General features: G+C 39.0%; 1 protein-coding gene across 1 annotated transcript; it reads left to right on the top strand.

Annotated features, from left to right (window-relative positions):
* Nucleotides 1-18,136: 18,136 nt before the first annotated feature.
* Nucleotides 18,137-61,702, top strand: PKIA (cAMP-dependent protein kinase inhibitor alpha). Its single transcript, XM_054191869.1, has 3 exons — nt 18,137-18,329; nt 53,885-54,062; nt 59,145-61,702. Exons 2-3 carry the CDS (start codon nt 53,912-53,914, stop codon nt 59,222-59,224), a joined length of 231 nt encoding a protein of 76 aa, XP_054047844.1. The 5' UTR covers nt 18,137-18,329; nt 53,885-53,911; the 3' UTR covers nt 59,225-61,702.
* Nucleotides 61,703-72,089: the final 10,387 nt, after the last annotated feature.

Raw genomic sequence — 72,089 nt, 5'->3', positions numbered from 1 at the left:
TTAGCACTTAAATCATCATTTAAATCATTGTCAAATCATTCTCAAATCATTGTTAAATCACTGTTTAATTAACGTTCAATTATGCTTAATCGCCATTTGATTATCATTTGATTTTCATACCATCATTGATTAATTACCATTTGATCATATTTTGATCATTAATAAAACCTTTTAGTTAACCCCAACAATGACTTCTCTTAACAATTTACCTGCGACAGTTAAGACATTTTTTGGGAACAGACTGATAATTCAGCTCTTCTTACTTAATCAGATGTCCCAGAAAAAAAACACCACCCAAAACAACAAAACTTTAGAGAAATATGAATTTATAGTGCATGCTGCTACCAAACAGCAAGGTCTGGTTTTCATTATTATTTTGCTTCTTTTCCTGAGGCTTACACACAAAGGTTAGCAATAAAATATAGATTCTGATGCAAGTAAAACCTTCACAGTAATAAAGCCCTGGATCTAGAGAGTTCAAGATAGACAAGGCAACCACTGTAAAAATATTCATGCAAAGTGTTCAGACAATGCATATATTGTAAATCAAACAAGGGAGGAAAGAAATAGAGCTGCCCAGTCCATTCTAAGAGAAAAAAACACGCTATTGTTTTTCCATGGCATTGTTAGAGACAAAGAATGCTGAATAAGTGATAAACTTAGCTTTTGTGTGATGAAGTACACCAGCTGTATTTCCAAATTTTAACAGTCAACTGGATGATTTTCAGTAACCTTTGAAATTAAACGTTTGCCTTAATTCTTCAATGATGCTCTTTCACATAGCATAATTTGAATAGCTGCATACAGCAGCTACTTATTCTTGAACAAAGGAGAAGTTTTTAACGTCATGCTGCTTCAAATTAACATCATTTGAGATATCAGGCATCACTGAAATTATGCTTATGTGATATGAGACATCATAAATTGATGCAAAACAGCCTAAAAAATACCAATGTTATGAGTCTCTTTATTACATGTTACTGGCATTATCGAAATAGGCTAGGACTTCCCTATAAAATCAGGAGAAAAAGCCCTTCCCAAAGAACTATTTCTCTGAACAGTAGATAAACAGAGAAATGGAAGAATATGAACCTGGCTACACAGGAGAAAAAACATTGGTGGGGAATGTCCCCCATACAAATAGGGTTTACAAATTATTCACCTATACATGCACAGAAATATTGCATATATTAATTCTATCAAGACTATTTTTTTACTTGCTCTGTTTTAGTTTCCTCAGTTGAAGGCATTCTCTGACAAAGGATAGACAGAATACCATAAAGCTCCCTGGTAACTTGCAGGGAGAAACAACTTTTCTTCAAGGTGAAGAATGGCTACATTTAATTACCTTGAAACATTCTGTTTCTAAGGCCTGTTTTTCATATGCAGGATTAGGATAGAGATCCTTCCACTGTAACCCTCTTATATAAATGTTTCCTTCCCTGAGGCTGTATTCAATTTAGAACTGGAATAACAAAGAGTCAATAGAGGCCTGACAGGGACAGGCACTCACGGGTAAATTTTTGCCTGGTCATTATTTTATTTTTGGTGAAGTTTTAAGAAAACTTTAGGAAAAGCTTTAAATTCATACCCAGCCATCATATCTACCTAGAACGGAGAGCTGCAGCAGACTTTTTCAGCAGATTCCAAACCATTAGTGGCTGAACCCCTATCAAAAACACAGACGCAAGAAGCAATGTGAATGCCAGTTACCTTTTACAAAAATAAAGATTGATTCAGGCTTGTCTCTGCTTCCTGGGACAGTCTAAATATCTATGCCAATGCCGAAGTGGTGCACTTGCTGAAAAAAATCTTTGAATTATTGAAGAGACTTCATTATGAAAAACAACCATTTGGAGGGATAAAGGAAGGACCTTCCTTCTGATTTGCTCTGCTTTGAAATAACACAGTCATATCATGTTTTATGGGAAGTTTATTACTTCAAAAAAATCAGACAATTATTCTTGAGATTTACTAACTAAAATTAAAACTATTCATATATATTTAGATGACATAAGATAAATAAAATTAAATAATTTGGCAGATATTCAGGGTTGGTTCTTCTTTCCTTAAAATAAAGTTGATATAAACCTATTCTGCTATTTAATCATATACTACAAGAGAGGATCTTGTTTATATCAAAAGTCTCACTATATAGAGAAATTTGATGTGTGTTGAAAAAAGTGACTACGGGAGGCACAAAATTTAGGTTTTTAGTTGAAGATAATACACTTTGTAATTCTCCCTTCTTTTTGTGAATTGTTTGAAATTTGAGAGAAGATTGGTTCAATACATTATAAATTTCCTCTGTAAAAAATACCTCCCAAATGTACCACCTCTGTCAGAATGCTGTTTGAACAGCTTTGTGTGTCATAAGGAACAAGCATTCAACAATCTTTTGAAAACTGCTCTCCATCTGGAAATGAAGACCAGCTCCAAAATATTGTCTTTCATTGCTGCAAAAACAGCAGCTGTTGAAAAACTCAAATTTAAACAGTAATGCAAACAGAATTTAGGTTGAAGAAAAGAAAAAAAAAGAAAAAAAGCCCAGTCATCTTCTGATAAGCATTAGAGTGGGAAAAAATACCACACACTTAACAGAAAATAGAGTGGTTAAGGCACTCAGAATTCTCAGTTCATTTTCCAGCTTTGTCGCAGACTTCTGATTTGGCCTTGTTCAAATCTCAGTGTGCTCTAGCTCTTCATCTGTAAAGCAGAAATGAAAGACTCCTTTTTCTTTTTTTCTATCCCTCTGTGCATTAATTATTCAGACTATGAGATATCTGAGATATACATATACACCTATATATATATACACTATATATACACTAATCACTTTGTATAGCTGCATAAAATGATATGCTTTTTAGTGATGCCAGCACCAGTTAGCACTTCTGCAGGCTGTAAAACAGAATCACTTTAGGGCTTAAGTAAGCAGACACAAACTCTAGGCTGAGTAGGGTTTAGGCAAAAGCCAAGGATCTCTATGCTCAGTCAGGAATTTTCCTGAGTATTCCCAGGCCCTAATTTTAGGTATACAAGGAATTCTAAGCACAGTCAAGGAGGATAAGCAGTCTCTGGAGAGCCACTCCAATTCAGACTTGCGCAAAATGTAGATACAGGTGGTCAAGGTAAGGCAGAATCTAGGCGACAAGGATCTTGGCTTTATGGTTATGCTTATGTACAACATCCAAGACATTGTGGGGACTTCTTTTGAGAACTCCTAACACTGCAAGAAGCTCGTTCTCACTACCAAAGATCATCAAAGTACCTTCACTTCCTGGTGCATATTTCACCTCACATCATGAATGGGGGGAGGGGAAGCTACTGCACACAAGGGAATGAAAATTAGTTTTGGTTCTAGAGATTCAATAGAGATATTGTCTGCTCCACATTTTAGACAGCATCTCAAAGTTTGCCTAACAGAGTTCTCTCTCAATGAAGACTGCAGCAATAACAACAAATCTCTTAGTCTATCAATTTTCTCTCTTTTAAGATTAAAAGTACAACAAACCATCCAGCTTAATTAAGATTGTTGTAGCTGCAAAACTATCAAACAGACATTATCTGTGCAAAATGTTCACAGGTAACCAGCATTAAACACCTAAGGTGTGGAAAAGTTGCAGTTGCTGTTTGTAAAAGCATTTCCTTTTATGTTTCATTAAAGGATAAATTTCTTTGACATCTCATAACTAAGTATTGCAAAACTCATACTACAAAGGTATGTTCCATTTTGGATGTAGTTTTAATTTAGAAAATGTTTTGTACAATAATTACATAGAAGATCACAGCCCAAAGTCTCTTAGAGACATTTGAAATAAAGTAAGTGTAAAAATTGAGAGTTTATTCCCCATCTAAGGACAACTTTCAGCTGAAAAGCCCTGCAATATAGTGGCAATATATCTGCTAAATCCTTGAAAATTCAAATTCTAGAGCAAGCTAAAAAATGAATGGTATTATTGATGTATGCAGTAGGTGTTTTAAGAAACCAAGGGAAGGGAAATTTAGAGGGAATAGAAGTTAGGAAAGACTGAGCTTCTGCTCTGTCCTCCCATCACTCTACCAAAATCTCAGAACTAGAAGTATTTCCTATTCCCCACTGACTTTCAACCTGCTGACTATGCAATTTTGTCATTCCTTCATTTTTGTGAAGCCATGTTCTTAGTCTCGGCCCACTTCTATTACGGTGGCCTTTAAAGTAGCTTTCTTAACTCCCGTCTTTAGCTTCCTAGAGTTCTGTCCTTACGCTCCTTCTGTTGTTCTTCTATATCTAATTTCAACCATGGCTCCATGGTCCTTCTTAAAAAAAAATCTAAAATATGTTTGGTTTTGGGTTGTTGTTTTTTTTTCTCTATTTAGGCATGCAATCAAAACTCTCATTTAAGTTCTTATGAATTACCACAATGTCCTTATTTGGCTTTGGCACATGCCCTGCTTGTATGAAGCCAGAGCATTCTTACAATAATTAACTTTCTACCCCATGACTTTGATTGCAGTATGCATTTCTGTGCATTCCTGTAACTCCTTTCTTTACATCGAACTGCTTTACTCATTTTCAGAATGGTCTTCACCAAGTACTGTTTCTTAGTCAACAGCATGAGGTCCACTCTCACTCCTGCGTGGCCTATATTTCAGGCCACTTGTTATATTTTCAGTACAAGCACATTTGTGGTTTCACATGCAAAGCTCCTACCTGGGCCTTCTTCACAAATCATCTCATCGCCATCCCTATTCCCTTTCTTTTTATGATGCCTTTAAAAAATGCGTACTTAGGCTGCCCCTGCGTTACAATTCTTGCCTCTTGGGGAAGACTAGGACTGAATTACCCAACTGTATCCTACTATCCAGTGTCCTGATCATTTGAATGTAAGCTACACAGGGAAACATCTTGTTTTGTGGATCTTTTTCTACTTTGCCTAGCCCCATTGGATCCTGATCTAGGATCAAAGCTTTTTCATGCTATGGCAATTCAAATCACATTTTTTATTGACATTTCTAGTAAAATTGCAATTTCAAAAAGGAGGTAGCTTGTATTATGTGTACTGATTATATTCTGTTCAAAGAATGATGAAAAACGTAGTTGTTTATGAAACTGAGGTGAATAAAACTGTAACTCTGGACATCTGCTTCAGAGGTCTGATTTCGCAAAACTAGAAGTAAGATACATTTGGCCTATAAATTTCAAGTTACAAGTCCGTGCTATTCAGCTACTTATCCACTTAATTAATCTTTTATAGCTTTGAAATAGCTAGCATACACTGTCCAAAGGCTCTTTTGAGATGGAACATGCTCTGCTGCTCTACTGTCATGTAATTTGATGCTACCTCTGGAAGATACTGCCTGTGTGGATATTCAAGACTCATTTTATATAATCTTATCTGTTTGAGTGTTCATATCTATACAGGCACAATGAAATTCCACACATCATAAAATTTCAATGTTCAATCTATTGTACAATTTTATTCCCCTGTTTACCACAGTAATATCTGAGCTCATTCAAACAGAAACTAAAACTCTCTCAAGTTCTTCCCTGGTAATCCTTTCTTTTTTGGCTGGAGAAAAAATGTTTGTAGAAGGTTTTTGTGAACGTTGTACTTTCCATTCAGCTATTGCTGAAATTTGTACTAGTTTTGCAGTCTCCTTTTTCTTCCCATCCTCCAAAACGAATATCCTATTAACCTGTTGTTGAGAAAGTCATCTCCAAAAGATTATTGTTTCTTCTGTTTCATGACTGACACACTTTGCTCTAGGAACATAAACATACTCAAAGAAATCCACAGTCACAACAGAAGATTGACTTGAAAGTGGAGGCATTGAGCTTGTGAGTGAGCACAAGGAGCAGTTACAGAATTTTCCAATACACACTCAAAAATGAAACAGCAAAATTAAACCAAAAAAATTACGAGTCAATTACTTTTTTATAAAACTATGTTTTGGAGGAAAAGATTCACTGCCATTGATATGGAATCACTAAAGTACTCAGTTTGGGAAATAATTATTTTTAGGCAGAAAGGTCCAACACCTCAACTGCATTAATCAAAACCACTGACCGGCTTTGGGCACAACACTTATCCGTAAAAATCATGAAATATCTGTACAACAACGAGAAGATTTCTGAGGAAACAGGTAGATGTCTTAACTGATGCAAAAACATTCCTAAGGATGACTACCACCCAACTCAAACTCCAAATGTCCAATGTTGTTCTGACTGCACCAAATCAGGAAGAATTACACTTGTACAAGAAAAGGCAGGAGCAGGGACCTAAACCAAAGTTTCAGTAGATGGTACCCAAAGAAAAAGCTGAGAATTGCAAATGCCTTGAAAACCAGGAGAACTGCATATGCTTAACTGCCACCTACTCATCAGCATTTGAAAAACTACAAGCAACCCACAAGCTTCTGTTATTTGGAAAACTAAGATTAGCCACCATCCAAAATTGAACATTTTTTTTTTTACTTCTGAACTGAAAATTTTTGCCTAAGAATGGTGAACAGAAAGGGATACAGACAGGGAAACAGGAATCAAAGCTAATATACAGAACCAAAGCTAATATACAGAATCAAAAAAGGCATTCTTCAGTTTTAGAAATTGCTTTAGGCAAAGTTTTAGAGGTGCTGGCAAGTTACTGAGAAATCTGCCTAAAACTCAACTCGTGGGTTGTGGTAGATTTGGGATTAGGAAAAGATTTATTACCTCTGGTCAGACAAACAGCATTTTCATGTTCTTTGACTGGTTTTAACTGTTTTGGCAGTGAATGATAACATAAAGTACACAGGATCACTGTGGCACATTTTTGCTGTCAAATTCTCTGCATCTGAAAAGGCACCAGGTTTTGGCAACTCTCACAGTTTTTGTTTCTTTCTTCCCTATTATGCACTGCAACTTTTGATTGTTTTTTTTAATTAAAGATCTTATCTGTGTTGCAGGATGCTTTCTGCTGCACTGCAAAATGAAAAGTGGAGAGGACAATCTTTTGAACAAATCTCTTTTTAAAGTCTTGTATGTAACAATAAACCTCTGGACTACTGTCTCCAGTCTTAAATGGGTTCCTCCACTAAAACACATAGGTGTAAGGGAAGGAATCTGAAATAAAATCAGGGTTAAAACTTTACAAAATTTTAAATCTGTATCAATGACAGTCAAATACAGGCTGTACATTACATGCTAAATATGACTGCAGACCAAACTCCTGGGAGTATTAGTGAGTAAGACAGAAAGGCATCAAATTAAAAATGAAATGTGGACACGGCACACAGATATATACTGCGAATAGCCTATCTATTATAGGAGTTACTCACCACTTTGGAGTGGACTCTTTTACTCTTGATTATAACTTTATAAATTTTAACTATTTGACTATAAATTTCAGAATTGTGTGAGCTTCAAAATGTAATTTAATGTCATAAGAAAATTCTTTTTTCCAAAAATTGTCAGGGTAACTCCAATCAGAATAAAAATAAATATGATGATCTCTCTTTAGTCCACATGAGGAAACTGATGAGGAACTGAACCAACCACTCAGATTCAAACATATCAAAATCCTTAACAGTCTGAAAACTGCACATGCTCAGAGAGAACTGAAAAGCTTTAGCAACAACCACTTCTAAGATCCCACTCTCACAAAGCACACTCCAGAGCAGAGTCAGTAGGACTTTTCATTAACTACTTATTTCATTAACGTACGAGCTCTGGAAACCTGAAGTTTACACCTCTTTTGTTTTCTGACAGCCAGCTCCATCCATCTGGCACCACGCTGCATGGACAAGGAAGATGCAGAGTTCAAAGGCAAAGGAGACATGAGCAAGGAAAGGGTTCTGGTAAGAGGAGTACATTGGCTCAGGCTTTTCAGAAAGAGATGAAAGGATATGGTGACAAGCCAAAATGACACTTGGCAGTTGTGACAACATGAAGAGGAAGTGAGACTGAACTACAGATCTAATTTCTTTGTTCCACCATATATTTTTAGGAAGTGGATCTGGAGAGGAGCTATGTTAAATACTACCAGAAAGAATGACGAACAAGTTACATTATAAAAGAAACAAAGGGAAAGGAAGGAAAAATGGAATTCAAGAAAAAAACTGGAAGCACCAGGATGCAGAGAGAAAAAGAAACCAGGACCAAGCAAAACAGGACTTAACTTCCCAAAAGGGTCTGGCAGTGGATGGGGGAGTCTGGGAAAAGACACTGCAGAGAAAGCAATGATTACTAAACTAGGAGATTGAGATGAAGATTCCTAGTAACTAACTTCTGTGAGGATTGGTATGAGAAACCTGAAGATGGGAATTAGGTTGAAGATCCAAGAGGATGAAAAGATGGAGTTAGAAGAGGGCATGAATACGTAATTCCAGATTCTCCAATTTTAGCTTTTCCACTGTTGACAAATAGTTGTGGAATCCAGAGGTAAAGTACTACATCTCACTTTAATATCATAGAATCATAAAATGGTTTGGGTTGGAAGGGACCTTTATAGATCATCTAATCCAAGCCCCCTGCCATGGGCAGGGAAAACTTTCACTAGATCAGTAGATATCCATTCACATAAGTACACATACTGAAGACCGATGTAGGTATCAGAATTGTCACATGACAGTGTTTTTTTTCTTCAAAAAGAACCAAATCACCATAACACATCTGAAAATGTGAAAAACCTAAGACTGATAAGTCAAGCGCTAAGAAAACATTACGGCTAACACCAGAATTGAGAATTCTAGTACAATCCGAATTTCTCTCCCTGTGGCATATGCATTATAACAGCATTACATTATTATAAGCTATTTTTCCCACTTGGAAGGATGCTTTATATTACAATGTTAGTAATGTATTTTTAAGCACAGAAAATGCTACTGTGGGACTATTATTCCTACAAAGTTTAGAAAATGTAAAAGCAAGCAGCGAAGCTGACAGTGGAAAATGAGAAAACCCAAGCAGGTTGCTATTAAAGCGTTAAGAAAATCAGACTCCTTTGTACTAAGACAATGCTGGAAGCCCCAAGGCGGGGAAAAAAGAAGAACACATCTGTTCCTATTGACGTCAAGAGGCTAAGGGCCAGGCTCTACCCTTGTACACACACAACTTCCATTACCTTCAGCTGAAACAACTTGTAATTTAGGGTAGAACTGGGTCTTGTGCATAAAAGTCAAAACACTGTATTAGAGACACAAGTGCCATAAATTATCAACAGTGCATTTTGCAGGTGCCTAACAATGTTGTACAAACTGAAATGTTGACAGTCCCTGCCTTGAAAACTTGAGTATCCTAGTCTAAGGCAGTATGCAACCGGCGTTAAGAGGAGGATACTGAGACACACTGGCAGAGGCTGTCTGCATCCAGAGTTTGGTTATTCTAAACTGTTTACAGCCAGATCGTGCTACTTGAAAATTCCTGTTGCTGAAGATTAGAAACTAATGTACTGAATGCAGCGTGACTTGTTTGCTTTTTAATTCATATTCTTTTGATAGAGTTATCAAGTAATCAATCAAAATTTACTTAAATAATTATTCCCTCCCAAAAGGTTTGGAAATGATTGCAGGCATATATCACTACTTCAAATATATTTTCTTGATTATGGTTTTAGTTATAAGAAAGTCTATTGGGGTATTGCTGACATTGCAGTTCCTCTTACAATGTTCTTCATTATATTATTATTTTTGGGTCATCACACTACCTCTGAGTCACTATTTCTACTATACACATTACACCTCAAAAATACAAACAAAAAATTGAACAAAATGTGTTCATTTACTTAATTTACTTAAAGGCATATCTATACACAACAAGCTATAATGGCAATGAAAGAATAAAGAAACAAAAAGTAAGGAATTGACACAGTGGTCAGGGAGTCATGGAGCTTAGTCTATTTCCTTTTTAAAAATATCTGCTGAAACAATACTTCCAACATCAACACTTTTAAGTACTGTTTCTTCTTGATCGAAAGCATATAGCAATTTTTATTTTGTGCATAATTTTATTTGTGGGATCTGACATTATTTCATCTATATAGTGTCAGAAGGATCAGATGGACATTAACTTATTAACTTAACCAACCTGATCTCTTTCTATGACCATGTGACCCAACTTCTGGACGCGGGGAAGGCTGTGGACATTGTCTATCTGGACTTTGGTAAGGCCTTTGACACCGTCCCCCACAGCATTCTCCTGGAGAAGCTGGCAAATAATGGCATAGACAAGTGTACTCTTTGCTGGGTTAAAAACTGGCTGGATGGCCGTGCCCAGAGAGTTGTGATTAATGGGGTGAAATCCTCTTGGCAGCCAGTCACCAGCAGTGTCCCTCAGGGCTCAGTTTTGAGGCCAGTTTTGTTTAATATCTTTATCAATGATGTGGATGAGGGGATTGAGTGCACCCTAAGTTTGCAGATGACACCAAACTAGGTGGGAGTGTTGATCTGCTTGAGGGTAGGAAGGTTCTACAGAGGGACCTGGACAGGCTAGATCGATGGGCCAAGGCCAACTGTATGAGGTTTAATAAGGCCAAGTGCCTTATTAAGTGCCTTATTAAGTGCCAAGTCCTGCATTTCGATCACAACAACCCCAAGCAACACTACAGGCTTGGGGAAGAGTGGCTGGAAAGCTGCCCAGCAGAAAAGGACCTGGGGGTGCTGGTGGACGGCCAGCTTAACATGAGCCAGCAGTGTGCCCAGGTGGCCAAGAAGGCCAACAGCATTCTGGCTTGTATCAGGAATAGCATGGCCAGCAGGAGCAGGGAAGTGATCGTGCCTCTGTACTCAGCACTGGTGAGGCCTCACCTCGAGTACTGTGTTCAGTTCTGGGCCCCTCTGTACAAGAGGGACATAGAAGTGCTGGAGCTGGTCCAGAGGAGAGCTACCAGGCTGGTGAGGGGTCTGGAGACCAGGTCATATGAGGAGAGGCTGAGGGAGCTGGGCATGTTTAGCTTGGAGAAGAGGAGGCTGAGGGGAGACCTCATTGCCCTCTACAACTACCTGAAAGGAGGTTGTAGAGAGGTGGGTGTTGGCCTCTTCTCCCAGGTGAATAATGACAGGACCAGAGGAAATGGTCTGAAGTTGCAGCAGGGGAGGTTTAGATTAGATATTAGGAAGAATTACTTTACTGAAAGAGTGGTCAGGCCCTGGAACAGCCTGCCCAGGGAGGTGGTTGAGTCACCATCCCTAGAGGTATTTAAGAAACATCTAGATTTGGCACTTCAGGGCATGCTCTAGTGGCAGAGATTGTAGGTTGTTTGTTTGTGGGTTTTGTTTTGGTTTTTATTTTTTTGTTTGGTTTTTTTTTGGTGTGTGTATGGTTGGACTCTATGATCTCAAAGGTCCTTTCCAACCATGAAGATTCTATGATTCTATGATTATTAAGAGGGATAACTAAGGGTTCTTATGATGCATTCTCACATTGCGTTTCAATATCATGAAGACTGTTTTGATATCCAGCAGGGACTGCACTTACTATATTCTCCATCAGAATTGTAAAATATTGTTCAATATCTTAGACTGCGCTGCTGGTGACATGTGACAATTGTTTTTTCTGTCATTTTTTGAATGCTTATGTAAAATTTTTGCCCAGATTTGTTATAAAAACTGGTAAAATTTCATAAGGACTGTTTATTCATTGTCTTGATTTAGTTTAAATGCAGTCTGAAGAAATCCAGAAAAACTCTGTTATTAAAGTGTACATTAGTACATAGTTTAATATTAAAAGGAAAAAAAAAACCTTATAGCAAACTATGATAAATAAACTGGTTATAATAGAATTATCTATTGTTGTCCAGGAATAACATGTTGGCTTGCACTGCAGAGACTCCAAAAGCATTAGAATTTTGGAATACATGAAAAGAACCTAACGTAGCTAACAGCCACATAAGCAGTAGTGGATTAATTCCTTGTTTGGCTTTGCTTGCCCATGCAGCTTTTGCTTTACCTATTAAGCTATCTTTATCTCAACCCTCGAGCTGTCTCACTTTTACCCTTTCAATTCTTTTCTTCATCCCGTTGCAGATGGTCACGAGCTAGCAGCTCGTGGGGCTGAGCTGCCTACCTGGGCTAAACCACAACAGTTCTCCACATAATATATGCCTTCATTAATAGGACGTCTTGTAAATCAGATCTACTTTTACCAGCCCTCGTGGTCTATGCCATTTTTACCACTGATACCAAGCAAAGTGGTAAAAAAGCTGTCAGCTCCAGCAAAGAATTCTCACATATGTATATGTGAGCAAAAGTGTGATGAAGTATTTCCAGGAGAGCTTCAGAAAGCTCCCATAAGCTATTAAATACTGCTATACAATCTATGGCATAGATTTTTTGATGCATTAAATGCCTAGGTAAAATTGAAATGAAAAGTAGGCCCATGGGAATTTACCTTACTTTGTCTCTGAACATAGACCAAGAACTCAGAAAACAGACACACATTCCCTAAGTTACACTGAAGTCAAACCCAGAGGCAATGTACGAAGTGATCTTGTTCGCCACTTTACTGTTGAAATTCACAGCTCATGTATACGTGCATACATGCATACTTGTCCTGTTTACACACTTCCTACAAATTATTCTGTGGATGGACTTGATTCTTACCTTTTGTTCTTATTTTTCAAATTAGTTTATGGCTGGCCACACACTTACTATTTGGCCACTTGATCTAAATGTTTGCAAGTTGCTGATTAATCACAAAGAAGAAATAGCTTTCTGTAAAGCTATTTGTTAATTGTAACACACTTTCTACTGAGAAGTGTCACTACAGCAAACTCAAACAGGTAAGGTGAGATAGTCAGGTCAACAAAATTCCATATCTATACTAGCCTCAGTTTATAACGTGATAAGTGTACCCCTTTAAAGCTGAAATGCTCAGATTTTGGTCAATTTGTATCTATATTTGCATCTATTTTAAACTGATTGAATGCATGAGTACTAAATTGAAGATTATATTCTCTGAGTAGAATAGGCTCTCTGAATGTTGCTAAATGATGCACACCTATATGTTTTTCTACTAAAATCAAATTCTGTAGGTGTCTCGCCCAAGTGTCCTTCCTTTTTTTTTTGTAATTACGTATATTGAATAGTACTAATTAATAGACTTGGACCAGGAGCGTTTACTTCTCTTGACTCTGGATTTACTGCTGCCAAAGAAATAATAGTAATATTATTATTAATAATAATATAATTATAATAATAATTATAGCAATAATAATTCTACTTTTGCACAGATCAATGATTTTCTAGTACACTAGTCATTTAATGGATTGTGTTAGGAGTTGCTGAACTATGTAGCCCAACAGAAGAGAGGCTGCCATGGCTCCATTTTCCTAGGTCTGATCAGTAGCGAGTCTGAGCACATATTCCTAATAGGCACACACACATGCTATGTATGTATACACAAATATATATATACATATATAAAAAAATATGCACAGGGCCAACCACACAGATCAACACAGACACAAACACTCAAGCAAACACAGATGGTATGAATGATGTAATCCTGCCCTCCTCTCTGGCATGGGTCCCTATGACCTGAGGTGTGACTCTTGTTGCTGGCACTTACAGCCCATACACATACATACACACACACACAACAGGGAGTCCTCTCTCCCAGTAAAAGAGTTAGAAATAGAGTTTAGTGAGAAGACAGGAGAGACTGCGCTGATCAGGCACAGGGCACACAGCCCAACAAGCATACTGACCAGCAGCTTGCTTACACAGGACTAGCCCTATTTACCTCCTCATCCCACTATTTTCCCACACTTGCTCATTCTCATATCACCTTGATCCCTTCTTTTCCCTGCCTTTGTTTCTTGCCCTAAACAAATAACAAACCTCGTACAATCCCAAAATGTTCTTCCTAGTATGCATCCCGTAATGCATCCTGTGCCCCTAGGCAGTAACCCTCTCAATCTCTGAGGGATCTGTAGAGCTTTTTGGTTGGCTCTTGTGTGTCCCCCCTGAGCCCCATGGGGCTAAGGCTTCCCTGGGACAGCCCTGGGAGGGACTGGGCAGGGGCTCCCTTTCTCTGACCCAGTTATTGGGGCTCCCCTGCCTGCCCACGTGGCCCTGAGCTCCTCCGTGTATGTGAAGATGAGCCTTTAATCACCTAACCTAACACATTGTAAACAGAGATTAAGTATCACTGTTGAAATGCTGCCAGTGCTGCACATTCAGGTCTGCAATGCCAATCAATAGAAGAGGTTTGAGGCAGGGAGTAAACACAAGCAGCCCAAAATTAGTGCAACTGTGGGACTGTACAGGCACAGGGAATCAAATCAAAGGCACTGGCACAGTTAAAAGCCTTACCATAACCACTATAAAAATAAACACAATGAATTTCCAAAAGGGAAGTCAAGCTCAGAGTTTTTATATTTCATCTGAACAACAGAGATTAAGACCCTGAGATTCAAGGATCACCTCCTCCAAGCTCAGGAGCTCCTAACGAAGAGAAAGTTAGGCAAAAATGCCAGTAGGCCTACAGGGATTACAAGGAGCAAGGACAGGTAGCCTGGAAGGAATACAGAGAAACTGCCTGAGCAGCCAGTGATCAGGTTGGGAAAGCTAAAGCCCAGGTAGACTTAAATCTGGACACAGACAACAATGGCAACAAGAAAAGCTTCCACAGGTATGTCAGTGATAAAAGGAAGACTAGGGAAAATGTGGGCCCTCTTCCGTAGGAAACGGGAGACCCGGTTACTCGGGATATGGAGAAGGCTGAGGTACTCAATGACTTTTTTGCCTGTCTTCACTGGCAAGGCCTTGGCTCTAGCCACACCGCCCAAGTCACAGAAGGCAAAGGCAGACTCGGAGAATGAGGTACCACACACTGTAGGAGAAGATAAGGTTCAAGACCATCCGAGGAACCTGAAGGTGAACAAATCCATGGGACCCAATAGATGCATCCATAGGCCCTGAGGGAACTGGTGGATGAAGTTGCTAAGCCACCATCCATCATATTTGAGAAGCCATGGCAGTCTGGTGAAGTTCCCACCAACTGGAAAAGGAAAAACACAACCCCCATTTTTAAAAAGGGAAAAAAGGAAGACCTGGGGAACAGGCCAGTCAGTCTCACCTCTGTGCCCAGCAAGATCATGGAGCAGATCCTCCCGGAAACTATACTAAGGTACATGGAAAATAAGGAGGTGATCAGTGACAGCCAATGTGGCTTCACTAAAGGCAAATCACATCTGAAAAATTTGGTGGCCTTCTACAACAGCGTTACAGCGTTGGTGGATAAGGGGAGAGCAACTGACATCATCTACCTGGGCTTGTGCAAATCATTTGACAATGTCCCACATGACATCCTTGTCTCTAAATTGGAGAGACATGGATTTGGCAGATGGACCACTCAGTGGCTGGATGACCACACTCGGAATCACGGAATCACGGAATCACGGAATCTTCAGAGTTGGAAGGGACCTCTAGAGATCATCTAGTCCAACTCCCCTGCTAGAGCAGGGTTGCCTAAAGCACATCCCTCAGGGCTGCATCCAGGCGGGTCTTGAAAATCTCCAGAGAAGGGGACTCCACAACCTCCCTGGGCAGCCTGTTCCAGTGCTCTGTCACCCTCACTGTAAAGAAGTTTTTCCGTGTATTTGAACGGAACTTCCTATGTTCTAGCTTGTGCCCATTGCCCCTTGTCCTGTCGCTGGGAACCATTGAAAAGAGCCTGGCTCCGTCCTCCTTAAACCCACCCTTTAGATACTTGTAAACATTAATCAGGTCCCCCCTCAACCTTCTCTTCTCCAGGCTAAAGAGTCCCAGCTCTTTCAGCCTTTCCTCATAAGGGAGGTGCTCCAGTCCCACAATCATCTTGGTTGCCATTCGCTGGACTCGCTCCAGTAGTTCCCTGTCCCTCTTGAACTGGGGAGCCCAGAACTGGACACAGTACTCCAGTTGTGGCCTCACCAGTGCAGAGTAGAGGGGAAGAATGACCTCCCTCGACCTACTGGCCACTCAAAGAGTTGTGCTCAACAGCTCGATGTCAAAGTGGTGAGCAGTGACGAGTGGTATTTCTCAGGGGTCAGTACTGGGACTGGTGCTGTTTAACAACTTTGTTGGTGACATGGACAGTGGGATTGAGTGCACCCTCAGCAAATTTGCTGACGATACCAAGCTGTGGGGTGCGATTGATACGCTGGAGGGAAGGGATGCCATCCAAAGGGACCTAGACAGGCTTGAGAGGTGGGCCTGTGTGAACCTCATGAAGTTTAACTAGGCCAACTGCAAAGTCCTGCATCCAGGTCACACCAATCCCAAGCACAAATACAGGCTGGGCAGAGAATGGCTTGAGAGCAGCGCTGAGGAGAAGCTCAACATGAGCAGGCAGTGTGCACTTGCAGTCCAGAAAGCCAACCATACCCTGGGCTGCATTAAAAGTGTGGCCAGCAGGTCAAGGGAGGTGATTCTGCCCCTCTGCTCTCATGAGACCCCACCTGGAGTACTGTGTCCAGCTCCGGAGTCCCTAACATAAGGACATGGACCTGTTGGAGCAGGTCCAGAGGAGAGCCACGAAGATGATCAGAAGGCTGGAGCACCTATGCTATGATGACAGGCTGGGAGAGTTGGGGTTGTTCAGCCTGGAGAAGAGAAGGCTTCAGGGAGACCTTATAGCAGCCTTCCAGTACTGAAAGGGGGCCTATAGGAGAGATGGGGAGGGACTCTTTATCAGGGAGCGGAGCAATAGGATGAGGGGTAACTGTTTTAAAGAGAAAGAGGGGAAATTTAGATTTGATATTAGGAAGAAATTCTTCACTGTCAGGTCGGTGAGACACTGGAACAGGTTGGCCAGGGAAGCTGTAGCAGATGAAGATCCTTGAAGATCCTTACCTTCATGAGATTCCTATCCCCTTTTCCACTTTCCTCTACCACTACAGACACCCTTCCTAACTATACCAAGTCAGCTGAAGTGGCTCTTCTCCTGTTTCAGACCTCACCACTATGGAAAACATCAACATCTCCAACTCACGTCTACTTAAAAACCTTGCTTAGGTACCACTTGGCTAGCCGGTCAACAGGGCAGGTGCAGCGCCTTGGAAATGCCTGTACTCACATTTCTGTTTTCCTGGGAGCTCATCCAGCAGGACTTTTCTTGACCAGACACATCCCTGACTTGCTTGTGAAATACGAAAAGCTCTCCGACTACGATGATTTGGTCACACGCATTATCTATCCAAACTGGACTGCGTGGTGTTATTTATGCAGCAACACGGCCGTGCTTGTCCTGCACAGAGGATGGGTTCATGGGATTGTAAACTGTGACAAGAATCCAGCCCTCTTTATGAGCCTGTCAGTCACCCAGTACGCACACAGCACTCTGTAGGTAACAAAAATAGACATGCTGCCTACTGGTGGATCTTAAAAATATCAGGACGCCCTTGGAAAGGGAGAAGTGTGTCCTGATGACCTTGAGCTTAGTGCCTTTCCTCTGCTCTCCTCTCCCAGGCACAGCGCAAGAGCCACTGGCAAAGTCCCCTCCGCCCCAGAAACACCTGCATTTTTTAGGGGCACAGGCCTCGGAGCGCTTGCATGCCCTGAGGCCGGGAGGGAAGTGGGGAGACCCGGGCGCCCACACACAGGCACGAAGGATTACAGCGGATTTTCCTTCAAAAACAGACACAGACACACACATAGAGCTCTCCCGGGGGGAGGCTCTCCCTTGGCTCCGGCCTTGCAGCGCTGCGGGATCCTGCCCTCCCCCGTTCCTCGCCGCCTCAGCCCGGTACGGCCGGGTTGGGCTGGGCTGGGCTGGGCTGGGCTGGGCTGGGCGGCGAGGCCTCGGTGCCGGCCACCGGGGGCGGCGGTTGACAGCGGCCGTTGGGCGGGAACGTCGCGCACCCCACCACCCGCCGAGGGGGGACTCCCGTGAGGGGAAGGCTGGAGCGGAGGCGGAGCGGCCCATCCTGCCGCCGTGCCCGGGGAGGGACCCCCGACCCGCCGCCGCGCCGCCGGGGGACCGCGGCGCCCCTCGCAGCCCTCCCGGGCAGCGGGGTGTGTGTAGTACGGCAGGAGTGGCGGCCCCTCCGGTGGAGGGGGGAGCGCCAGGGCCCCGCAGCGCTCGGGCGGCCGGGAGGAAGGGGCCGTCTCCCCCTCCGCGGCGGGAGCGGAGTGCGGCGGACCGGGGAAGGGGGCGGGGAGGATGACTTCATGCCGACGGAGCGCCGTGAATTTAGGAGCAGCAGCTGCTGCCGCCACCGCCGCCGGCGGCGGGATGTGGGGGTGAAGCGAGAGCGGGAGCTGCCGCCGGCTGAGGGAGGGGCAGCGCCGGGCACCTCCGCTCCGCTGGGCCCAGGGGATCTGGGCCGCCACCAGCAGCCGCTGCGGGGAGGGAGGGAGGAAGATGCGCTGAGCCGGTCGCTGGAAAGGTGAGCGGGAGCTGCCGGAGGTGTGTGAGGGGGCGGGCGGCGGAGGCTGCGGCGCTGCCCGGTGGGGGTGCCGCGACGCCGCCGCTGCGAGCCGCCTGCCTCTGCTCGCCCCGTTCCCGGGGAAGGCCGGGCTGGTGGCCCGGGGAACAGGCGCCGTGCTGCGTGTGCGCAGGCAGAGTCTGGAGCCGTGCTCGGGCATGTAGCTTCCTCCTCCCGCGGTTTCCTCCAAAAGCAGAAAGGCTGCCCTCTCAGAAGCGCCACAGCGTTGCGTTTTTATCTCTCATTGCCAGGATGTGCGGTGGCTCGCAGCCAGCTGGCTGCTTGGCAGCCCGGGCTGCCTTCTTTACCCGTGCCAGGAGGGATTGACACGCGTGGAGGGGCATTTTTGTCTGCGGCGTGGCGCAGGACGGGCGCGAAGGCGGGAAAGGAGCGTGGAGCACTGCGACAGGTGCGGGACTGCGCCCCGGGCTTCCTGCTGCGCTCTCCAGTCCGATGTGCCTTCCTCAAGTGACGGGGAAGACATCTTAGGGCAGAAGGTGTTCAGGGGAACAGAATCAAAAAAAGGATGTTGTCTTCTTTACCTTCCTGGATTTGGGAGTCGCTTCACAGGAAACTAAAGGGAGTGTAGAAGTTGGAGAACCAGCCCTTATACCAAAATGGATTCTATTGACTTTTGGGGGGACTTATGCTTGCGGTTTTTTCCTTTTTCCATTTTTGTCATCTAGCACAAGGTTTGACAAGCAAAATAGCAAAATTCAAATGCCTTTGTTTGCTAAATGGAAGAATTAGTGAGTTGCTCATCCATCATATTGCCTTCAGAGTGAAAAAACAAGTACATGGCAGCATTGTAGCTTGGTCATTGGTGTTGCACGCTGTTTGTGGTACGTATACAGGTGTTAACATTAGATGAACAGTCTTTTGGAATTGAGTAGAAGTGAAAAGTCTGTCTGGCCTTTATTTGATATGTTGGTGATTTTTGGTTTTATGTTTTTCTTTGTTCTGCTTTAAAAAAGGTTGCGCTAAAGCAGGCATGTCAATACAGGAGGCTAGGGTTGGTGTGCAGAGGCAGATCATTAGAATGAGCACTATCTGCATGTAGTAGTGGTTAATGGCTCTATGTGGTTTGGTTTGGAAGTGAAAACAGCGATTGTGCCTCTGGGAAGAAAAGGATAGGGTATTAATCTGCTTTTAATGAAAAAAGAAAGCGGGATGTTGGAAGCTGAAGGTTATTTTATTCAATGTCTATTTACTTATACGTTCATCTTGAAGCATCCTGTTATCCTGTGTGTTCACAGAGCAGCTCATGCAGTTGAGGGCTCTCCAGTTGTGGTTGAAGCCTCTAGTCATGGCGCTAGTGTGATAGAAGTAATACTTGTGCAGGTGTCCTGGTTTGAGGACATGACAGGAGGTAACAGCCAGTTGCTTGGTCTGTTGTTGTTATTTCTGGGAAGATGTTTAAATACATGTTTGTGCCCCAGTGCTGTTGCTGGGTATGCAGAAGGCGAATGATGGATATAGAGACAGGAAATGTGTATAAAAGACAATTGAGGCTTCACAGGGCTGAAACAAAGAGTGGCTCGTGAATTGCAGTGTGAGAAATCAGTTCAACAGACAAATCTTTGCTCTGAAGAACAGTCATTAACTATGACCCTGTATAAGCTTGATCCTTTTAAGCACTCCATGGCACTGCCAATGTATGCATTTCAAAGTAGAAAAAAAATATATCTCATTCCATCAGACCTGTGTCTTTTGGGAGTCTGAGTTATGACATCTCTACTGTTTTTTCCTGTCTAGAAAAGAGCAAGGTTGGCTGTCTCAGCAATTGCAATGTTGTAGTCATTTGCTGATTTCTTCTCTAACTGGTTGTGGCTGGAAAAAGAAACCATGTAGTTGAGTTCAGATACTTCTCATATTAGTCCACCTACTCTATATAAAGTCAATTTCCTCACTGAAGAGAGCATCAAGTAATGGTCTCCCACTTTGTTCTTGTAAGTACAGGGTAGTATGAGTACTAACTAATGTTCACACAACATTAGCGCAGTAAATTTAGCTGTTCGTGCTTCCTGGCGAACCTAAATAATGTTTCAAAAGACTGTTAGTTAACATTTTTTATAATAGTGTGGTGTCAGGGATGATGGAGTAGTTGACCAAGAGCATTTTGTAGATGAGAACGTACATCTGATTGGTTTGACACTGAAAACTTGAATTGCTTTTGTTTTTATTTTATGTGTGCTTCTAAGACAGATGGTGTAATCATGTAAAATGGACATGTGCACTCTTGCATTAAAAAAAAGTATATCTAATTGTCAGTGTGAATTTAGTTCACTAGTGTAACTGATGTAAATCTACTTCATACAGACTTCTCTCCCAGATCTTCTCTTCCTCCTTCTGTTACAGTAACTTCCATACCTCTGCCAAGCAAAGAAAAGCATCTTTATTGTGGTTAATCTGGGGCAACAGCCCTGCTGACTGGAAGAACAGCCTAGTTGGCCAGCTGGGTAATGCCACACAGGCTGGGTAGCAGCTGAGATTTAGCTGCCTTTTCCTCAGAGGGTCTGCTATTTTGGAACTCTTCATCTGGGTTAGCTCTTCAAATTTGTAAGAGCTTAATTATCTTTGAGATTTCTAGGCCACGGTCAGCCTTTGAACCAGCAGGTTCATTTGACCAAATTTATGAGTGGGGGCCTGATGGGTATATTTGCATAAGGCTTGTTTCCTTGGGAGAACAAACTGGAAAACCCGGTAACCTTGAATGCACTTGAAGTTGCAGAGGTTTGATTTCACTTGTGATCCTTTCCAAGGGCTGAAATGAAACAGTTCAGTTAAACGTTCTCATAATAATACAAAATATATTAAAGCTGATGTTTCTAAGTACTGTTTGAACTAACTGAAATAACCACGTTCCAGAGCAAGCATGTGACTCAGTTCTGTTGTTACCAGGCTTTGAGTTGGATTAGTTTCCGCAAATTAAGAATTCCTTAAAGGAAGGCTTGAGCAGAGTGTGAGTGGACTGATATTATACAGTGAATTTAAGACTGTACTTTGGAATGTGCAAGCAATCAATAGTATTTTAACAGTAGTGATACCATTTTTTTCTTTTGAAGAACGAATGTATTGACACTTTTCCAAATGCATGCCCTTTACGTGCAGTAGCTAACATTTCTAGGTGAGAAAAAATTTCTGTCTGAGAAATAAATGCCAGCCATAAACTTAGTCTCCTACTATGCAAATAGATTTCATGTTGGACTCTTTAATTATTGTCAATAGAAGATCTTTCTTTATGTGTAGGGGCAGTCAACTGCAAAGGTAGCAGTTGTTAAGGAGAACTAAGAGTTTTATCCACGTGTAATGTATTAGCGATGGGAACAAGGCAAGCGGTAAGTATCTTTTTATCTTTAATTAGACCTAATCAAGTAAGTCAGCCCCTGAGTTTAATATCTGAAATATGGAGATAGAAGTGCAGAGTTCATGTATGCTTCTTGCAAAAGCAAGCTGATTTACGCCTTTCTCTTCAAGAGGACTGCACGTGACAGCAACACAAGCATGATTCCATTTCCATGTATTAGTTACACGATGCACTGAGAGGTTAGTTTAAAGTAAGTTTTCGTATTGCATGCTCCTACAAAATGACTCTGTTAAAACACCATTATAAAAGAAGGGATCTGATTGTACAAGAACTGTATGTTTACAGTATATGTCCCTATCTTTAAATATAAACATATTGGAGGAAACATATTGGAGGAGAAGGTGACACAAAGTGGACTCCCTCATAGAGTTGGTGCAAATGTTCTAGCTAAATACCAGATAAAATAATTTCATTTTTCTTCCTTTAGTTATTACGGTAGAACCAATAACATATGATAGTGATTTTTGTCTTCCCTAACATACTTAAGATAAGCTGCATTTCTGAGCTGGTCGCATTTGTGAGCTGGTCGCATTTCTGCAGTGGTGAAATGATTCCAGGGTCTCTCTGCCGTTCTTCCCTGGGTAAACCAAGTATAAAACACATACTCTGCAGAAAAGCTGCAGTGTAACAATTTCCGTGTCAGTCAGGGTGTAGATTAGTTCTCTCTAGTAGAATTTGTTTTGTTTTCTAACCTTTACTAGAATGAGTTTTAATATTGGCTACACTGTTGTTCTTTGCTTTTAAAGGACTCTTGGGCAACTTAATCTGCCCTGTGTTCAGAAGTACTGTAAAGCAATTGTCTGGCCTTTGCCCAATTATGCATCCCTTTCTACACTAATGTCCTAGTGATTCATCAGATGTGATACGCAAATAGGTCTAACTCCAACCTACAATTTTAGTTTCCCTTACTTTGTTTGTTTGGGGTTTTTTTTGTCACATCTTTGTTCTATCAACTATTCCAAAAGACCCAAAGGTATATCAAAGTTATCTTGGCATCTGTTAGCTAGCCTGTAAAATGTGCTGCAGCTTTAATGAGATCATATACCTCTTAATATATCTATATAATTATATATATTACATAATATATATTTTCTAACTATTCACTCATTTGCCTTCTAACTCCTACAGAATTTCCATTTACACATATGGTGAGCACGTAACTGTGGAGAAACGATTTCACCACCTGTTGTTTTAAAATAGCACAGATGCTTATTAATGGTCCTTCCATGATACTGTTTATAGCACATGTTAAAACTCACTTAAAATACTGTGGATCTTATTGGTAAAGGATATTATTACTTCAGCAGCAGCCTTAAATTGTTTCCTGTTCAGCATCTCTACTGAACTTGTTGATTATTCATAGGTAGGAGAGAGGTAAACTTCATAGATGGAGAAATGAGCTGGAGCTTAATGAGAAAGCTGTCAGTGAATCCTGTACAAGGTGTTCTGTGGAAGTGACTACTGCTATTTGGATAGCTGATGAACCTCAAGAACTGCAAAAAAATATGAGTGCACACATTCTTTGCACTCAGAAGTCTTGAACTCAGTTGATGTCAACTCCTTCAGGCCAAGGCTCAAAAGTAGAGTTTCCACACTTCAAAGCCAGGGAAAATAAACAATAGCGGAACTTGAGCCTTGATCAAGAGTGTCTCCTAATACTTTTTTTTTTTTGCCTTTTTTTTCATGGAAAAGTCACTTCTAAACTAACTAAACTAAATTTAGGTAAACAAATGTTCCATCAGTTTCCTGTTTTCTTTGTGTGACTTGGAATCTCAACTTTGCTTTCGGAGAATTTCTGCAGTTCTGCCTAATAATTTCTGGTCTGTAACTCTCTAGATTTGTCTGAATTTTTATTTTTTTTTTTTTTACTAACCTGGTCAAAGTAGTAATTAAAAATATGTTTCTACTTCGAAATCATCCATCCTTAAGTGGACCAAGAAAAATTCTTGATGTTAAGAGGCAGTTCACTATCATTCTCACTTTACTGAGATGTAAGTTTAAAAGGGAAATCAGGATAAGCTCTGCTACTTTCAAACTTCCCAAGGTGCTTACTTGCCATACAGAAAGTTCTTGATATCTCTGTATTGCTAGTGAATTCCCCGAGAGAGCACTATTATACGCTGCAAAAATATATATCACAAAAAAAGAATGAAACGTGTGTCTTAAGTTTAGCAAAAGCTCTTGGGAACTTAAGGTGAGTGTCTTTTTTTTTTGTGTGTGTGATTTTTAATTCTTTTTTTATAAATATATATAAAGACTTTTTTTTTCCTGTGATGCATGACACATGGCATTGGTTGGGTTTAGTATAGCTAGTAAATTAAAAAATAGTTGTTCACACTAGAATGGTGACTGTCAGATGCCTGTTCAAACTGTATAGGATAGATAAAAACTCATTTTATTCAGAAAAGCTGTGTGGCATATTGTTATAGATGTAGCCCGCAAGAATATAAACGTGCTATTAAAATAAGACCACTGGCAAAATTCCAGTAAAGAATGCTTAAAGTCGTAATGCCTAAATTAAATGGAGTAATCATCTTGTGATACAATCTCCCAGTGTTTGGTCCTCGGCATTGATTAGGAGTTCTTTAAGCATAAAGTAGTGTTTGCACAATTACATTTATCACAGGGGGCATCGCGTCCTCACAGAGTGTGTTTGGTTGATCTGATTTATATTCTCAGTTTCCACAGTATCTTTTCATAGTTATATGATTCAATGCATGTGGAGCGTAAGGAAGTAAGTCCCTTTATTTTGCCTTAAAATTTGTTGTCTAACGATTCAATTGGGGGCCCCTTTAATTCTTGTGATATGAGAAAAGTTAAACTGTTGTTCCCTTTTCAGTTTCTCAAAAGTCATGGTATTGCGTATCTGTCACGTTCTCTTTTTCCTCAAGAACAGAATCGTCTTGGTCTATTTACTCCTTCTGGATATATAGAGTCTGTTCCATATCCAATTTATTCGTTGTCACTTTTTTTATATACTTCCTGCAAACTTACTTCTGATGTGCAGCGGTCAGAATTTAGGAACTCTGTTTAGTAGCATGATAATTTCTATCTCTGTTCCATTCCTTTCCCAGTTTCTTTACTATGTATATTTCTTCCCGTTACTAATTACACGTTTCATTTGGATTGATCTCTTGTGTCCCTGTTACGTTCATTTTTATTGTAGGATCAGTACAATAATATGTTTGCAGTGAGACTGGAAGGAACTGGTGCCATTAGCAAGAGACATAGAAGTTGATAGTTGGATATAAAAAATTTGTATTTTAAACGTAAGAAAGAACAAACTGTAGTATGTAGTCTTATAGAGCAAGACAGATTCAGCCGTAAACCCTTCCTTTGTTTTGTGTTTTAAAATAGTGGGATGATGGCATCTTTACTGACTTGGGCTAATGTTTGTGAGCTCAGACACGGCAAGCAGAAAATAAAAGATTTGTTGATGCATATAAGAATTGGAGCATGTGAAAAAATTTTAGCCTCTAAAAGGCAGGCATAATGTAAAACACTATTTTTAGTTTGGGCTTTTTTTTGTTAATAGACTGGTGCATTTTAAGTAACTTATTTGTAAAGTCTCATGGAGTCAAAGCGTGATAAGAGATGTGAATGGAGTATGCATGACTATAGAAGCTGTATGACTTGAGAAAGAGACACAGCTTATCAAAATTGTTGACAGCATGCCTTAAAAGCCTAAGGAAATGACAGCTTTTTGTCAGTGAAGTAAGCCCTTTCTATCATGTATTTGTTTATGCACAGGCTACTAATGTTTTCATTCAGTTCTTAAACACCAAAACCTTTTCCAAGCAGAATATTTATCCTGAACAGGGAGTCCTCTAAGTTATCCTGAATAGCTAGAGGCCTTGTTGAGCACTTTTTTTTTTTAATGTGTTTATTTGCCTGCAGGGAGTTCAGGTGTTGATCTGTTGAATGGCAGCTATAATATTATGAGGTAGTAAAGAACTGTATAATGCCAGTGTCATTCACTCTGAGTGACAGTGTTCAAAAATAATGCCACTACCGTTATGTGTCCTTTCAGAGTGTAATTTTTGTATCTATATCTAATGTAGTACTACTAGGGCCTGACTGAGGGAATGGCAATATTCTCTTTAATTTTACAGAAGTAAAAAAATTGGTAAGTGGTAAAAAAACAGGTGCAAAGCCTTCACCCGTCCACAACATGTGCACAGCGCATCTCCAGAACAAGTACAGTTTGAATGGGTATTTATAGAAGATGAACACGATAGCGATACACTCAGAGAAACACAGATACTGTATAAGAAATTTAAGCATGTAACCTCACTTCCTCACTGATACTCTGGTATTCATTATATGTTCATGTAACAATAGGCTTTTAATATATAGAAAGCTAATACTGGGGAATGATTTCATTAGCACGTAAGGAAGGAATTGCATGAAGATATTTTGCATGGTATGACGCATTAGCTAATTGTCATTCTAGAAGAAGACACTTTTCAGTTGTACACTCTGCACATTTATGTAATTGCTATACAGACCAAAGAGCAAGAAGAAGCATTTCTGTTACCCTCTTTTTCTCAGGTACTGGGGAAATGTATTATTTATGTAGCACCTTTTATCATGAAGCACTTCCATCTTCATTGACAACATTTGCAAGTAAAGGGTGAAAGCTGTTATTTAAATGTTGTTTTCCCACAATTGTATAGCTGATAAGACTGCAGATCAGAAGAGTTATTTATGTTAATCTCCAGAAAAAGGTACTGATTTCTGATGACTGCTGCAGCACGCTGAACCGTGCTATTTCCTTCCAAGCAGAAAATTCTCTTTGCTATCACTTTTGTGCCTCATAGAAGCAATTTTTGCAGGCCGCTCATCTGTTATGGACTGTAGCTCTGCTTCTTAAGCAGTGTTTCTAGTAGGACAACACACTGTGCAAATGTATTTCATGTAAGTTTACTAGATCCTCCAAGTACACTCTTTGTTAGCATTTCTGTTCTTCTGTTTTCCTCTTGCCGCCTTGGTATGGCTAAGCCAGGCACTGATACTCCTTTTCAAGTTTTGTAAGTTTGGTGGGGTTTTTTACTGAATTTTGTCAAGAAGTAAAATTTTTGAGATTATAGTTGGGTCTGTCTTGCTAGCACAGTATTTTCTAAATGTGTTCTTCACTACTCTCTCAAGCATTTATTTGGAGACTAAGAGATTGCATACGTTAAGCAAATTACAAGGCAGAATTCTAGAAAGCAGACTTCGGCACTGTTCAGCAAAACTTCAGCATCCAAATGACTGCCTATCTTCCTGTGGTGGTGTGTTGCATTCATTTCCTACTGCAGTGGGAGGAAAAAGTGACAAGAACATTCCAAATTTCCCCTGCTTTGCTTTCCAGGCTGTGTCATTTGAGCCAATTACTGAATATTGTGTTTTCTTTGAGCCTTAGGCAGCACCTAAGCACCTCATTTTGGTGTCTAGGCATGCTTTTGGCAAGTAAGCTCTTCTGTCCAGCTCCTCCTGAGAGCAGCAGTTGCCTGTGTCTCCGTGCTCAGTAGTGATTCATTACACTCTCCTCTCATGGCTGATCTTCAACACCTTCTTTCATAATTCTATTCTTGCATGAATTTTTGTGACAAGTAAGGGGGTTTTGAGGGTGTGTGGTTTTTTGTTTGTTTTTTTTTTTTTTTTTTTTAGTATGGAACAGGTATCAGCAGGATCAAAGTTGCAGTCTTTGCTTTACGTTAAACAGTGTCCGTGAATACTGCTGAGCACTAGAACAGTTTCATATAGGACTGTTGACTGTTGCCAAAAATTTTGGTACACTTTTGGCTTGTCTCAACTTGTTCTTCCAAATGAGTCTAAAATTTGGTGTGGGTTAGGTGCCATTTCCCAGTAGGTAATTTGAATGTTGTTTAAAAAATAAATTATCCTATTAGAAGAAGCCTTTTAGTTTACCTGACATTCCCTTGGTGTGGTCACTGTTGAGGCAGGGCGGATTTTCAGCTAATTTGTCTGGGTTTTCTCTGTTCAGACCGATGAAAACAGTAGAAGCTTTCCCTGCGTCCTGGGAGATCTGTCTTTCAACTGATATTCCTTCTGTGACACTCTTCCTGAACACTTACTTAATCATATCTGCTGTTTGTTCTGTTGAAGAAATTTCAATTTTCCATCTTCCTTTCTGAAGTATTCTTGTTCTGCTCAGACAGAAGTAATTCCAGTGAAGTGTTCTAAATTATCTCGATTCTCTGAACGCATTTGAATGCCTTGTCAAGAAAGGCAGATATACAGAAATAATTTGGAGTATCATGGCTTTCATAGTAACAGTTGTAGAGGCATTCAGTGGCTTTACTCTCTACATGTGTTAATTTTGTGTTGAGATGTGAAAATCCAAGAAAAGTCACAGTTTAGCACCTCCATCTTCTTGATTCTCCCTGTGTAGTGGTAATTGATAAAAGTAATTAACATTCTGATAGCAGTGGACAAAATACTGGACTTTTATTTTCACCAAGAGTTGCCTCTTTTAAGAGGTTCTCATGTAAGTAAGGACATAATTATGGACAGGTTGGAAAGGATAACATAAATAGGAATTAACTGTCACCAGAATAATGTCAGGGTGCATCTAGTGAGGGTCTTTCTGGGTAAGTCTTAAAATAGCACTTAAACTTCTTAGCTGCATACAAATATTAATGTTGATATGTCAGTTGTTTGTCCAATGGGTAAGTTTTTCCCTCCTTCTCCACACAGAGTACCTTCTCTGTGGAACTAATGAGTGCAATACCAGTATGAGGGAAGTAATAATTCCTTTTATAAAGATTATTAATAGCAAAATTTGAGTAACCAAAAAGTAAAGGTAGCTGTGATGCTGTGATCTCTGCTCTCTGCTCTGAACTTTTCCTCTCTCTCTTTTTTTTTTTTTTTTACACCCTGCATGTGTATGTATTTGGGGAGTTGTCAGGTGCTTTTATCTTATAGTTTGGCAATAAAGAATTCTTGCAAACTAAGGAAAGAATGCTTCTGTGTTGGGTTGTTTTGGGGTTTTTTTGGTTTTTTTCTTTCAGGTTCCTACTTTTCTCTCCAACTAGCCAGCTGATTTAAAGCTAGTCTTACACTTGACATGGAGGCTGCTTATGTTCAACACAGCTGATGTAGCACTAAATGAGAAAGTATTCAGGGAAGCATGAAAAGATTCAGTAGGATTAAATAGCAAAGCATAAGGGTTTTTTCCATGCAGGAGCAGCCCTTGAAAGCTAAAAGCAAGCTGAAGAAAGCAGCATTAATTGTGGGAAGTTAACATGTAAAATGGGAATCAGAAGAGAAGATTCTTCAAATCATTTCAGCTACTGAAAGCATTGAATCGGAGGTCTTCAGTTTACAAGTGATTAAGTATAAAGAGTGATGAAGAAGCCTATTAAGGACAGAGTAAAGAAAAGTTGTTGAAGTGGCTATTATGTATCTCCCCATAATCAGCTGTCCCTGAAAAGGGTCTCTTCTCTCCTACTCTTGCGTGTGGCTTTAGACATATTTGATCAGAATTGTTGGTTATTTAAGGTGGCATGAATGACATCTGAGAGTGCAACATAGATGAAGTCAGTATCCATGTGCTTCTATAAATAAAGAAGATTGCATGCAAGGCCTTGCTGAATGCTGGCTTGTCTGTTAACTGAAAGGGCTAACTATTCACAAGTTAATTCAGGTCGTCTTCCTTCAAGCACTCTACTGTTCAAAACTGAACCAAAGCAGAACATAGGTCACTTCTTGTTTGTGTCTCTGCTTCCCTGTTTTACTGACTGCTTAGAGAGGTTCACGTGGAACACATTCTGGCTTTTTGCTTGGCTTCACCTGGGAAATCTGCAAGCAACTATATCTGACAATTATCAGTTACTCCTGAAGGATCCTTTGTTGTCCTCTGAAAATCCTTTTGTCTCTGAACACAAGAGGAATAAACTTAAGACTGGAATAAGCTCTAAAATGCCACGCTGAGTGCCTCACTATCTGCACTTGGGTTGTCCATAGCACACCTACTTGGACTGTGCACAAGTGCACATCCCTTCCATGGAAACTGGAATGGTGATGCAGAAAACGGGAATGTCTAGATCTCATCCTGACATTTAATCATTACAAGTCTGCAAAGTACTCATGAAACATGCAACTTTAACGTAACGAGGATCTCTCAGTCTCACTGACTGGCATGTTTTGCTGCTTTGCTTGCTACAGGCAAGCCTTTTTGGAGTTTCTTCTCATCTCAAAATGACAGAAGCTACTCTTCTGTCTGCACTGAGCAATACTCCAGCCCTTTTATTTGCTGGAGCAGCTCCAGCAGAATCTCTCAGACAGTACGGCTTAGCCCTAGCCTTCTGATGAGAATACCTGTTTTGGAAGTAATTACTGTTTTCACAATTGCTTGGAAGAGGATGTCCTTGGTGCTTTCTCATTTATCTGAAGCAGAAGGAAAAGTACATTCTTATATGTGAGGCTTGTCTCAACACACAAACGTTCTGCCAGGTGCTTTGAGGGAGCTAAAATGGTTTTACTTCAAATAACCCATTTCAGAAAGTAGTTTACCAACTTGTCATTTGTAGTCTTTACTATTTAAAGTGCCCTGCTGACAAGATAATTCATATAACTGAAATAATTTTGACTTCTTCCTCAAGCTTCTTAGGAGAAGACATAGGCAAGAAAGAATTTTTATTGCCTTGGGAGACTTTTCTACAAGCCTTTGAAGTCCATTTATTTCTGTGGAACTTCTATGGCGCCCATCTACTCTTCTAATGACATCTGTGACCAATTTGCTAGTCTGTTTCTGTAACTATACTTACATAAGCTACCAAAAAGAGTGGAATTTGTTTGTCCAACATTGTTGGGTAAAACTTGCTCAAAAAAAAAAAATAGTGCCACCCAAATTCAAATCAAACTGTCCACCATTTCTTCTTCCATGTTCCTGTACACTTTGCTTGGATAATTTGGAAAAGCAAGGAAAGTAGAGGAGTCAAAAGAAAGCTAATATAAGGCCTTTTATCAAAAAGGATAAATATAATGATTTAGTTAGCAAGGTCTAGTGATCTGATATGACTCACAGGCAAAACAGTAGAAAAAGCGATATTCTTTTTACTTATAGCTTTGAAGGACAGGATTATAATTAATGGAAATCACTGATGGTTAATAAAAAAAAGATCCTGTCAAAGAGACCTTGACATGCTGGCTTTAAATATTTTGGAGGTTACAAGTTTGGCTAAAGGAAATAGGCTTAATAGTGTATTTGACTCGGTGAAAACTGAAGTTAATGCTATTTCATGTCTGCCATCTCAAATACGTCTTGTATGTTACCTGCCAGTCTTGCTAGTTAGTTTGAGATACCCGGCAACACAGTAATATAGTTACAGCAAAACATATGATGTATGAAGTTCATGTCTATGTCTTACCCACTGGAACATTTTTGTACCTGTCATATAGGTGTGATGAATGTTCCCCAGCAAGTTCACGGTAGTGTTTAGATCAGTACTGGCCCAGACCATAAGCAGCTGCTTCTAGGGTCACTGTGAAAAGATTTTTAAAAGATGGAGTAGCTCCAAGAGTCTTACCTGCTTAGAAAATATGAACAAGTATCTGTATGATGATGAATATCTGGTTTTGCCTTTCTTGCTCAGTCTCTGCAATATTTGTGGGTGTTCCCTTGTCTCTCTCTCTCCTCCCTGACCTCCCCACGCATCAAGAAAGAAAAGTAAGAGGGAAGTTTTCCCTACAATAGAAAGTAGAAACAGAATTCAGAAGTGCTCTAATAGAGCTGTGAATATCTGGAGAGCAACATGATTTCATACAGCTTCCAAATTTGTTTTCCTATTGGTAACTTACTTTGATACACAAACATTCAGTCTTTTTCTCAAAATAAAACTCAAAAATAAAGACCTGTATAATTAGTGCTTTTTCGGCTGTTTATATGCAATGCATCTGTCTTCATTGCAAATTTATGTATTAAATCCACCAAAATGATCACTTTCTTGATGGAAAACTATGAAACTGTTGAAACACTGAAACTGGGCGTTTCAGTTTCCTTCCATATGACTCATCACTTTGCCTCATTTAAATGTTTTACACCTCATTAATTCCTTGTGATTACATTGTGTATCTTGGTTCTTTCTACTTTGTTTGTACTGGACAATATGAACTTTTTTATTTGTCCTTTTGCATCTTGAACTTTGGTACAGACTGTTCTCCATTACAGCTTCTTGTTCCATCTACAACAGGGTACAATTCTTCTAGAGATCAGCATGTTACCAAAAAATCAAGAGGGGTTCTTGATGTCACATTATCTTCCCTGCTTCTCTTGTAGTAGATGTAAAGAAGACTTGACTGCTGTGAAAACAGCAGACTGCCAGCTGTGCCACACGCATGTTACCTAGTAGCACGAAGAGAACCTCTTGTATAAGTTGCAGTCAGAGGATGCTGACTGGGTCTTTCAAATTAATCATTGAAAATAGTATAAGAAACATGAGATGAAGAATTGCAAGAAAAGGTCACCAATTAGAATGAGGAAGATCTTTTTGAGAAGACTCTGAGAGGCAGTTTTTAAAAATACAAAGCAACACCCCCCACCCCCTCAATTTATAAACTACTTGTTTTTCAGCGCTGTGGCCAGAACTCTGTATGAGAGTTGCCTTTGTAGAATCCTTTGTGTTCAGCCTCCAGCAGTTCTAGCTCACTCTGTTCTTGTACCCCTCCTGATTCTTTTTGTTTTCTCTCAAAGGACAGATGTGAAGGTCAGCTCTGTACTCTAGACCATGTACTATATACATCTATTCCTTTTTTTCCCTAGCTTCTTCTATAAATATTGTAAAAACAAACTCACTCAAAGGCCTTAAAAGCTCATAACTGAAATATACTAATGAGGAAACCTCACTGCAAAAAGGCATTATGATGTAATTTTTTCCAAATGCTGCTAACAGATGGAAATTCTTACTACTTTTCTATTTTGCTACTTCAAAATTCAAAACCTGATTTTAAAATAAGATCTTATTCCAATGCCTGCTTGTTCTGTATTCCTGAGGCTTTCTCTTGTGTGACAGTTTATCATGGAGATTGTTGTTCTGCCTCCTGTAGTATGCTACTCAGCTTGTAGGTGAGATGTATGTGTAACACTTTATCAGGCAGAATATGTGTATGTGTTAGTAGCAAAATACATAGCAGTATTTCTTTCAGCTATCGTTAAGCTCAAGGCCAAAGAATGGGTGTTCTTGCAAATTTAGAAGTTAAATATGCAAATCCTCATCTTCTCTTGAGAAATTAAATATTTTTGACTGTATGGGTAGAATCTGATGAGAATTCGACCAGTGAAAATTCTCCAGTAAAGTTAATTAAAGCTGGTATCCTGAGAACGCTTTGCATTAATTTTGTATCAGATTATACTTCTAATTTCTGCAACTTTAATTAATGAAATCTTAATGGTTACCCAATGCATAGTGCTGTTTTGGGCTTAAAAAATATCAAGGGTATGTTCCTAATTGAATATTGGGATTTGGGGAGGGGATGAGTAGATATCGGTCCCTCTTTCCAAAGTGGAAATAGGCTCTTATGTCTGAGCAGGTGGAAGAGAAAGAGTTAAAGGGCAGCTTGTCCTTCAGGACAAGCAATGGCAGCAGAAGGCAGACGGCAAAGTAATTAACAGGTCTTCCTCCAGAAGAGAAGGTTGCCTTTACTGTGCCTAATTACACAGACTGTAATTTAAAACATGCTGTCTTGATCTCAGTTGGATCTTTCAGCGCCTGATTCATGCAGGCAGTCTGCTTGAGTTTTAGGCCTCTGAGCAGATATCTAGGTAGTCTTTGCCTGAGACCACAAGCTGAGAGGACAGATTGCCTTGTGAAGAGTTAGAACTCTCATCCTTTGTGGATTAGTGTTGTAGATTAATCCTTTGTAGATTAATGGCTTTGGCCTGTAATGTTAATGTTTTGAATTGTATCAGGATACAAAGGAGTATCAACTTTAGTCTAAACGTGGGCTGTTATCCTCCAGCAAGTAGAGAGCTAAAATCTGATTTTTATAAACTCTGTGCAGATGTGTGATTAAAAAGAAAATATCTAGTTACTTGTATTATATATCAGGAACAAGTCTAGAATACACCAAGACTCACTATTCATCTGTGAGATGGTGATAGTGACAGCTTTTAAACTCACTAATCGTGTATCAAACAATGTTTCTGTCAACCAGTACTCTTCACTTCTACGGTGCTTTTAGTGAGACTGGGCTCTTGAGCCAAGAAAATGTCTGGGAACTACATTTACCTTTTAATTCAAGACTATAATCTTTCCTATTTTACTTTAAAATTATAAGCATTTAGAACTGCTGGCCGGACTTTTTCTATGGGCATATCATCTGTCTCTCACCTAAGACTGTCTATGATCTGGTAACTAGGACTCTGATCCTAAACTCATTGCAGTCATTTGGACCTGTGGCATACCTGCTCAAGTTTACTGACATAATTGACATACCCGCTCAAGTTTAGTGGAGGCTATGAAAGCTATTGAGGCCAGAGCACATGATATACAAGCAGGAGCTGAGGGAACTGGGTTTGTTCAGGATGGAGAAGACACTAAAAGGAGATTTAACTGCACCCCCAAGGAGGGGTTATGGAGATGATGTAGAGTTTCTTGGAGATGTATAATAAAAGGGCAGGTGGCAATGGTCACAAGTTGCAGTGAGAGAAATTCCAAATACGTGAAAGGAAAATCTTTCACTGCAAGAATGGCTTAGCACTGGTACATGTTGTCCAGAATGCCTGGGCAACCTCCATCCTTGGAGATGCTCAAAATTCATCTGGAGTGCCTGAGCAACTGACTGAAGTTTGAAGTTAGCCTGGCTTTGAGCAAGCAATTGTTCAGCTTGATGGCCTCCAGATGTCCCTTCCAGCCAAACCTTTTCTGTCATTCAAAGACATCTCTTGATTTACTAGGTGTGCCTATACAGACCTATCAGTCCTGACTCAAGGTCTGAGTGTGGAGGTAGGGTAGCATCTTCTATTGCCTCATGTCAAGAAAGAAGGACAACAGACTGTTCTCAACCTCAAGGAACCTGAACCAGAGGACAGAACCATCAGTATGAAAGGTATGTTGAAACTGGCTTATTGTGTACGAGCATAATTGCTTTCCTTCTGGTCCTGCGCTTTTGCAGACAAGCAGATGCCTGTCTCTGTAGTCTTATGATTTGTATGCTGAAAAACAGGAAGGCTCCACTTCTGGATCATGCTCCTTAGATTATTTCTGTTAGTTTTAATTGACTCTGGAGTAAAATACATGAGCAGTTCTGGAAGTCCTTCTAGGTGTTACGCACAAGACAACAACATCTAGCTCTAGGTGTTATGCACAAGACAAGCTTTTCTGTCACTTAGTGCTTATTGCACAGGAATAAGCTGATCTAAGATCATGCAAGAGGCAGAGTTTCCAGTAGACCTGCCCCACAGAAAGTGTACAAATGCAGCAGAAAAATATTCAAGTGCCAAGACGATATGGTTCTCTAACTTCTACGTGAAGAAGAGAGCTATGGCAAGCTGGCATTCTGAATCTAAGACATGACCACAGTGTTCTTTGTGAAGAGATTGCTTCTGTTTTCCTCATGCTGCCACGCAAAATGAAATTCTCACTAACACAATGAGACATAAACCAAATAAGCAACTCCATATTTAGGTGTTAATGAGTTTGTCATTGTTTAATGTACCTTACTCTGGTGCAGAAAAACACAGATATGTGACATTGCAAACTAAACTTATCCTTCTATCAAATCCACCTACGTAGAAGATATTCAAGAAAAGCTCCATCACATGCTGAAATCTGTGAAAGTTAAAGCAACCCTGGGAAGTAAATGAATTTAAATTAATAACTGTATATCATACAAACTTAACTGGTGTGGGACAAGAAACAAGAGAAATCAAATGAAGAGTGTACAAGTCCGTGACTTCTGTTGGATTTTGCGTTGGTGTTTGGTTCAGGTTTTTTTTGGTGAAATTTGCCAACGCTGTTGTAGGAGACCTTGTAGCTTCCTCTTCTGAAGTGGATTCACTTTCAACAATTGTCGAAGTCTTTCTCCATAGGCTTGTTATGGAAAGCTAGTGAAAAATACTTATCCTGGGTAGAGGAAACACCTTTGGTTTTTTTTTCTTTTTTTTTTCCTGAGAATCGGAAAAGAAGATATATTTGCCAGTATTGTTCCTAGTGTCATAACATGAAGTAATCACTTTATACAGAATACAGGGATTTTTTTGTCTAATCATCCTGCACTAATGTAGTTTATACTTTGCTTTTACCTAGTTATAATTCTTGCTTTCTTATAACAAAACTAGCATAGGATTATAGCTACAAAATTCTGTACTGATCTATTTGGTGTTGACCATGCTCAACACAGTATTTTCAAGACTTCTTCACAGCAAATACAAATAGCCTTGCAACATAGCATGGTTTTGTCTTTGGGTATTTTAAGGGAAAAGATACTCGGCCTTATAATACCATACTGAGAGTAATTTTCTTAATGAAGCACATGAGCTGACTTAAAGCTACTTATTCTTTTAGATGTACCTAATTAGTTCTTTGTTTCTAAGAAAGAACCTTCTCTTTATCTAGTATCAGGCATGGTTCTGTCTCTGAAGCTCCTGTGCCTGATTACTGTTGGTTTAGAGTGCTCAAGATTAATAGGAATAAGAACCTAATATGAAGCCGAACTGAGCAAAAATTGTCTTGAGTTGTAAGGTTTAGCTCTGAAATACTTGATTACTGCTGTTGAGGTATCTGAAAGACATAATGCTATGCAGCTTCATAAAAACTTTTTGTGGTAACATTAGAGTACACTAGAGTATTTGATTACATGCTTAATAATCAGACTAAACCAGTTTGCCTTTGTTGGCAACCTAATCACCATCTCGATTTAATCAAATTAGAGGTGGTGTTTTGTTTTGTTTAGCTTATCTGGTTTTTTGAGGGGGTTTTGTAGTGGTCTTTTTGGTTTTATTTCTTTTTTCTTCAAGTTATCATTTAACTGTAAAGTCGACTGAAAATGTTTCAAATAAGCTTCACTGGGTAAGATGCATTTGTTTGGTGTTGTGTGTGATGAGTGGGAGAGGTGTGGCTTTCTCCTGGGAGTATGAGTGTTTCTTTCGTTTGTTTTTAAAACTAAACAAAACCCCTTCTTTCTGCTTATATTCCTAAGGCGAATATGGTGACTACCTCCTTCTGTGCTACTGTTTTTGTCATGACGGTGGCATAGCTCTTCATTTTAGTCCTGTCTTCATATAATATCCTTGTTTGATTGTCAGACTCAGAGAATCTGTGCACCTTTACACACTTTCTGTGGTCCAGTTGTGCAGAAGAATCCTTCTGTATTTATTATTTTGTGGGGAAAATTTGATTAAGTTTGATTTTGCTTTGTGTTGAACCCAGTAGCTTTGGTAGTCCCTTAAATGGTATACCTAGGTATGCCATACAGGAGAAAAATTTACTTAAAAATAGCTTTAATGGACCTAAGAATCATAACTTTGTGTAATGTGATGTATGTGGAGTTTCAGGCAAATAGCCAAATTCCCTTTAACTTTACAGATAAGTTTGCCTCATTTGGCAGGCAAATCAAATAGTTAAAAGATTTGTAGTGACTCCCAAAAAACCATCTTGGCGACTGGATACAAATGTGTTATTCCAGCAGTGACATCATGCAGAATATCTCTGTGGAAAGGAGGGGACACACGTCGAGACAAGTGGATTCAGCAGGGCTTCACACAGAAGTGAAGTGCTCAGAGTCTGGGAGCCTTCATCCAAAGGTCATCTCTGGGGAAATAGTTTTCTATTTTAGTTAGCCTTCCAGACTCTTGATTGTATGGGTTTTTTTCCTTTCATTTTTTTGCAAGTAAAAGTTTAAATTTAATAATTAATAATAGAATTTAATATTTAACATTTTCATTTATTTTAATATTTGAGTATTAATATTTGAATAATCCCCGTAGGCAGTTGAGCAAGAAGAGTGGCAAAATAAAAAAGGGGGAAAATATTGCTTGATTCTGAGAGTCACACTTAAAGATATTCCTGACAAAGTGTTAACAAGCAAATTGCTTGGAGGAGGAGCATTTTGGAAAGAAAGATTTAAAACAGAAAGACCCTGAGGCTGAGCAGGGTATACTTAAAGAGATCTCTCTCATCCGAATGTTATTTCGCTCTGACTGTGCTGAAAAGCTCTTCTGAAATGAAGACACATCTTGTCTCTCCATTTTTAGTGCAGCTCTGATTTCACTGGAGTCTATGATGAAAACAAATATGGCATATTATCTGTTATGCAAGCATCAGCGCTATTTGTTTGAAAATGCTGGTGCTGTTTCTGTTGAATCATGAGGAGGCTGTAGGTATAAAGTGTGTAGTAGCAATGGAAAACTTTGTTCAAGGGAAGGGTAGAAAAGATCATTTTTGGTGGTTGGGATGGCAAATTTCAAAGACATTGCACTAAAAGTTAAAATTTACTTACCAAAACATTGGCTATGAAGCACATGTTCAGTGAAGCTTTTAATCCGGTGCAAACAGTCATGTTAGAAAATGTGTGCATTAATTACCTAGTAGTAGAAAGAAAGATGTCTTTGTCCCTCCCCTCCCCTCCCGCTCCTTCTTCCCATAGTGTTTTTTACAGTATGAGTGAATTTCTGACGCGGATGAAATCAAAGTGTTTTTTTCATCAACTTCAGTTTGTAACTGTAACTTCAAATTTCATGTGTGGTGACCTTCATTTCAACATTACATTAAGTGAAATTTTCAGAATTGATAAGATGCTTTGGTTTGCTAGTTTATTTCACTACTTATTCCAGGATGCTTTTTAAAAAGGCTGGTTCTTACTAATTTCTGAAGCATAAGGTCCTTTATAGCATCTCATGTTGGTCACCTGAAACTGAAAATATAAGTCTCTATATACTGTGTTCATTCACCCAAATTTGGCATGTTACTTGCATGTGGGTGTAGTCTTTTTACCTGTTTTTCCTGTGGAGTATTTTTTAAACAAGTTAATCAATGTTTAGAGTTAATCCACAAGCAAATGTGTCACCTCTTGCAACGTGCTTGCATCCTTGTTATTTCTTGGTCTTCTGAGAGGCATTAATTCATTAACGATGTGGTGTGATCTTGAGAAAATTTTGAGTAATTTTGAGATCTTGAGTAATTTTGTTTCTGTAGCGAATGCTTTCTTGGAAGTAACCTAAAGGCTTGAAAAGCTGGTATATATTCCTCCTCTACTCTTCTTGGTACAGAAACCTAAAAATGTCAAACCTAATCTCATATTTAAGTTATTTAAAATAAGAGAGAAAAGATTCCTTATCCTCTGTTACGTAAAACAAGGACTTCAGTCTTGGGGAAAAACACATTGCTTCTGCTGTCTGTAAAAATCACGAGATTTTCTTGGTCTCTGATGGTAAAGACTGGGAAGTAGAGAATAGTGCCTTATTATCTGTCTCTCATGATATTAACATACTGGCCACATAGCCTTCGCTTGGAAACTGCTTCATATCAGCTGTGAGATATCAGGGATGTGAAATGGGTGAGATCATTGCATGCCTCTGATTTCCCAGTCTGAAGTGAAAGAAAGTGACAGAAGGGCAGTCTCAGCAATTAGTGAAGTTTAAGGAAGACACTGGAAAGCACAGTAAGTGCTTCTCATGGCCATTTATATCCACTTATACCTTGTGATGAATAGGAATTGTATTGGTGGATACACAGGGTGTTGGTGCCCAGGTGTTGGCAGAGAGGTGGCCGCAGGGGTGGCCCATGACAGACAGAGATGGTTCCAGTCAGCTCCACAGACCACTGCAGGGCACTGCTGAGCCCAGCAGACAAGATGGTGGCCCCTCTGGGAAAACATATTTAAGAAAGGGCAAAAAAACCACCACACAGGCAGAGGAGGAGCAAACAAAAAGAGTGAGAAACAGCAGTGGGAACATAAAAGTAGAAAAAGAGGAGGTGATGCTCCAGGCACCAGAGCAGAGATTCCCCTCCAGCCTGTGGAGGAGGCCACAGTGGAGCAGATATTTGCCTGCCAGTATGTGCCACACCAGAGCTGCCTGATAGTTCCTGAAAGAACTGCAGCCTGTGAAGAGCCCACACTGGAGCCCGTGGGAAGGACCCATGCTGGAGCAGGGGAAAAGTGTCAGGAAGAAGCAGCAGCAGAGAGGAACTGTCATGGATTGACCTGACTGTACTCTCCCGTTCCCCATCCCTCTGGGCTGCTGAGGAGGTGGAGAGGAGGTAGTGTAGTCAGGAACTGAAGGAGTGAAGCTGAGCCTTGGAAAAAGAGTGGGGGGGTGGAGGGAAGGTGTTGTTTTAACTTGTCTTTGTTTCTCACTATCCAAATGTAATTTAATTGGCAGTAAATTAACTTTCCCCAAGTCGAGTCTGTTTTGCCAGTTCTGGTAACTGGTAAGAGATCTCCCTGTCTTTATCTCGACCCACTGTCTCTTTAGTCTTATTTTCTTGTCCCTTCCTTTTGAAGACAGGGAGTGGGAGAGCAGCTGGGGGGGCGTCTGGCAGTTCAGGCAGTGTCAACACACCCCAGGTGGTTCTCTAAAGCTAATTATTTTAGGTACTAAAAAAGATTTTTTTTTTTTTAAATAGACAAACGTTTTGAATATGAGGCAGTTCTTGTACAGCTTACAGAAAATCTACTAAACTCACGGACCCTACTGGTAGTAAGTACATCTAGATATAAGTAGTTGTGCAGATGGAGTGAATATTTAACGGTACCCATCTTGGCAGGCCTATCTAGGTATCTTTACATGGATAGATGAGGTCATTTTGAAAGTTTCCTGACCCTGAACACTCAAACTGTTGTATAGGAAACCTTCCTGGTATCTACTAATTCTCTCTGGTATTATGGTCCTTCCCACGTTCATCTAGGTCCAAAGGTGGACAGTTTCAGTTGCAATGGAGTAGAGGCTTACAGCTAGTTGTCAGCATCTCAAGATCTTTGCCAGGAGGAATAATGGCTGTAAAGGAGGTTTCTTTCTCTTTGCCAGGAGGCACTTAGTTTATTGTTTCTTTCTGCTCAGTCTTAGAGTCCACTTGGGTTTATTTTATGCACTTTCTCACAACAGTCTGCCTATATGTCTTTTCTCTTCCGTGGTTCTCAATTACTTAATTCTTTTATTCTCTTTATTTCTAAAGTTTAGTTTTTACTTGAACGAGGCACTTCTGCAGTGACTGTAAGAGATGCGTGTGTGTTTTTCTGTTGCTATAGATTTGGATCAACATCTTTTATATAATTATCTTCTTCCTCTTTGAACTTTTACCTGCAGCTTGCCTTTTATGGAAAAAGATGGTATCCAGAAACTCACATCTGTAGGAGACTCTTATTCTTGAGAGGTTGGGTTTTTTTCCCCCCCTTTTCCAGGGTTTCAGAATTGGAAATCCTAGGAAATATTCTGCCCACATACGCATTCTTACTGCAAGCACACAGCTGGTGTTTCCTTTCATTGTCGACAAAACAGCAGCAGGTAGATAAAAGGAGGGATTCTGTGCGTTGCACGGCCTGTGAAGGGTCAGGTAAGCTGTTCAGGTCAAGTATGGAAGTACTCATGTGGTCTGACAACATGAATTCCTCTCAGGAACTTTGCACAGTAGTAGGGGCTTCTATAAGTTCTTCTGTTTCTGCTCGTATCCAGAAAACATGGCTTGTACTTCATTGTATTTTGTTGGTTTTATGCATGTTGGACGAACTGTGTGTTCAGATTAGTCTTGGGTTCGTTTAACATTTCTTGGTAGTCAGCAACCGCTGTGAGAGTTGTGAGCTAAAATTAAGAGCTTGGGCTGCAGAAAATGTGTTAGTTTGGTTGGATAACTTTTCCTGCCATGAGTATAAAATGTCTACTGTATGCTTTTTTAATAAGCCATCTCTTAAAGTGATTGAGCGATTTGTTATGGTTGGCTGAAATGGATGAGCTCTGTGAAAGAAAATTCTACTTTGTTTATATGCTTCCACCACCCCTTTTGTAAGTTGCCCACCCTGTTATCTTCCTCCATTTGGCCCTTTCTTTTAGGTGAAGAATTCAGACATTAGAGGGATAAGAATTAAGTATTTGACCTTTGGTTTGGCTTGAAACGGAGGACAAAAGCCCCTCAGATTCAAAGCTGTAACTAGCACTGATTTTTAAGTAGCTGTGGTTTGCAGAGCCTCAATTGCTGTTGGTTATAATATTCGTCAGGGTACCTGGGTTTGCATCTAGAAATGCATATTAAATCTGAGTGTCATTAACAGATTGTGTAATGCAGCACAATTGCTAATTAAATATTAGTATATGCAAGCCATTTTTTAGTTTCCATCTGGTACCAGCACATGCATGCTTGTCAGCATTGTTAAGGACAGTGCAGATTATTCAATCCCAAGTGTTCAAAATGATCCTGGGTCACAAAGGATTATTCAGGAAGAAGGCTTGTTGTTTGTTTTGCTTTTTTCCTCTTTGCTTAATTAGATTCTTTTTTAAAATGTGGACATGCAAAAGAGGTCGGTAAGGTTCCTGTCTTCAGACTTATCATGGCAAATATGAGGGCTTTCTTTTTTCTTTTACATTAGAAATTATTTGACCCATGTTTTAAATGCCCATAAATGCGTAAAGTGTAAAATGCCAACTGAACATACTAAAGGATTTCCCCATTATAAAGGATTTCCTTAGTAATGTTTTTCTCTCCTCCAGCTGATCATGCATAATTTTCAGGTTTCAGACTGTTTGCTTACCATAAAGAGGATCCTTCCAAATGTTGCTGCTCTTCAGGTCTTGACCTCTTTTCTTTGAAAACAGTATTGATACCAATTTGAGACTTAAGCTGTACTTTTTATAGGGTTTTAAAGAATAAAGACTTGAAATGCATCACTTTGGGAGAGTCACACTCACTAAACCTTGATGAATCACATTCTCGGATAGCTTGGCTACTACGCATGTATATGGCTATGGATATGGAAAATTAACCCTTTATACCACCTCATGCGTTTGTTTTTGGGAAGCCCATTCCTGTGTCTACCAAAGCCTACTGTTTTTAAGAAAAGGTCATCTTTAAGACTTCAGATCTTGCAAACAATATGAAATCACTGCTCTCTTCCCCCCTCTTCCTTTAAGAGACTGCGGGTGGACTTGCCTCTGCAAGGGCCTTAATTTAAACCTTGTTCCCATTTTCTCTGGGTCTGGGAAACATCCTCCTTCTACCTCAGTTCTGGACTGACACACAGTTGCTCTCCATAAACATAACTGCTACTGAGCATGCTAAAGTGGACACGGAAAAGAGAAGACTGAGGTAAAATATTTCCTTTCATTAGAATCTCTTTTGTACTATTAGACCTCATCCCTTTGATCCCTCAGCCTGGTGCACAAGAAGGCATTTGGCCCTGTAGAGTTGATTGGTGCTTTAACAAGAGCCTGGTGTTTATATTGCTCTACATATTGTTAGAGAAATGAATTAACTTAAGATTCCCAAATAAGCCAGCAATAAGGAAACAAAACACTTTGGTCCACCCTTGGAGCAGCAGCACCAGAAGCTTGTCAAGAAAAATGCTGTATGAGGCTGGAAATAGTGAATGTTTCACAGGACAGTTTCTCAAGGGCTGCTTGGAGGTACCTCAAAAAGCAAATGCAGCTCCAGTTCATGGCATCTGTAATACAATTTTTAAAATGTGGAACCTTGTCCTAAAGAGTTCCGAAATCAACTTCTTTTATAATGAATTGCAACATGGAATATTTGCATATGTATTCCTTCTGTTGAGTTGATTAAACTTACAATACGCTTCATAGACAGAGGGTTTATTTTTTTTTTTTCTAACTGGTGGCTTATTCTACATTAAATAGAGAACTTTTTTTTTTCCCCTTGAATGAAATAGAATAAGACAAATAACAATTAAGATTTATTTTTTTCCTTATATATATATATATACACCTGGAGAACATATGGCAAACATATAGCAAGATTTGAGATATTTACCTTGCTGTGCTAGGGCAGGACGTATGTCCTGAATTTTGTAAGCAATAACACTGAGGTTTTGTCTTCTTAGGTAGCTACCAAAACTTCCCAGGTGACCACTGTCTAATATTGTGATAATAATATCAGCGGTCCATTATAAAAAAACAGTACAGTATTCCTGCTGGAAACAAGTCTAAAAAAAGCACATTTGAGACGATTATTTCAGGAAGCCCTAAGTAGGCTATGCTGTTGCATAGCAACAGCGCCAGGCAGTCCTTAGACTCTAAAGTAGTCAGTGTACACATGGGAACAGAATGCAAAAATGACGGAAACCCTGCAAAATGTAAGGCTGAGACTAAGAGAAAACCAAAGTGAAATGACCAGGCAATATAAAATGTGAATTTATAGTGCGAGATACAATAAATTGAACTGCTTTTAAGTTGCAAAAACTGAAATGCTGTCAGCCAAATTGTGCCCTTTTTGTAGCTTCTGGATAGTAATTAAAAGAAAGGCAGAATGTTTGGTGGCTCGGAAAACTAATTCAAATGTAAAGTAGATGTTAAATGCCTGCCACAGGAAAAAATTTGCATGGAAAAGTTAATTTATTATTGATGAGCCAAAAAGTTGACCAAATATACCATGAATGAAATAAAAATTAATGTACTGTGGAACAAAGAGGTTCAAATACTTGTATTATTAAAAGCTGCTTGTCTTGTGTTCACGGGTCTCCAGGCCGGCCCACTGGTATTTATCTTTGCAAACACTGAAAAGTATGGTGTCATTGTGTATATTCTTGGCAAACTCCAAGCTTGCATGTGAAATGTGAGATCTTAGCAGAAGCAGATTATACTGTAGCAGCTTTGTTTTTGCAAGAGGTAATCTGATTTTATTAAAAGCAAATTTAGGAACCAATATGTAATATTTGGTAAGATACAGTTGTGGATGATCTTGCTATCAAAAAAGGCAAATCCCTTCATTCTGGTACTGTTTCTGCCACTGCCCAAGAAGAAACTGTAATAAGATCAAGCTCTTCTGTTCTGGATGCTGCAACACATACTTTCATGATGAGTCATGACTGCATGATTTTAAAAGGTAGTCACATGCAGACAGTTGAGCTATTGCACCAGAACCTGCTGAAAAGATATGTGATACAACAAATGTTGCTTCTTTTTAGTAGCTTACAGTGTCTTAAAGATTTGAGGATGGTGTCTTGGAGGGGGACAGTTGTTTTTTAAATACTAAGAAAGAGTTCAAGGATAGGTAAACTGTGGAGCATTTAGGTATCTTGAATACTTGATAGCGAGACTTCACATTGTACTGAAACATTGAAGGATCCTAGCAAATAGGTCCGGAAGAAGTCTTATGGAAATGCTGGTCCATCCTCCTGTCCACACAGGATAACGTATAATCTAAGTTTTAAATGCTGTCATGATACTGTTATCTAGACATTTTCTTCTTGCATGCTTTCCCTTGGAAATGCTTTTGTTACCTACAAACTGCTGTTGTAGATGCTGTAAACACATCAATCAAATTGTCAGAATGCAGAGCATTAGAGAATGTAGACTTTCGTTAACTTGGGAATGGGAGCAGTGTAATAAGAAGGATAACTCTATTAAGACAAATCTCTTGCACTGAGATAAGAAGAAAGGAGACCTTCTAGGACAACCTCATCTATTGCAACTTCAGAGGAAAATGGGTATTGTAATGATATGAGTATTGCCGGGAAATAATTTTGTTAGAACTTGGTCCTGCAGTAAGTGGTGAAAATACTCTGTCTTCGAAGGATGTAAAATTAAAATATTCAAGATGGAGTCCTCCAGAAAGAGGGAAGTAATATCTGTTTTCTCAGTAAATAGGCTCCATAATGTTAAAAGCAATCTTTTTGGTGACTAGAAAATACAAGAACGCCATATAAAGAGTTAGTATAAAATATTGTTAGATACCTGGCCAGGTTATCTATCCATTGTAAAATGTCTGAGGCTCTCCCTGCCTCCCATAAAATGTCTTTTCAGTCATCCAAAGCCCTCATTCAAGTCAGTGACCCTGTGTGAAGTCCTTGAGTCAAGTTAGCCTGCCAGGTACCTCTTGGTAGAGCAGCTGGAGGGGTCTACCAGGGTCAAAGGTCTCTTACTGGTTGTACAGGCTTAACTAGTTTCTCTAACTGAACCCTAAGTTCTCTAAATCTCCATCTGCCTTTTTTTTTTTTTCTGGTCTTGTCTTCCAGACAGAATACCCTTTTGGATGATATGTCCCCACCTGAAATCTGATTCTTCGTGCCCATATTGTGGTTTTGTAATTCCATCGTATTCCTCTAACCCAGCAAATGAATAGATAAGTCTTGCCAGTGCTAGCTAATACCTTCTTGCTAAGCATTACCTTAACTAAAACAATAAAGAGCAAGGCTCACATTAGTTCTTACCCTAGCATAACAAAGCTATGTATTTTGCCACATTGGGTATCTATTAATATGGAGGAGATGGTCTAGGTTTCTTGGCTTGTAACTAGCTGAAAATTATTAATCTTGTTAGTTTCATGGCTTGCTGTTAGGAATTGCAGCAACTATAATAAATTACTTAGAGACATTTAGCTATTCAAATCTGTAGTTCAGCTGAGTATTTCAGCCCTTATAAATGAATCGAGGTTGCTTTGCACCATGGAGCTATTTCTTAAAAAACACAGCTGGTTCCTTTTTAACTGGAAAAGTACACAGCAATGTACTGCATACTGTCTGTGTGCCATTTCTTGTCTGTGTTTTGTTTGTTGTTGGTTTTTTTTTTAAATGAGAATTGTCTTTTTTTTTTTTTTTTTGGCTTTGATCTCGAAAGCATTACTGCTAGTAAAGAAATATCTAGCAAGATGTATATCTGCAGGGAAAATAAAGATATTGAGGGGGATAGGTCTTATGTGGGTAATCATTTTATAGATGCTGAATTTAAAAAATTTAATGGACCGGAATCCTTTTAGATCATCTAGAGTATGATTAATGTCACCTAATTCAATGCATATATAATAAAGGTCTCTGCTCACCTTCTAGACTTTTTTTTTCTATTCAGTAGGAAGAGATAAGCACATTGAAGGTGCTAGCTGCATTCATTCTAAAACAAATCCTTAATATGGATCAGATGAATCACCTCACATAGGTACCTACCTACATATGTGTACACAGGCACTTAAAATTAGTCCAGTGAATCTAATTCTTAGCCCCTTCCGTAGCATTAAGCTTCTGCCAGGAATTGGAAATCTGTTTGATAGAAAATCCTTTGTCTGAGTGGCTTCCACATCATCGCCTTTGTACTACTGATGCAGTACGAGAAGGTGCAGACTGGTCTGCAGGTAAACCACAGAACTGTTTTGCTATCAGAGCTTCAATTAAAAGTTGGCTAAACCTATAATTTTTTTCAGTTGAAAGTTGTCTATAAGGATTATAGTGTCTCATAGCAGTTTGACCCAAAACATATGCAGACTACCGATCGTGACTGTTCGGTGTTTTGTTCTCCCCCCCTCCCCAAAGCCACATACATGCTGTTGTACGTAGCAGTGAATAGAGGAGATGTGGCTGTTAGAAAAATAGTCACTATAGTGCTTATAAGAAGTTCTCTAAAGAATAGACGTCGGAGACTCAGCTGTGTTTTCAAATGAGAATTGTGTTGACCAATACCTTTAAAGCCCTGTCTGTGCAGGCTGGTACTTTTTGACAAAAGTGTCCGAGAGAAACAACTTGCTTATAACACAAATCCTGAATTAAGGGCAAGGTTGGGAACATAAAGAATTGCTTCATGAGCAAAGTCCACCCAGCTTTCCCCTTCTCCTCCACTAAACATCCTGATGCTAAGCAGACATCTACATTTCTGCAGAAAGACTTTTCTTTTTTGCACAAAGCATTTCCAAGCTGCCAGTCTGTTGCGAATCCTCAACAGGCTGGGCTTTTCCAGCACTTGAGGAAGAGCTCCTGTTTCCTGTTGAGGGTATTTTGTGTCGTCATACTCTTCCATGGGCTTGCCTCCTGTGTCATCTCTCTGTTCCGAAAGGAGTGCTGCTGAATTGCCGTATAGAGGCCCCAGTGGACAGGCTTTCCCCAAAGGCTGAAACCATTCCTTTTGAACAAAACACTGTATTTGTTCAGTATTGTGTTAACCCTGCTCCTTGGGTTGAAGCACCGCACCATTCTAAAGAAATAAACTGCAGTGCTGCGTACCTGGCCTCATCCTCCCAGCACCCTGTAACATCAGCCTTCCCACAGCTCGGATATGGGAATGCTCAGCAGGGCTGACAGATGTGTGTCACATGAGGAGCTTGACAGCTCCCATCTTGCTTGAAGCCCTTATCCATTTTTATGGTTATGAGGTGCTATAGCAATGGATTTAGTTGTTCACAGAGACCATCAGAGCATCCTGAAAAGTGATGTTTTAACTGCCTCCTTCCCTTCAGAAGCCAAGAGATCCATTCGCCAACTGCAAGTAAAGGTCACAGAGCAACAGATGCCTCTCTTCTCAAATACGTTTTGTTTGCCATTCAGTATTCTCTTTAGGTTGAGAAGTGACTAGTGATGGTAGATGGCAGCTCACCCTCTTCCATTCCCTAACATAGAGTCCCCATGTGGATGCTGAAATCTTGTGATTTGTTTGCTTATAGGGTGTGAATTTCAAAATACGAAAACCTTTATTGTTATTAATAATTACTTCCAATAACCTCAATAGTTGTCTGTGGGAATGACAACTTCTGTACTGTATCTTTCCAAAGAACCGAGGTCTCTGTAGTCCTGCTTCACTGATTATGTTTGCTTTTTTATTTTCTGCTGTTATTTAACTGCCTGTTTTTATGGAATAGTGCAAAATAAAGCTGAATTTGTCAGCTGAAATTAAGTGGTAGATGAGAGACCAAATGCTTATGGTCATGGGCATGATGAAATTTGCCTGCGAAAGGACATGGTAACAACTTAACTCTTTGGCTTTTAGTTCTGTAGATCTCTTTAGGTAAATTATAACTTAGGTAATGCAGAAGGAAAACCTGTTAACTGTCTTAGTGAATGATCTCTTTGTATAGGTTATGAGCTGAAGGATATCCAACTTCATAGTGCTTTTTTTATGCAGACTTAAAACAGCTTCTTAATACAGTGGTAATTTTTTTTTTTTGTTCTATTTCTTTGTTTAATCAGTTGCATTGCCCACTAATTTCCGTTAAGTTCCTATTAGTATTAAGAGTACTACATATACCGTGTTTACAGTAAAAATATGTTAACTGTCAAAAAGGTAAGTGACCTGTTCTACATTACTATTTTATAGAGGTGGTCACTTCAGAAACATCAGACATGCAAAACTACATAAGGGATTTTGAAAGTGCAGATAAAATACTGTCCAGTTCACTAATTGGCTTGGGCATTTATGTTTCCTTTAATTGTCTTTCAAGAGTTAATGCTATTTTCTTGCTCATCTGTGTCTCCGCAAAAGCAGTGTTATTGTGTAGCACAACAGATGTAATCTCCCGTGGAAGAAGTACGCTTTTGTTAAATTGTTCTTCTGTTTCTGCTTTCAAGGTAGCAGGCCAAGCAAGAGGTGGGAATGTAGGCATAGGTTGCTGTGGAATAGAACTGTCTCCTCACTGGAAGGAGCCCTGTCTCTAAGCTAAGGCTAGATTTGGAACCAAAATTTATTTTAAAAGCATAATTATACACCTTCTCTAAAACAGACATGCTATTAAATGACAAGTTCTGTCTTTTTTTTTTTTTCTTGTTCCCTCTTGAAAGCTGAATATAGATAATTATATTTAAATAATGTGCTGATCGTGATGCAACATTTAGCAGCCAAAGCTTGGGAGAGTTTTATTTGAAAATCCCTTATTCGATGCCATCATTAAGCATATATGGAGAAAGAGGGGGGCGTAAACGGTGAAGGGTCATATCTCTTAGTCTGACATTGAGGGTTTGCCAAGAAAATGGCAGCTCTCCTGTGCTAGCCAGCAACATACACCAGGTCTCATAGACAAGCCACGTGTCAAGTGCCCATTCTTACTCTGTCTTCCTTTTAAAATAATAATAAATACTAATTAGTGGAGGTACTTTAAATGTGTTTGGGCTTCTTTTAGGTAGCTAGTCCCTTAAATGGGCTAAATTGAACAACCCTAAGTATTCCTAAACCGTAAACTGTATGGCACTGATTTTTAATTCATGTCGGTATGCCACATAATTTCTGTACTTTCACTTCCAAATTCTTGAGAATAACGGCACTGTGTAACACTTGGTTTCACTGAATCATTATGGAATGCAGTCAAATTGGGATTTCATTTGTGAAGCCATCGGTAACTTTGTAGGGGTTTTTTTAAGAATTCTTTCAAAAAAACCGAAGTATGTAGAAGAAGAAAAACAGTTGTAGAAATCTGACAGTTACCTTAAGAAACTTGGAGGATAAGATTTGTTATATATAGCACGGAAAGTGAAAATTTAACACAGAAATCGGATTGTGGAGATCAAGGAGTATTCTGTGAGCTTCCTGAAAACACAAATACCAATTCTTTCGGTACCTATTAAATTATACTGTTCTTGTCATTCTTCTTTTCTCCTCATGCATTCTCTGGATACTAATTCTACTCCTTATGATGCTTATTTTCAACTAATTTTCACCACAGTTTTCTTTGGGAGGAAGGAGTTGGGGGGGAAAGAGTTAGAAGTCTAAGATACCCACATTTCTAAAAGTTTTATGAAACTTAGCAGCTGAGGAAAGGAAATATGCCACATTAAAATCCCCAGGGCTGTATTGCAAATTCTAACCCATTATCAGGCAGAGTGTCTCTACATGGGGGGGGAGAAAAAGCACAGCTGGGGGAGACTTCGGATGGGATAGTATCTTATCAGTTACCATGGAATCCAATCCTGCGACAGTGGATTTCATTAGTCCTTATGGTCACAGAACGGCTTTTTTTAGTTTGCTGGTTCAGTTGGCAGAAGTAGTGAGGTCTGCAGCCGCCTTGTTTCAGTTCAGCACCACGTAGCAGAGTACCATTTTTGAAACTCAAATAATAGAACTAGTGGGACTGAGACCACAATCTTTAACACAGGAATATTTGTTAATGCAATTAGTTAGGAAATTCAAATTATGTTTCACAGAATTTATGAGCAAATTCCACTTTTTCATTCTGTCTCTGTGGAAGGAAAGGTTTTTTGGAGTGAATGGTAATTCCTTAATGACTGGTTCAGTGAATAGTTACAGACTGCTGGGCATTGAGCCATTCATTGGAAGGGGAGCTCTTGGGTGATGTCACTGGAGTGCCGTATTTATGCAGTAATGTCTCAAGATAATGCCAATACAAAACAGAACGATGTTTGACATTTAGGAGAAGAGACAGACAGAAAAACTTGGAAGTCTTAATAAATGTATGTTTGGTAACATTCTTTTTTGATCAGAATGTTGTTAGTAATGCCATATTGAGCCTATAGAAAACATACCTTTAAAATGAAGTTCTCCACAAGCGCGTTTTTCTTTATAGCTTGTTTCATAGCAAAAATATAATGAGCTTGAGCTTTACCCCGGTGCTCTCCATGTTTTATGGAATGTTTCAAGCAGAATATAATCTTACAGAAGAGTATTCTGTGGAGTGCAGTTTGTACCGTCCGGGGAATTGCTCACGGAGTACAACACCACTCATTTTGCCAGTCTTACAGCCCTGTACCAGACATGGTCTTCTCTACTTACTCTGTTTCTGATGCACTGATACGCAGCTTACAGAGTAGCAAAAGGGTATTCTTCTCTGTGGTGCTTTTTCTACGCTAAAATGAAATGAAAGGAGTGATAGCTATGACAGCTTTGGACTGGTGCTATGCTAAAGACAAAATCCAAGCCTGTACATAGATTACTTTCAGGTTTTGCACTTCCTTTTCTACAGGCCAGTTGCAATAACAAGCATGAACAAATATAACTCATGTAACTTTCACTTAAAATCTTTTATCTTCCAATCTTGCTGGATGATATTTTTCAGGGAACAGGTTTGATAAGTCTGAAAAACCATGCTGTTTTCTTACCTTATTACAACTGTCCTCACTGTTTCTCTTCACCTTTGCGAGTTATATGCTTCGTTACTATGTGGCTGATGTATTTGGCATTGAGAAGTCTACACCTGGGGCACAGAACAAATGGTAGACTTCTGATTTGCTCCAGTATTCTTGTAGTGTTTCAAGAAGCAGCACTTCACAGGAAGAAATGCACATGCTCTCATGCTGATGAAAGCATTTGTTAATTGAGAGGCACTATGCTATTTTATGTGTGTCAGGCAGGCTTTCGGTCAGTGCTGACATCTTTCTGTTCCCTAGGTGTTTGTGATTAGGTTTTGTGGGTTGTCTTTTTGGTTGGTTTGGTTTTGGGGGATTTTTGTGTGTGTTTGCGTTGGTTTTTTTTGTTTGTTGGTTTTTTTTGTTTGTTGGTTTTTTTTGTTTGTTGGTTTTTTTTGTTTGTTGGTTTTTTTTGTTTGTTGGTGTTTTTTTTTTTTAAAGCAGTTTCCTGTTTCACGGTGGTTGATCATAGGAGTAAAATTATCTTGTCAGCCCTTCAGCATTTGGCATGGGACACCAAAGCGTGATAGCAATGAACTTCTTTTAAAGTCAGTCAGCCTTGCAGTGATACTTGATATAGTTATATTTAGGCTAAATAAAATATGGCGTAGAACCCTTTTCTTGGCTTCTCAGACACATCACGTGTACACCCTCATACAGCTGGCTGAAGCTGGGGAGGTGAGGACTAGAATGAAGATGAAGAATGGATAGGATTTCTGAAGTTATTCAGAGTGGAGGGTGGGGAAGAGTTAGCTGTTGTCTTTTATGTATCTATTTTTAAAATTAAAAGTGTTTATAAAAGTGAGGGTTTTTTCTTTTTATTTAAAGAGAGAAAGCTGAATCTTTTGTTGCTGTTAGTGTTTGTGATGACTTCAGGGGCTTCTTCAGTGTCCAGCAACTGCAGCAGGAACTGATTAAAGAGATTTGTACACTCAATTTGTATATTCTATGCAAATGTGAAGTTTCGGCTACCTTAGTAATAATAGTTAAAGCTTCTCACTGTATGCAACTGTGCAGTGTTGCCCATATGGCCATGTCCTCTCTGTGAAGTATGCAAAACCACAGAAATACTCCTTAGAAATGAAAGGAAGCATACAACTGTGGGAGTTCTGGTTTTGTTTAGCAATTCTTTTCTTTGGACTACTGCTCTAGCAGAAAGCTTCCCTGATTGCCCTACTACATCCAAACATGAAATGTGAGGGAAGCTACATTTGAAGCATGGTAGCCTAACTTTTTGCAGAAAACCTTAGAGAATGCAAATGGGAACTCTCTCTCTGTGATCAGCAGGAGAAAGTGCCTTCCCCACCCCACTCCCCAGGCTCTGGTTACAATTCTATAAATTATGAAAAAGAAAAAAAATCATAACAGGTTAGGTTATAGCAGATACAGCAGACTCCAGCAGGGATGGGAATCTTTCTCTTACTGAGGTTGAAGTAGGAGTTTCCTTGTATCTTTGGCAGATCTTATAGAATACTGTAATATGTGCATTCATATAAGAACATGAGAAATAATTATTTTCGAAAGAAAAGGAGGTCTGAGTTGATATCTAGCTTACAGAGAATAGCTTTCTAACCTCTGCTTATACTTCAGCTCTTCTGCTTGCTTTGTTAGCATGTCTCTTCTTATTTCAGTGACTTTATGGTAATGCATTCACTTTGGTGCAGCTACCACACCAAAATAAATTAGTTGAGTCTGAAGAAGTCTATATACAATGCCAAAACTAATCCTACTAACAAAGGAAAATACACAAAACATTGCTGTGCCTGTGTGCGAGCATGGTGTTCTGCATGCAAAAGCATTATCGATTTGTACTTTGTTACTCCGTACGCTCTGCATTTTGCGCAGAAAAGAACTTTCTTCCACCCCCTACCTACCTCCTACTTCCCAGCTAATATTAAAAGCAGAGACAGCTCTATAAAGAAATTATGTTGCTGAGGTCATTGCTTTTATAAAGCACTTACTAGCACTTTATGAAGTATGAAAAATGAAGTTGTTTAAAATGCTGTTGAATATAGGTTGCATAAAATCCGCACACCTTTCTTGCTTTCTACTGTTTCTTCTCCAATTTCTCCAAATTTTGAGGTTGAAGCATCTTTTGCTGCTTACTACATAGCCAGTCTACTCCATAATGAGAACCCTCTAGTTCTTCAATTCCATAACGTCATCTGTTTTTCTGGTGTTCTAAGTGTTGTTCTTTTTTTCTCCCATCCAGGTACTGCTATGTGGATATTTGTTAGCAATGACTGATGTGGAATCTACATATGCAGACTTTATTGCTTCAGGAAGAACAGGTAGAAGAAATGCGTTACATGACATACTTGTGTCCTCTCCGGGTGGGAACTCAAGTGAACTAGCCTTAAAGTTATCAGAGCTTGATATAAACAAAGGAGGTGAGTACCTTTTGGTCTTTTATTGTATTTATTTAAAACTGAGTAGTACACAAAACATGGTTTATGTGCATGCATTATTCCCTTGTCCCTTAGCAACAAAAATATTTTTTTCTGATAAGGGGAGATCAGCCAGGGTTGCCTGCAATAAGAAACACAGATTTCATAAATGGGAAGGGTAGTTATTTGCAAGTACAACATCATACTGGAAAAAGAAAAGTCACTCTGCAGCAAGTGCCTAGTGGCAGGGTCCATGTCAGGATAATTTTTTTGGAAAATCGAGCATAAGGACGAAAATAAGGAAGTCTTTATTAAAACCCAACTCTCCATAATATGCTTTAAAGGAAGCTTTTTCATTTGAAGCCTGTGGGAGAAGCTGTGTGTCTTCTTGAAAGGTTATTGTGAGATTAATTTTGTTTTCAGCTGCCAGAGGACAGAGTAATAGTAATGCATTGTTGTTTGTTTTACTTGGATCTTTGTTTCTGGGTAAATTGTCTCTTTCCCCTTTCTGCTGATACTTTGTCCTTCTTTTAAGGTGATTAGTACTAATGCAATCCTAAATCTTATTTTACTGCTAACATTACCAAAACTTTTATCTACTTGTGCGCCTTCAGTTGAGAGGAAGGAGGGACAGTGTATGGTGAAAGGCCTTACATTAAATAAAAATAGTGATATGGCTGTGTAATTATTTTCATGTTTCGGGGGTGGGGATTAATGCATGGATCTTGCAGATATTTGAAAGCCCTTTTCATATCTTAGGAAAGAGGTCTTATGCTTATTTTAATAACAGCAGAAGAAAACAAATGCATCAAAGAACAAACTGTTGATAAGCAGCTGCCCTGTTTGTGCACGTATTTTTCTCAGAGACAACGTCAAGAGTTCGGAGAGGCAGTTTCATCACTGGGCAATGAGATGTGGGCAGCATGACGTTGGGTTGTTGTAGTGCTGTTTGGGGGGGGCGTTCTTTTTTTGGCTTTGACTAATGTACGTACAAAGTCATTCCTTCTGCAGTTGCCGGTTTGGGGCCTATAGCTTCTAAATGCATGCAATTCTAGTTAGGCGGGGCCTTTTATTTTTATTTTTTTTCTATTTAAGAAGAAAAGCTTTATTAGTATGCGTGTAGGTGTGTCTACTTATTTTAATGTGGGGATACGTGTAAAATGTTGGAAAAATATAAAGTAGGTGGCATTTGAAATGCGTAATGCCAACCTTCCTTTTTGCTTTAATTTTTTTCAGTCTTAAATTTACATTTATCAAAACTGTCTTTGATCTTGTCCATTTAGAAGATATAAACAATCCCTATTTTTAAGTTAAGCTGCTGGAGTAATTGTAAACCGGAACTGTGTTCTTCTGTGAGTTATAAAAATGTGACTTTGTGCCTGTAACATGTGTTGGTATGCATTTTGTACATGCAGTTAGCTCTGTAGTGATAAGAATGGTTTAAATAACTGTTAGCCTAATTTTTCATACATAATTCAGGAGTCTAGTTTTTCTTGGAGACCTCTTTTGCAGCTTGGGTAATTTAATCATTGCAGAAGAGTGTACAGAGCTGCTCGTAAAACTACCATAGGTAGTAGATACACAAAAATGCCTGCATACTTCTTCAGAAGGCTATGCAGTTTGAATTAGATACAATGAAAATATATTAAATTTTGTATTATTAGTACACCTAGATGCCAGATAAAAGCCTCCAAACCACAAATATTGGAAAATGCATTATATTATCATTCATATTAGTGTATTATCACGTCATGTCTTTCCAAACCAGAAAGAGACTAAAAATTATTTTGCATCCCACACTCCAGTTCAGAATATACTAGCGCTTGCCGGATGCGTATATGCATCACACCTGACAGGATTAAGAGAAAAACACGTTTGGGAGTTATATTTTATTTCTTTCAAGGTGCATGTCAAACAATTTATGCTAAGTATTACCTGGTTATACAAACACAGACATAAAGTTTTGATTCTTTTTTCCTTTTTCTTTTATTCTTATTACAGGTATATGTGTTTTCTTGCAAAAGTGCAAGTACATTTGCTTTCAACTGCATGGAGTAATGGCAGAGTAGGATAATGCAGATTAAAAAAAAAAAAGGCTATTATAAAACATATGTAAATTAAGCTACCTAAGCATATTTAATACATTCACTTTGAAAAGCCTGTAGATACATTTGCTGTAAAGAACAGGAACAGCTCTGAACAGCACTAAGCAGTGAGGCCTTGTTCAAAGACCACGATTTCTGTCATGTACTATTTGATACCTGAAGTGAGTGCTGGTTAATCCCCTCAGTGATGAGCCAACAACAGATAATCGAGTTTACTGCATAACTTTTTAGAATTCATATAATTACTGTATGATACTCTCCCTTCAAAAGAACTGTTCCAGTATTCTTTGTCCATAATAAGCTAACAACCAGCTAATATTTATGGAATGGACATATTTACCAAATTTCAAAATACAGTTTCCAAGTACTCTGTGGCAATGCATTTTATCTAAATTTAGTAAAAGCAACACTGTGTATGTCTGATAAGTAGAAAACTGCAACGGAAATCATAAGACAGAAGGCAAAAGAAGGATTTTTAGTAGGGAAATCAGCACGTAGCTCACCTGCTTTTAACTCTCTCTCAAGGTAATCAATGTAATTCCAAGAAACTTTATATTCAGTTGATTTTACAGGTGACGGTAGCTAAATAAAGTAGCAAGGAAAAAGTACAATGAAGAATGAGGACCAGTCTCTGCAAGTCTAATCTCTAAAACAAACTGATGGTTTTCTAGGTGTCTGTAGATACGCCACAGAACATAAATTCAGTGCAGAAGTGGAAAGGAGACTCCTTGTAAAAGTTGCAATGGTCCAACAATCACACCCATCTACATTAAAACCATACAGAACTAGAATGAAGGACTGATTGTAGAAATTTGTGACTAAAAGTGATTTTAGTTCATGGTAGAAGCATTTTAGGCATAAGCATTGGAAACACTGATAGACACTGAAGAGTCAGTAATGTTACAAGAAGGAAAAATGAGTTAAAAACTGCACATTAGCAGAACTAGTAACTGTTGCTAGCTTACCACCTCACACAACTCTGTTATGGCTTACAGTATCATATTATTTGCTTTGGGGTTTTTTAATACTGCCTGTTGTTTTCAAAATGCTGTCTAAGAATCTCAACTCCTAAAAGCTTATAGCCATCATCTTTTGAAGGAACCACAACAAAGTGTGCTTAGGCAATTTTGGGATTCTCAGAACCTAGAAGCAAAATTATTTCCTTAAACGTATTTTAAGGCGTTTGGTAGGAGAGCTCTGCCAGCAGAAAGACAAAGTCTGTAGTACCAAGACAGCACATTATAGATTAAATGGATTTAGACTAGTGAGTTTTTTCAGTGAATTGAGAAAAGTCTTTTAAGGAGTGGTACATAGAACCTTTGTGCTCTTTCTGTAAATCTTTGTGCGCTATCTTTAACATTTAGGTAGTGAAGCGTTTGGGCTTCACGTCCAGGATGATTTTTCTTTTAAAAACAAATTCCTTCCAAGCTTTTTTCTCTCTTAAGCTTTGTCTTTTTTGTTGTTGTCCTTTTTTTTTTTTTTTTAATAGAAATTCTTTCAGGAAAGTGTGACTTGCCCAGATAGTACGAGGGATATTAAAGTCTTCCTAGTAGTCAGAATGAATGGAGTTCAGAGCAGGCAAAAAATGAATTAAAAAAAATCAGATTCCATTCATCTGGACTTTTGCAGTATCAGAACAAATGTAGGAGGCTTTGTAGAAAGTGTTTAGACAACTTGGGCAAAAGGTATTTCTGTCCAATAGGAAATAATTAGGTGTAGATACATCCTGATGGAATCCTCTGTAATGTGGGAGATGAAACTGAGAAATAAAGAGTTTTTTTGAGAAAGTGGCTTGCAAAACAAATTTTTATTTATTACTCAACCCATAACGAACAGAACAAACCTCACTGTTTACTAGGTTCGTCAGCCTTCCATACAACTTCTCATCAGGCTGAATTTGATAATTACCAATATCCTCTGAGGCATTCTGCAGCCTAAATACTCAGCTATCGTGTCTGAGCTTTTTGCAGTGTTTATTGAAATGCAAAGAACGTGCCACTTCTTCTATATAGAAAAGAGAAGGTGTTTATGGTGCTTATTTCTGTAAACAGAAATAAAGCTGCAGATGTACAGTGTGATTTGAAATGGGGGAACAATAAATATCTGTATTGAGAACTCTGCCTTTATTCTAAAGATCTATAGACTAAAGTTAAGAGGCACTGCTACCTCTACTTACACCTCTTTGCAACTTAGTCCATGGAATTTTCTTCTCTTCACTACTGTATCAAGCCAGTTCAATACAAATTACTCAGAATCCTTGCGAGACGTAAGAGGCGATTTCTGTCTTAACATTATTCCTTACCTAACATTATTCCTTATTATGTACCTATAGCTAATTAGTCCAGTGTTCAGGGACTTCTGTCTTACTTGTGCTTAGCTTCCAGCTGTCTGAACCTGTTAGGCCTTTAATTGTTAGGTGAAGGGCAATACTTTGCATATAGGTACTAATAGACCATTGTCAATGCACTTCTTGGTCGTCTTTAGACAGGCTTTATGAGTTGTCCGCTCACTGTGCCAGTGTAAGATGTTTTCTGTTCCTCAGATGGTTCAGTGGCTTGCAGGGAGACAGCCGGACCAAACACCGTGGGGCGTGGCACTGAAAATGGACTCACAGAACAAACACAGCTTTAACAAATTATTGCCTATATTGAAGTTGCATCTCTTTATAGTAAATTCTGTTCAGACTTAGTGTAATGGGGTTTTTTGTCTTATATTGTCGTAGTATCGTAGTGAATAAACTGTGAAAAATACTACTTCTGTTAAATTCTTTCACTTCTAGCTACTATAGGTCTATACAGCAGCTAGGTATTTGTTTTTGAAGGTGTTTCTTGAGATGCAAAGTATGAGGTTTCATATTTAATGCAAGAGTTCAGTTTCTTTCTACATCGTCTTTGACATTGGTGGATGAACACTTGGGGTTCTGGGAGCAAAACCTCTTTGTTTTAGGATCGATCACTTGTCCTTTTCTTGTATGTTATAGAAGGAGAAGGAGATGCACAACGAAATCCAAGTGAGCAAACCGGGGAGGCCCAAGGGGAGGCAGCAAAGCAAGAAAGCTGACATCCGACTTTGACCGACTGGAGCAGCTGCTGGATGTTTTCAGACTACAAGAGCATGCTGGAACAAATTTGTTTCCATGAGCAAGCTGATGGAAAAGAAAGTGCATGTGTCTTCACTGCTGGAACCCACTCAACACAATGCTAAAAATGGGGTACAAGCTGTGGCAGAAGACAGAATTTTCTCTACCTCTGTCATTAGCAGTGGTTGAACATGTATTGATTTTTTTGGGATAGTGTCATCAGATGGATCCCTTCATAATGGCTACTTGATGGGAACACTTTTAGGAAGTAGAACAGGTAAATCTTGTAGCAAATGGCCTTTGAAACGTCAGAGGATCTAATTGTGTATCTTAAGAAAAGGCTTGTGTGATCCTCAGAGTTTAAAATTCTCTGGCCAAAGTGTTCACCCATTAAAAGAACTGTAAAGAAAGCACTGTTTTTAGAACTTTGCGTCTTGTTTTACAGCTCTGTTATTTACAATAGTTTTTGTATTGTACAACTTAAATGCTCCACACTGCCCCTTCTCAACTGCTTATGAAGAATATTTCTGTTACTGTGAATTTTTCTACCACGCGTTTTGAAAGGGCTGGTTTTTTGCATAATGTGGTGATGTGCACATGATAGATTTAAAACGTCAACTGCTAAATTGATTATGCCTAAACCTAAATGACTCAGCAACACTCTAATTTGTTACTAGATGAGCCTTCAAAACGATTTGTTAATGTGAATACTTCAGCGTGTTTTGTGTCCTTGGTACAGTTTTGCCACTTGACTGTAGTTAGTTGCATATCAGAGACTCAAATTGAATCTTTTATGTTTTTCTTCCCCATTTTTCTAATTTTACTCCCAATTTCTTAATCTTTCTCTGAGATATTTTTTTAAAATGTTAGTCCAAGTATTTTATTGTTATGGTAGTTTTAAGAATACATTTATAACCTTATATGGGTTAAAATTCAAACAAATTCCGTGGTGCTAGAGATTTTCCTGGTTCACATTGTTGAAGATGGGCCTTGTTTACACACGGCAGAATAACTGGCATAGATAAGTGCCAATTACGTACTCTGGAATGAGTTTTGGATTGCAGAAAAGTCCAACTGGTGGATCATGGGTGGGATCCAGCCAGGGGGACTATTTTTTCTATTCCTTGCCTTTGCCTCAGCTGATCAGGCTGTTGAGTTTGCCCAGCCGGTAGCCTGTTACTGATGTGCCAGGTACAGCCGAGTGCTAGAAGCTGGTACCTTTTGTCTAGGATGGGGAGAGGGAAGTGAAAGGCTTGACAACTAGCACCTAAAAGACTGGACTTTTCCCACTTCAGCTATTCCAAAATGACAGTCCAAACTGGACCTTCATTGAAATACCGGGATAGTTTGTACATCCAGGATATTACTTAAAGTATCTACAAATTAATAACGTGTTCTGCAGTACCTATGCTGATTGATTTCCTTCCCCCCCCATCCCACCCCAATAGACAAGGCCATACATGAGGCTGAATACTGCAAAATGGGGCAGCCACAACCTCTGTGTGACTGAGGTGAGTAAAGACAGTGACTGACAAGTAAACCGTGGCAATCACATAAGCACCAATCACAAAGTCAGAAGATTTGTTTTCTTTTATTAACAGGAGGTGATGTCACTTTCTTTATATATAGTATATATATTATATATATTTTTGTGTTGTTGTTGGTTTCAAATGTTATGCACTTTTTAATGTTTGTAAACTTTTACTAATGAATAGTGTGATTGCTTCCTGAATATATTAATCATCAGTTAACAAAACATCTTTGTGGCCACAGCTGTTTGTTTCTACCATATGTACCATAGTACTTGTCACCTGAAATTCTTTTGTGAGATGTGTGGAGAAAAAAAAAAACAACAACACTTCTGATCAGTATTATGAGCTCATTTATTAGTGTTAATAAAAAACAAGCCAGCAGTATGCTTGTGGCTCATTAGTGTACTATTAACTCTCACCTTTTATTGTTTGGAAGCTGAATGCCTTGCTGTCTTATTAGCTGTCAAAAGCCCTATCCTCTTGGTAATAGAAGTAGTCCATTTGCTTTGAAAATACTATTACCCTTAAACTAATTATTTATTAATTTGTTTCACTTGGTGTTCCTTTTAAAGTTAACACCTTATTATTGATCTTTTTTTAAAATTTTTTTTTCCCCTTCCTTGCTCTTCCATCAGGTCTTCAAGCTGTAACTGGTTGCCCCTTTGTCATGGACTAGTTACTGTCAGTCTGGCACAAACACCAGAAGGAAATAAGATTCTAGGGCTTTTTATAGTGTTACTTTATTGATGATCCATGAAACATCATCAATAAAATATCACAGAAAAAGGCAATAGTGGAATAAGTAATTACAGTACGTTAAAGTGTTGGTTTTCCTTATTTTTCTTCAGTGCTCTTCTTTATTTCGGTACATTTTCCTTCTTAATTCTTCTGTGTTGTGAAATAAAATTCATTTCAGCCTTTCCTCTCTATTTTGTACCTGTTTCTTCTATTTCTCCTCTTGTTTTCTTTTGGTTTTAAAACAATTATGGAGGCCTTTCCTGGTTTTTGAAACACATCTCTTCATGATGGAAAATAGCACTGTTAACTTTCGTAGGGTAAAAGTCTGTTTGTGTTCTTCATCCCCCAAAAGTGTATAAGTACTTGCTTTATCACTTAAATTCTCTCTTCTTTGCTCACTCATATTATTTGGGGTACTTCTGTAGCATCTATAAGCAGGCCTGACTTCATGTAAACGTGGGGTTAGTTTGTGCCAAATCACACCACTGTATCTTGAGTACTATTATTACCCAAGCAATTAAAACAGAACTAGTTCAAGTACAGTCACACCTTTATTTCTGTGTAATTGCATCATATAACAGGGACACTGATGGTGGAATCGGACTTTAACTGGGTTATTTTTCCCTTTGATAGTTACCTTTTTCAGTAAGCCTGCCGCTCTGTTGTCTGGTCCAGTATCTTCTTTATATTTTCTTGTTCTCATGATAGGTAAAATGTTTAAATGTTTGTTTATTCCAGGATTATTTTAGAAAAATCTCTCCAAAAACTATATAAACTCCACAAAGTTAGGTCTGGACTATCAGCTTAATAGAATAGTCCTGAAAGGTTTGGGTTTTGGTGAGTGGTGGTTTTTGGTGTGTTTTACTGTTTTTTCAGTTGTACGTTTGCAGTGCTTCCTTCACCCTGTCAGCCCCATCTCTCCAAAAAATAGTCTCTGTACTCATGTTCTTGTTGCCCATAATAATGCCTATGACTCTGTTTGCAAGCATTGCACTTGGCAAGGTTTAGATTCTCCATTCACTTGAAACTCAAAGAAATATAGAACTAGAATTGACAGGGATATTGGCATTTCCTTCTTCTGCTTTTTTCCATTAATGTTGTCCATGTGCTTTCAGAAAGCTTCTATTAAAAGACAGCAACAAGCATGTACATACCATTATTTCATCAAACTATAATTTTAAGCCAAAAGTTCACCATGACCTTCCATACAACAATTATTAAATAAATATGAAAAAAAGTCAGCATACCTGCCACTAGTCCTTGCTATTTCCCTTGACATGTTTTTTTCCACAATTTTAAAGTGGGAAAAATTGTATCCTGGTATGAATTGTGAGGAGTTAAATTTCTTGCAAGTGGATAATGAAATTATCTGGTGTCCAGAAGGAGGGAGCGACTATCAAAGTGGTTGAGCTGGAACCTGTACAGTATGAATGGCTTCCTCAGCTACAGTGAAGGATTCCAAGTGTGCTTAATGTTTACATTTTATGTTTCAGAAACATCAATGATTTTTTTTTGTATTATTTTTTACAAAGGAAAGACTGAGAGCTGCTGTTGAAACTGAGCACAGTAATGTAACCTCAAATTTGATGTAGTTTGCCTTACCTCAGCAGTGCTCCTATGTTAAACTGCTGTATTTTTGCCTGACTTGTTTCTTTGTTTTGCTCTGCCTCTTCCTAGCGGGTTTATTTCCTGTCCTGTGCTTCCCTAATGTAAAATAATACCTTAGAAATACATGGATATGGAGTGCTGTATTGGATTTTCTGTATATTTGACTGACTAAAGTCTTGCAGTGGAAAGGTTGTTTCTCTTCGTCTTTGTGATCAATGCACAAAAGGGAATCTGCTTCAAAATTCCCAGCATGAGAGAAGCAATGGAGCCAGGAAGAAGTGTGAGTTCAGAAAGATAGGCCAGCAATATAAGGAGGATATCTTTTCTTAACAGTAAGGCAGGTGGAGCCCAGTGCAGAAAATGGCTTCCTCCAGCATATGATGGCCTGTCAGGATGTGTTGGTCTTAGCTAAAAAGAAGACAAATTGTTCAACCTAGGTGATTCTTTTGACTTCAGAACCAACTTCGGGTTTTCAACAGTGCTCTAGAACAGAAGCTTGCATAAATCTGTGGCACTTAGGACAAATGAGAATCACCAGGTTCTAATGAATGAGAAATTTCTTCGGTAACCTGGAATATAGGATACACTCTGAAAAGCACAAACTTTTAACAGCTAGGAAAATTATAGAAGTCAAGGTAGTAGCAGGAACCTTCTCACTGTTCTCTGCAGGCTCAGGCTGAACTCTGTTCTTTCCTGCCTTTTTTTTTTTTTTTTTTTTTTTTTTTGGTCATGGTCAGGGATACTATACTGAATGCAAGAGAAGGAGGACAGAGATAGTCAGTATGGATGTCTGGTATACTTCCACTAGTATTTCATTTATGTAATGTACTGCTAATATCTGTCTGAGTGAAAATAATGGTGAAACAATGGTCTGGACAAATATGATAACAGGGTACCTAATCAGTTCCTATTGTTGTATGTGACATGTAATAAATCTAATTGTGAGTTGACAAAATATGAACAAACGTTAAAAGGAGAGAGTAAAGCTAAACACCAATACGGTGCACAAGAAGCATCACCATCTTCTGCAAGCCGCGGGACTTCATGCTCTGCCCGTTTACTTTGATTCCTACATTATTTAGGATGGAAGGCAGGACAGACTTATCAACTCATGACAAATGTATAAATGACCTCTTGGTATTTTCAGGCAACACATTATGCTTCAGTACCCTGAAACCAAGTGCTTATAAAAAGACCGGTGCTAGTGAGGACTTGCTCACGAGTTCTTAAGTAAGCTTTTAGCAAATAAGCCATCAGTATACATTTATGATCCTGTTTGCTGTTAAAAAATTCTCTGGTGCTGATCCGTGAGTATCGTGTAATAGGTGATAGCCTAATACAGGCTTGACCAAGGCAGATTCTCAACTAATCCCAAAATGTCTTGAGACAAAAATGTTGGCAAAAAATCTATACTACTGTCTCGCAGTAGCAGGGAGAGGTAAGTGCTTTGTATTTGTTAAATAATAAACCTATTGTATCAATGGTTAATCAGTTAATGCTTAAATCTACTTCCATTAAAAAAAACACCTTTTGATCCTGAAAATTTAATCATTTTTTAACATATGAAAGGATGAGAGATGAAATAAAAAAGAGTAACTCAGCAGCAATTTATAGGAAATAGTGACGTGTATCTCCCATCCATCTCAGATAATTTTTAGGCAAATCAAATCTTGAGCAGCTCTGCAAACCACAATCAGGAGATTAAAGCTACCTGTCATTCAGTCAGCACTGATGTGGCCCAAATAATGCACATATTAGCAGGTGAGTTGATCTGTTCTGCACGTGTTTCGTTGCATTAGCGTGTAATCTAAGTCTCGTTGCGTTGATCAAACATGGATATTGCAAACAGGTACACAGAAGCAGTTTTTAAGTATGAACACATAAATAGTGGCTTTCAAGGCAGCAAAGGAGAAAACAAGATTTTTTTTTTTTACCATGTAGCATGCTGACAGATCTGTTTCATTACTAGTATGCATCCATTTGTATGTCTCTCCTTTCATTAAAAAAAGAACAACATAGGTGTGATTGTGCAAAGAAATTCAGTATTGCAATGTACACATCAGCAAAATCATGCATTTGTCTCAATAATTTGAGTTCTGGTATTACTTGGGACCTCAAATGGCAAGTATCTAGCCAATGTGTTATCCATATCTTTGATGTGGGAATGTTTTATCATTCATTTCAGTGGAGTTTCACTGTGTTTTCTACTAGTTCAGTCTACTCGCTTGCCTGCAAAATGATTTCTGCTGTCCACATTCGTTTCAATTCAGTGATTTAGCTGGTTATTGATGGAGTAACACGTACCGTAAAAGTTAAAAACTCACGTACAGTGATGATATCTATCTGCTGCTTTAATGTTTCTCTTTATCAATAGGATGAGGACACATGTGAGTCATTGGGGTCAGGAACTACTCAGAAACATCCTGGGACTGCCGTCACTGGTGGGAATCCATTAACTACTCTTGGAAGAGGCCATGCTAGTGTTTTGGTGGAAGGGTGTTATAGTTACAGCTGAATATAAAAGACCAAGTCTATGGGTAAATTTGGGGAGGGAGGCGTTGGGGTGGGGGGTAAGCTTGCAATTTTACACAGCCTGAAAACCATATCCTTGGTGAAATGTGGCTACTAAATCAGATTTGGCAAACTTGTAAATTTCTTAACATTTTAAGAAGCTTTGTCATAACCCATACAACACGCCATTGTATTTAAAAATCTTTTTCAGGCAAATGATTTCACCTCAACAAGGAGGGTGTGCACTTTATCAAAGCACACATTGATTGCAAGATGCAGTAGAAAGTAGAAATAGTCAATCGGAGTGTACAGCCATGAAAAAAGTGTCACTCCTGCACATTGCCCTCTCCCATATCGTGTTGCACCACACCGAATTCTAATTTGGTTGGATTTTCAAGAGAGTCTGTGGAATACATCTGAACCATACATTATATCACCAGGCAGGTCTGATCATATTTTATCAGCTAATTATTTCTTCCTATCTGATGCTCAAATGAAATCAGATTTACTATTCACTCTAATGTATGCTTCTGAATATCCATGTGGTGATAAATATGGCACTACTTTCGGCTGTAGTGTAATAGGATGTCTTGTAGTCATTTGTAATGTCTTGTGGATCGCTATGAATCTGTACATATTTTATACCTGTATTGACACTGAAAATACACTAGATATTTTCCAATTAAATATCACAGACCAAATGGGAATATGCAACATAAAAATACTGTGTGATATTTAGCTTTTGCTAGTAAACACTCATCTCTTTTTGCTGATCCTGGAAGTTATACACAAGTGCAAATAGGATACAACTTATGTGTTTCAGTAAAAGATCTTCATTTCCCCAGCCTCATCTTTGATCCTGCAATGCAGTCAAAATGTAGACTGTGTAACATCTCATTATAGTCATCCTTTCCCTAGCAACAGACTGATATCCTCAATACGTTATACAGTATACTTCAGAGAACAGGGCATGCTGTAAGGGAAGAAGATGGATGGCTTAACAGGTATTTTTCATCTATAATTCTTCTCATCCAGGGAGAGAATTAAGAACTCTCTCTGGACACAAACACAACATCCTCATTTGTTTGGAAGTGCAAACACCAACGCTGTGTAATAATAATGATCCTGTAGAAACTGCTACCACTGTGGCGTTGTTATGGAGCTCTCCCCCCCCCCCCCGCCAAACAAATAAAAAAAATGCAAGCACCCTGGAGAGTAAGCGATAAATAGTACACGGACACCTCCTGGTGGCACCGGGTAGTATTTTTAATAGAAGGATTAGAAATTAAACTGACCTGTAGAAACAAAGATCCAAACAGCCATGGTGGATCTGGGATGATTAAGGTGTTGAGAAAATTCTTTGGAAATTGTGAGAGCCGAGTATTGTAAATGCATCTTAATGCATCTTGTACATTGTCTCTTGTCTCTTAAAATGCTTTTTCAGGGCTTCCCCAGGATCTCCATCCATACCACACAAATAAAATCGCCATAACTGCTGGAAATAGAAATAGGGTTTTAAAGTAGGCCTTGCAACTGATCCCAGTAGCTTAACTGAAATCAGAAATACATTATTCTCTTGTCTTCATACAAACTCTGATTGCTGTGAGGACGGCCCACAGAATCCCAGCCTGGATTCACCAGTCTGGCAGCACCGTCAAAACGCTGTGCTTTCCTGGTGACCTTTACTATCAGGAAATTAAGAATTGAGTATATCTAATAGGCTTTAAATTAAAATATGCCATCATAGCAAAAACAAAGAGTACTCTTCTGACATTTGTGGGAAGTTTGTGCTTAGTGGAATTCCTGGGGGGAAAAAAACAAACCTAAAAGAAGAAATGTCATCAAGGCCAATTCAGAAGGGATATTCCGAAGCATTCCAAGGTGCTTATGATTGACCTCTCTGTTGTGCTAATTCCACAATCAGGGCCAAGCAACTAGATGTTAAAGAGACCAATAACGAAGGGATTTAGTGGCTATTACCGTAAGTAGCCCAAGATGTTTCAAAGAGAAAAGGAACAGGAGAGCAGCTTTTTTAGTGAAGAAAAGAAGCTTCTTTTCTGACGATTAACAATACCATGCAGCATTTAAGAGTCCTACCACTTCTTCCACCTCACCGGCCAGATCGTGTCCTGTTGCTGACAGAGTCTCACATCTAGGCTTTAGTTTTTTCTCTCTTCAAAGAAGTACAAGTTTTCAACATCTTTTTACAAAATACCAGAAGAGTCCTGAGATAGGATGTCAATATCAAATGCCTAAAACAGACAGGACACTTAAAAAATTTCAAAGGGAACCTTCTTCACCAACATTGGTGCCTGTTTATATGCATCAGCTAAAAAGACGGAAGTTTTCTACTGTCTCCAGCCCAAAATAGTTCTCTAGGGCATCACTCTTAACCCATTATATTCTTACTGCCTCTGTCTTTGTTTCAGTGTTAATTCTACCACATTTCAAAAAGGTTTGGTGGGTATTAGAAGCTCTGGGGAAGTCCACAATCTAAAATACTTGCCTTTCTAAAGGCAATACTTGCCAAAATAAAGGATTGTCCATCCGTCTCAACCACATAATCTTTGGTTATGATAACACATAATCAATATTGCCACAACTCTGGTGAGTAAACCTAGTTTCTACCTTCTTTCCCGATGTCTGAAAAGTGACCTAGTGCTGCAGTGGGTTCCATTTTATATAAACAAATTTCTCATTACACTATCTATAATATGTCCTGCTTCAAAATGAAGTCTTTGGACCAATCATTTTTAGGATTATGAAACAGTTCTGCACGAGACAAAGCCACACAGAGTAATTCCATTCCTTTCAAAGTATCCTATCTATGCTTTCACAAATTCAGGGTCCACAGAATATTGTAATATATTATGAATTATGACAGTGATGGTAAGTTCTTGTGCAATGGTACTCCCAGACATAGCAAAAATGTTATGCTTGTATCACTCAAAAAATAGAAAGGGCTATTTAACCATGCCAAAAACAGTTCTTCCACGTGCACAGCTTTCTTCGGTGGAGATACTGATATACCTAAATGTACATAGCCACCTGTGAACCTTTTCAACTGTGGATTCTGCTTCTTTTGCTTGGGAGCACGTTTCCCTAAAGCTTCCTTGGTTTTGAAAGCTGAAAATGATAAATCTCCCTGATGAAAACTATGTTCATTCCTGATATATATACATATTTATCTGAATATTCAAGGACTGGGAAAAAATAGGCAGACATTGCTTTCTTTGGTGTGCTTTGTACTAATTACTGGCCTATGAAAGTCAAACCAAACCAAGTTCCCATATGTAATATCACAGAAAAATCCACGCCCTTTATTAAATATCATTCTTCTACCAAATTTTGGCCATAAAATATCTGATGTTAATGTCAGCTCCTTGTGTTGTTACCGCATTGCCCTGGAAACACTGTTGATTCAAAAGATGAAGTACCTTATTTATTCTGCCGTCGTGGTTTTATCAGCAATTATGTTGATGCAAAGCTTGTACACAGATGCGTCAACATAATATTTTTATCAATGTTTGACCTGCAGGAGACCTGCTTTCACGTCAGCTCCCTGCAAGGCCAGTCAACATCTTCCTAAGAGCTCACAGTCTCTTTTTGGTCCCTCCCTGCTGTCTCCCATGAAATATTCAGGCTCTGTTCTCCGAACCATTATTCTGTTTCTCTAAAATACTTCAGTAATTGCTATTCATGTGTTGTGAAGTCAGAAAATATTTAGAGCGTACTACTTCTATCTCCCATATTAAAACCGACTGTTATTTTTTCTCTGCTGTTTTTATTTCTTTAGGGCAAGTGAGACTACTCAGTAGATAGTCCAGTTTTCTAAACATTTTCACAGTAACGTTGAATGTAAGTGAATGCAAAGAACTAAGCAGTTAATTTCAAGCTAGAAAAGACGAGTAACTACTTTGAGTTTTACACCACACTACATATATGCAAATTATAAGTAGTCTGTGCTCAGTACATTCTGGAAAAAAAAAAATTAAAATAGGGGGATATGATTTATACAGATTATAGAGCAATCTCATAAAAACTCCCTTCACTGAAGACAATCCACTTGGACTAGTATAAAACTCACGTGGAGGTACACTCTGACTACCAGAAGCAGATTCAGATGATAAATTTTTGGTGAGAGTTTCAGTCACAGGGAGAATTAATAGAATATTTTTTTCCCTGAGGTTTCACTGAATAAATTGCCCCAATTTAAAACCAATGATTCCTATCCCTCATCTAACCAAGTGTACTGGTTTTGGCTGAGCTACAGTTAATTTTCTATGTGTGTCGCCAATAGAGAGAGAAGCTTCTTCAGGGGATGATTAAGAAGCACAAATCTAGTTTTGGTTCTTTGAATTGCTCCCTATAAAAGTGTTTGGGGGGACCACCTGGCTTAGTTACACGGACTTCCCTTCAGTTTCTAGCATGAATGTTTCCTTACACCTATACACTGCGCAATCAGGACTCACAAACTTGTCTTTTCATCTTCATTTTCTATTCAATTTGCCCTTTCTCATTAAATGACATAGCAAGGGCTCGTATGCAAAGTGGAACAGCTATTCCAAAAATATGTACCAGTTTCACTCTAGTCATCATTATGTTTTAGGAATGACTTTAACTTGTAAAATATTTAAAGTGGGGCTATTGTATTTTCTCCCTGGGTGAATGAGGTTTTGCAGATTTAGACAGACGATTATTTAGAATGAAGCTGCAGTGGATTAAAACACCGATACTACTACTCAACATATAATCATCTACTGAGCTGAAAAAAACCCCAACTTGGAAATGGTAATCAAAGCAGTACCCCAAAAGACACTAGTTTGACCAGCCATGCAGGATTTTAAAGAAAGGATGTTAATAACCCCAGTAACAGGCATCTGGAGTTTGTTCACTTTAGCAATCATATTGCATATAAAAGTGTGTGACTGAGCTGACAATTAAGTGCCTTCAGTGGTAACAGACAGCTACAAGTTTCCACTTTTAAACCTTCAGTGATATTTGATATGAATTTGAAACTTGTTCTTAACACAAAAACTTGAAAACTTTTTCATGTATGAAGAAGCTGTGGCTTGGGTTGTGCCAGTGATTTTATTTTAAAGGGGCACGATGAGACTGCTGCATTTCATATTATCATATTTCTTTGGTAGTCGGAGGAGGGAGATACATGTCACTTTCAAACATATTTCCTTTCCATCCACTACCATGTTCTTTTCTATTTTAAGATTTGAAGAGTGCTGCAAAGTGAATATAACAGAAGAACTATCATAACGAATTAGACCAGTGGTGATGTCTGGAACTGAGCGTGATATTTAGTAGAATCCACTATCATTACATATAGCCTATTACTTTTTTACAAATACATGTTTTGTTCATACTAGTAAACTGATTTCCTTTTTTACTGGTTGTACCATATACTGACATTTCTCTCTGTACTTTGTTTTGCCACTTTCTGAAGACTTAATACATTGCTTGTTGGAGCCTAAGACATCTACTTTTAATACTTCGAGTAAAATAAAAAGGCTTTTAAAACATTTTTACATAGGAAACATGCAGCTTCAGAGAAGCATGTGTGCTCTGCAGCTAACAGCTTCAAGGTGAAAATTCAGGTTTTGTTATTTTGCTGTTTTGTCTACGTCCCAGAGAACATTTATTTAGGAAGGGTTTCAGAAAGAACCTAATGAGTTTTTTTCATAAGATGAAGGCACACCGACTAAGAAAATCAACTTATTCTTCTACTCAGCCAGGAGTAATAGGTTTTGCCCACCTAAGATCTGAATGAATTCAGATCAGTGAAAGGCTCCCTTTCTTACTACTTGTTTCTTGAACCACATGGTTCATCAATAAAATATCTGTATCTATGTATCTTTATCTCTATCTATATCTCCATCTATATCTCCATCAAATCATATGGATTATATAGAGCTATATGGAGATATACTAACTACATTTATATAGACATAATCATATAGATATTATATATGTAAAATCTATAATGAGTAGAACAGTACAATTTCTTCAAGCAGAAAAATTGCTTGACTCACCAACTACAATCACATGACAATTCAGTCATTATTTTTTCAGTTTCAGCAATAAGAAAAGCAGAACACATTTTTAATGAGCATTATAATACCTAACTAGTCCAGGCAGGCTGAGATTATTTTTGTCTTTGTTCAAAGAGATGAAATATTTAATTCCAAGCTGTACGCATGATCACATGTACCTTATGGAGATGTAATGGCATGGTAGCATTTATATTCCAGTAAAGATAGTACACCAAGCCTTTTGCAGATGCATTACAGGAAAAATAAGCAATTTTATCTTAAAAGCTTTCATGCTGTAGTTTGACAGCTTGGGCTTTGAAATCTGTGATTTCTATGAACCAGTCTGTCAGGCTGCATCACAAGGAAGCACAAACGCACTGCACATGAGGTGAAGGTGCAGCCTATAACCTTGA

The sequence above is a fragment of the Rissa tridactyla genome, chromosome 2, assembly GCF_028500815.1.
Source record: "Rissa tridactyla isolate bRisTri1 chromosome 2, bRisTri1.patW.cur.20221130, whole genome shotgun sequence".
NCBI lineage: Eukaryota > Metazoa > Chordata > Aves > Charadriiformes > Laridae > Rissa > Rissa tridactyla.
Note: the sequence above shows the minus strand (reverse complement) of the source record. Positions and strands in the feature narration are given on the sequence as shown.

Excerpts from the sequence above, each read along its gene's own strand:
- PKIA (XM_054191869.1), top strand. The coding sequence starts at position 53,912 with ATGACTGATGTGGAATCTACATATGCAGACTTTATTGCTTCAGGAAGA. Across the intron at positions 54,063-59,144 it reads GCTTGATATAAACAAAGGAG|AAGGAGAAGGAGATGCACAA; the intron begins GTGAGTACCTTT and ends TGTATGTTATAG.